At 38.9% G+C, this 72,089-nt stretch overlaps 1 pseudogene across 1 annotated transcript; it reads right to left on the bottom strand.

The window, feature by feature from the left end:
• Positions 1 to 16,126: 16,126 nt before the first annotated feature.
• On the bottom strand, positions 16,127 to 21,223 carry LOC308535718 (small ribosomal subunit protein eS7-like; annotated as a pseudogene). Its single transcript has 3 exons — positions 21,084 to 21,223; positions 16,523 to 16,991; positions 16,127 to 16,238 (listed from the first exon to the last, which is right to left on the bottom strand). The product of its transcript is annotated as a small ribosomal subunit protein eS7-like (transcript).
• Positions 21,224 to 72,089: the final 50,866 nt, after the last annotated feature.

Genomic DNA, 72,089 nt, shown 5'->3' on the forward strand with positions numbered 1-72,089 from the left:
GGAGAGAAAGCTGCACTCGCTCTGACCGAAGCCAGACAGTCCTGCTTCTCCTGTTTGAGTCTGGGTCCCTAAAGACTCACCTGAATCTGGAGCTCAGAGTCTGCGACTCCCTCCCGATTGAAAACGCCAACCGCGCCCTCCGCCGCCAGCCCGTTCCGCGCGCGCACTCCGCACCTCAGAATTTGACTTCAGCACTGCGCCTCCTCTGAGTGTCCATATGCGTTTCTCTTTCCTCCTAGTTGTAGGACTTCCACTCAGCCAGCGTTCCTGTGGTTCTGGGTGATGTCCGTTCCGTTTTTTAGTTTCACTTTTGAAGTAGTTGTTCAAGGCAGCAAACTCCGGCGTTAACCTATGCCGCCATCTTGGTTCTCTCTCGCTTACAGGTTTTTCCCGAGTATCATCTTGATATGGAATTGTGTCATTCCAGAAGCAGAGTTGGTAGATTGCTTCATATTTCATTGGCTCAGTTATGTAGTCTGGACACCATCACTGAGGCGTCACCTGGGGATGGTCATGTGGGCAGGAGACTCCCTGTCCAGAGGGCAGGGTTACCTTCCATCTCAGTGTTGATGAGTCACATTTATCACAATTATAATTTTGCTTTGTTTTATTTCATCCCAAGACTTGTTAGGAATTTTTAGGTTTCAGACTTTGTTGGGGGTAGAGATGTAAAAATCTATTCGTAAACTTATTTTGGACGGGGGAGAGGGGGATATTTGTGAATCCAAATAGTGTTGTTAAGGAATCTATACCATGGGATGTACTATGATTAAAATTACAAAGAAAACATGATCTCTAGCACTATGACCCATCATTAAAATTAAGCTTAATGAAAGTTTCCTTCTCCTACCATGATGCTCCTGAATGAGAACCATGTTACTTTCATGGTTCACACGGGGAAGAGTACCCAGTGTGTGGGGCCTCAATGTGACCATGTTTCACTCCATCCCTGAGTAAGTCCTTTTGCCCCACTAGTCTTCCATCATGTCTGCTCTAAAGTTTATTCTCTTCTTTTAAGGTCAGCTTTCTCTTCCTGCAGCTGTGTAGTTAAACCCGTAGAATGTATGACAAGCATTTCTGAGGTCCTTAAAAATATCTCCTTATGTGGCACGTGCTGTCAGTGTCTTAGCACCAAGGGACTAGTTGGTAAGGGTACACACATAAACGGAATCGGTAGGCTTCCCTGCTGTCTGGGGATGCCTGTTTCATTATCAGCAACAGAAAGGGAAAGAAGGCCAACACAGACGGGGTTAACAATTACATCAAAAATAAACCTAGCTGCAACACAGGTAGTTTTAAACCAGATAATTTAGAAATAGTTTGGATAATTACTAATTAGGTCGGCTGACAGCAGAATTGAATTATTCATGAAAAGCAGAGGATAATTCAATACCTCTAAAACTAATTGGAACATTGTTTATTATATTTTTCACTAGGTGATGTGCTGATATTTATTTTATGCTTTATTTTTGGCAATTTTATTTTAGAAATATCTCAAGTGACAAATAGAAAAGATTGCTAAGAATGGCATTAAATTAGCTCAAAATTCTAAATAAAAACCTACTTTTAGTTGATTATTATGATAAAATCTGTGGCCTTCCTTAATTCCTTTCTCAAAATATTAGGGTGATTCCTTTGGCAAGTGTTTTCAGCACTTTTTCTCTCACTTATTTCATAATATTGATTTTTACTGTTTAAAATATTGCTAATAGTTTATTTTATATTTACTACCTGTAGTGCTTCTTTGATTCATTTTTATTTTCTGCAGGTAGAGGAATATTTAATATTAGTTTTCAGAATTATGTCTTATATCCACAGAGTATATGTTTTTATTTCATTATTAATCATAGTTTTCTTAAATTAATTTTCAGGAATAGAAAGAACCAATTTTAGTGATTCTGAGTTTTCTGCTGATAGAACCATTCACACATTTATTGATTTAACTAGAGGCCCGGTGCACAAAATTCATGTATGAGGAGTGGGGGTCCCTCAGCCCAGCCTGCATCCTCTCCAATCCGGGACTGCTGGCTCCTAACCACTTGCTGGCCTGCCTGCCCGATCACCCCTAACCACCTCTGCCTGCCGGCCCGATCGCCCCTAACTGCCCTCCCCTGCCAGCCTAACCACCCCTAACTTCTCTCCCCTGCTGGCCTGGTCACCCCTAACCTCTTCTGCCTCAGCCCCCGCCACCGTGGCTTTGTCCGGAAGGACGTCAGAAATATGCCCAGTCTAATTAGCATATTACCCTTTTATTAGTATAGATTTTTACACCATTTTTTAAAACCAACTAGCATTGTCATTGTCCCTCTGTGAAGAAATGGAAATGCATAATATTTCCTTTTACAACTTAAAATCTGGTGGGAGTGTGTGGTAGAGACGTACCAGGAGCTGTTTATCCACAATTTATGTCCTCCCTCCATAGTGTGGAGGGATTCCTGGGAGGCAGCTGCCCAATGAGGGTGACCTTTCTCAGCACCCTTAGTGTCCAGGACTAGAGTTTGCGTATGGAATATGAGCAGAAGTGATGTTCATTATTTCCTGTTTGGGATTTGTAAGAAGTGTAGTTCTGTTTTCCTCATCTGCTCACTGACCCTTGAGGGCGGCAGGGCCATAAAAGGAAGGAGCTGAGATTCTCAGGTCACCACAATAGGAGGAAAACTGCGCTTGGACTGAGAACTTTCCTGCCACGATAACCTCATCCTTAAGGACCATGGTGACAGTACAGCCACAAAAAAACACTCCATCGACCTCCACCTGTTATAAGAAATTGGCCGACAACAAAAAGCCTCATGAACCTAATACTCAACAGCCCTTCCTCATTTGAAGTGCCCACAAACCACCACCTGGCCGCTCCAGCAACCAAAGGCTGACGAACATATCTCAACACTAATCAGAGTCTCTCCCACTTCCCAAAATACCATTTTACCAAAACACTTGCTGATCAGAAATTCTCTCAGTGTTCCTCTTTATATCCTTACAACTTACTTTCCTTTCTGACACCTTTAAGATGGGTTCTCTTGCCCAAGTTTATGAGTTAACAGCCTGGTTCTTGTTGTTCCAGACTTAGTTTTGTCTTTGACAGGGCTTTTATGAGTGAAAAATAAACCTTTATTATGTTAAAATATTAAAATTGTGGGCTGGTTGCTCTTAGCAACTAGCATTACCTTATCAATACTGGATGGCAGGCAAGTAAATCATAATTGTAATATAATGTTAATTTGAGTACAAAGAATCCATGACAAGAAGGGAAGGAAGCTGTGGGAACACCTTGGAGTGTTGCCTAATGTGTTTGGGGTGTTGGGGGGAGGAAAGCAGTCACAAGAAGAAACTTTCAAGAAGCAAGATTTCAGTTAGAGTGTGAAAGACAAGAGTTAGAGGAGATGAGGGGGAAAACGTCAGAGAGTGGAAGCAGTAGGGATAAAGGTACAGAGATGAAAAACAGCATGTGGCATGTGCTTAGCAGCAATGGGGGGAATATACCACAACAGGTCTTTTATATTTTGCTGTCTTGAATTTTTAAACTGCCACTCTAGTAACCAATATGGCAAATGGATTAGGACTTTGGGCATGACTACAGGCAAAGAGACCAATTAGAAGTCTGTGGCAAGAATTCAGATAAGAAGTAATGTAAGCCTGAGGTATAGCCAGTTCAGCAGGGAGAGGGAAGGAAAACTGTCTGCAGTTGGGAGCTACCAGGGAGGTAGAATTGAAAAGGTATAATGCCTGGCATTGCTAAAAGAGTGGGTGGTGACATAAATTAGAAATCAGTAAATAAAATTAAAGGCACAAGATGCATCTGGGTGAGAAGAGAAGGTGCATTATTTAGTTATCTATGTCTCCATGGGAGGCATCAGTAACCTCCTGAGATATTTGTTTGGAACCCAAGAGAGAGACATCATTTTGAAGGTGTCATGAAACACGTAGTAACTGAAGTCATGGAAGCAAATAATACCACATGGGGAGAGGGTCAAGAGAGTAAATAATGAAGACAACCAAGGCCCAAACGATACAGGGAGCTGTTAGAAAGAGGCCTCTGCATTAGGATGGAAAGGAGGGGCAAAGAAGAAGGAGAAAAAGCACCGAAGAATAATGTCACTGATGTTATGAGAGAAACATGTTTGAAAGACAGGGAGGTTGGTAACTTGAGTAGGTTAAAACTGAAGTTTTAACTGGATACTGAAAACGATTCAACAGATATATGGAGAGCATCTGCTGGCATTAGACATGGCTCTGTACCGTGGGATACAGACAGGAGCAAGCCTAGTCCTGCTGTCCCAGAGGCAACATTCTGGTAGGGAGCCTCACTCAGCCAAGTACCCGAATCATATCATTACAGGGAAGGATGGATACTGTGAAGAACAATAAAGCCGGATAAAGGAGCAGAGCAAGTGGCACAAGCAAGGCCTCTGAGGGAGTTTAGTGCAGAAGCATGCATAAGGTGAAATGAACAGAACTAATGGGAGGAGCTGAGATCACTGTATCTTCCCCCAAAACGGTTTCTTTGGAAGGTTGGAGGCACAGTTACATGGCAGCAAATTGAAGACTAAAGGGAAAGCGAGTTTTTGGTTTGTTTTTTAAGATCCTCCTTGACTGAGGAGGGAAGGAGAACGGACAGTAGGCAGAGAGAGACTTAGAGAAGACTTAATTTAGTTTTGTTTTATAAATAAAATCAGCGGAATACCTTAACATGCTTGGGGGAAACATGTAGTACGGAGGATTGATGGAACATGATTGTTGGAAAATGCCAGTAATTTTGTTGGTGGCAAATAGGAAGCTGAAGCTCCAGCTACATTATTCTCCCTGGGAAAGAAAAGTAAATAAAGATTAAATGTTAGATAACTTGACAAGTCGCCCTAGGAAACAAAAGGAGGATTCACATATTCTGTGCTTAATATTAATATTTCCCTTTAATAACGTTGATTCCCTTAAGTCCATCAGACCTTTCTGCAGCAGTATTTCTAATTCTGCCTTAGTAGCAAGGGTTCCTTCTTCACACAGCAGTTTGGAACATTCACATTTTTCAGAGAATAGTGTTTTGATAAATCTTAAAAGGATGAACAAAGTCAGTAGCCATGAATATTTTCTAACTTTAGTATGAGGAGTTATAGAGGTACAAGAGGCCTGATGCACGAAATTCATGCAAGAGTAGGCCTCCCTTCCCCCGGCTGCCAGCACTGGCTTCCCTCTGGCACGGGGACCCAGGCTTCCCTCACAGCTCTGGCTTCATCTGGAAGGACGTCTGGAAGGTCGCCCGGTCTAATTACATATTATGCTTTTATTATTATAGATGCTTTTTCTTTATAATATAGTCTTATAAAATAATCTCTTACACATTTGTATGCATCTTCTGAAACTTCAATACCTTGATGCCTTATTTCTGTTTCTCATTCACCCATCTTAAGATTTTGAAGATATTTGCCATAATAATGTCCTCATCCCAATCAAAATAGGCTTGTCTCCTCACATTTTCTATGATAGCTTTGCTCTTATTGTGGTAATTAGAAGGTCCTCCTTACATTTTTATTCTACTCTATTTTCCTATAATCTTCAAAATTCATTTTAAGTATTTTTACTGTACATGCTTCAGTGACTTTTTCTTTTTTTACTTTAAAGGGGTGAATTTTATTACATTTGAATCAGATCTGAGTAAAGCTATTTTAACATAGAAATTGAAGACATGTGTTCATGTTCTCTCTCCCCATCCCAGACCCACTCAAACCTAAAATTCTAATGAATTAACTTTGAATTAATACTTATTACCTATAATTAATTATCACTTGCCTGTAGCTACTTTCCTTGCTATACCACTTAGTTTGTACTATAAAGAATGCACAATTTTGTTTTCTGTCACTTTGGGGGTATATTTAATGTCCTAACATGAATATAATAATATATACATTTGATGTATGCATATACACATAAAGTAGATGAGTCCTACTTTTTACATTGTAAGTTAGAACTAAGAAATTAGACTTTTGAATTCAGACAGCAAATGCATAATTTTCTTCTTGAATCTAATATTGTATCATGAAACACAACACCCTCTACTAAATCTAAAAAGCAACAAAAGCAATATTCTGCTCATCTCTCTCATATTTTTCAGGTGGCAGCATTCTAGTTCCTGATCCATCTCACCCAGAGGCAGATCAGGGATAAGAAAGCAAAGAACCAGCCCTGGCCAGTGTGGCTCAGTTGGTTGGAGTGTCGCCCCATACACCAAAAGGTTGCGGGTTCCATTCCCTGTCAGAACACATACCTAGGTTGCAGGTTCAGTTCCCCAGAATGGATGTGTACTCCCTTCCTCTCTGAGTCTCTATACTACTTTCTGTTCTTGGGTATCAGGGTTCTCTCTTGAGAGTTTTCTGTTGATTATTCAGGAGGTTTTTCTGTATCTTAGTTGTAATTCCAGTTTGTTCCTGGGAGCATGTCCATGCGGCATCCATTTACTCTGCCACCATTCTTAATCCTGTATAGCAAGCATGTCAAACTCATGGCCTGTGGGCCTCATGTGGCCCACAATGAATATTTTTGCAGCCCAGCCAATATAACGGTATGTAAGAAATGTTTTAATAAAAATTTCACAACTTAATCTTTACAATATCCTGTTATACATAATTATTAATAACTAACTCCAATGGTCACTAAAGACTGATTGCTGTAATCGTGTTGTATTCATTTCCCTTATGCGCCTTACGTGCAGGCTGGCCATTTCTCTCCACTAATACTAGCAGTGAATATTTTAGCAGCCTATTGCCACGTCAATAGTCTTGGACTAACTTGTTTGGTGTGCACAACAGGAAATATTTCACTTACAGAGAATAAGAAAAATAGGTTTATTTGAGTTACGTTTATTAATTTATGCAGTTATTCAGTGTCTGGTAAGTTAATGTTCAAGAAAAAATATTAATTTTTATTAAAATACTCTATTATTTTATGGTAACAATTACTCATTTATTTCAGCCCTTTGTATTCAGCATGTCTCTATCAAAATAAACCTGTTTCTATGAAAATTGAAGCTTTTTGCCCTGACTGGTTTAGCTCAGTGGATAGAGTGTCGGCCTGTGGGCTCACGGGTTCCAGGTTCGATTCCAGTCAAGGGCATGTACCTTGGTTTCGGGCATATCCCCAGTAGGGGGTGTGCAGGAGGCAGCTGATCAATGTTTTTCTCTCATCGATGTTTCTAACTCTCTATCCTTCTCCCTTCCTCTCTGTAAAAAAATCAACAAAATATATTAAAAAAAGGAAAATTGAAGCTTTTTGGGTTTTTTTGTGGCCCACATAAACTTAAACCTTGCTTATTTGGGCCGAGTTAGCCTTTGAGTTTGACATGCTTGCTCTATCACTGACTCTTGAATGTAATTACTGCCTTATCAATTTCTAACATCTTTCTCTATTTTCTTTCTTTCTTTTTTTTTTTATTGCTTAAAGTATTACAAAGGGTATTACATATGTGTCCATTTTATCCCCCCGCCCTAGACAGTCCCCTAGCCTCCCCTATCCCCCAGTGTCTTATGTCCATTGGTTATGCTTATATGCATGCATACAAGTCCTTTAGTTGATCTCTTACCCCCCTACCTCCTGCCCCCCAACCCTCCCCAGCCTTCCCGCTGCAGTTTGACAATCTGTTTGAGGCAGCTCTGCCTCTGTATCTATTATTGTTCAAAAGTCTATAATGGTCTCTATTAATTACTGCCTTATCAATTTCTAACATCTTTCTCTATTTTCGTCACCTTGCCTTTTCTCCACCTTTCCTGAATTTATATACATCATCTCAGTCCTTAGTTACTTGTCTTTCAGTGACATTTTGGACCAACAGTATTCTTTCCTTCTTGAGACTGTAAATTATGTGTAACATGTATTTTGGACTTGTATTCTGTCTTCTGTGTAAGATGTCAAGAACTTTGAAGACGTCCCTTCCTCTTCTTCTAGTAGCATAAACCACAGCTTCCTTTGCAAACTATCTCTTTTCCATGTCCTGGCTTCTCAATCACTTGTCCCTGTTTCCCCCCAAGCATGAATTTTTACAGCCAGCAATAGCAGATCTTGTCTTAATGTCACAACTCTCTGCCCACTTTTTTATTATTACACTAGAGACCTGGTGCATGAATTCATACACTGGTGGGGTCCCTCAGCATGGCCTGAGGGGATTGGGTTGAAACCAGCAGTCTAACACCACCTGCTGCTCCTGCTCATCCCAGCCCCACTGTGCCTGCTGCAGGCTTGCGCCCAGTCAGTCCTGATTGGGAGAGGCTTGTGCCACTGCAGCAGTGCTTGCTAGCTATGAGCCCTGCGTCTGGTGCCCATCCCGAGGGGGGTGGGGAGGCCGAGATGCGATCGGCCCTCTGGGAAGGCAGTGGGATGCCCTTGCTGGCTAGGGATCTGGATCTGTCCTGCTGATGTCTGTGCCAGTTGTCAGGAGCCACCTAGCAGCCACTTTTATATCGTTTCTTCCTTGCGGAGCGTCTAGGGAGGGGAAGCAGCCATGGTGCCGGAGGCCGACTTCCAGGAGGCCAGTGGCACTGTCAGGATCATGCCGGTGGTGCCAGTACATCAGTGCCTGGCCTGTTCTCCAGAGATTGAACCTGCAGGACTACTGAGGGAGTGAGTGGCTGCCGCCGGGCTGCTGGGCCACTGGACGGGCTGGTCAGCTGAGCGGCACTCCCACTGTGGGAGTGCACTGACCACCAGGGGACAGCTCCTGCATTGAGTGTCTGCCCCCTGGTGGTCAATGTGCGTCATAGTGACTGATTGTTTGGTCTTTCAGTCGCTTAGGCTTTTATATATATATATATAAATATATATATATATATATTTCTCTGACTATAATTGAGAAAAATTCTCTGATTTTAAGAATGTATGTGAATAGATTGGGCCCATTTGGATAATCTCATCTCATTACCTCAAGCATATCTGTAAAGTTTCTTTTGTTATGTCAGGTAATATATTCACTTGTCCTGAAGATGAGGGTGTGGGTCTTTGGGGGTAATTATTCTGTCTGACATACCATCTGAAAGACAGAGATTGGTTAGTCATTTATTCAAGTGTTTGTTGAACATCTATTAAGGGACAAGCACTGGTATAGGAACTTGGGATGCATCATTGAACAAAACAGACAAATATTCCAAATTTTGTTGAGTATTTATTCTATTGCTGTGTGCTGAAGACAGGATCAAATCTTATTTCAAGTCAGCAGCATACTTGGGCTTTCAGTTTTGTGTTGATAAATTCTCAATTTTGTTTAAGTGGGTTTAGGTTGGTTTTATTACTTGGAACTCAACTCTTCCTCATACAGATAATAATAGACTTAAAAATATTTATGATGGGTAACACAGTACTACTCCTTCTTTTATTAATTTTACCTAGCTAAGATATAAGAATCAATCAATATCTAAATTTAGAAGGGTACCCAATTACTTATCCTTTTTTCAATCAAAATATATTACTGAGTAAACCACGGGGTTCCCTGGTGAAATTGATGTACAGTGACTGATTTCTTGTCTCCACAGATCCTACAGAGTGTCAGATGACAGATATTAAACTAATGAATATACAAATATATCTATAGGTACATATAGATACTAGTGGCCCGGTGCACAAAATTTGTGCACGGGGTGAGAGAGGGGGTTCCCTCAGCCCAGCCTGCACCCTCTCCAATCAGGGACCACTGGCTCCTAACCACTCACCTGCCTGCCTGCCTGATTGCCCCTAACTGCCTCTGCCTGCCTGCCTAATCGCCCCTAACTGCCCTCCCCTGCTGGCCTGATCTCACCCCCAGCTGCCCTCCCCTGCTGACTTGATTGCCCCTAACTGCCTCTGCCTCGGCCCCCACCACCATGGCTTTATCCGGAAGGAAGTTGGACGTCTGGAAGATGGCTGGTCAACCCGGTCTAATTAGCATATTACCCTTTTATTAGTATAGATACTAGAGGCCTGATGCATGAAATTAGTGCAAGGGCCTTGGCCCCTGCCGCCACGGCAGCCACCTCTGCCTCAGCCCCCACCTGCCACTGTGGCTGGGGACCTCTGCCACCTCTGCGTTGGCCTCCGCCCGCTGTGGCTTTATCCGGAAGTAAGGATGTCTGGAAGGACATCCAGTCTAATTAGCATATTATGCTTTTATTATTATAGATGTAGAGATAAAAAAATTTCAAATCAAAATATTGCCATGAGAAAACTGTCAGAAAATGAAAATAATAGCATGCCACAGAATGCCATAAGAGAGATTAAAATAGACTGGCTTTTAATTGAGGAAGAGATGGTTTGAGGAACACTTGCACCTGGTTTAGCAGACTTGAGAGGTAATTTTCATTTGTAAATGAAATGTGAACTTAGGGGTGTTTCATGGGCAAAGTACAATTGGGCAAGGCGCAATAGAGGTTCTCCAAATCAGAGTCAATAATAAAGTCAGATTTAGTCCCTATCATTCTATGGAGTTCATCTTTCAAAACCTAAAAATGACATCAGCTCTCATATTAAAGGTAGATATGTATATTGTTGATGTAAGAAATGTCCATTCCTGTAGAGAATTTTTATAACAGTTTATTAGAGCTCAACTGACAACACATGGTGGGGGGCAAGATCTCAAATACTCTGGTCAAGAAAATAACAGTTGTGCAGTTTCTTTTATGCATTTGAAATTGAGGGGCTATAAGTAAAATTACATGTACATGGGAGAAAGCAAGGCAGGGATTGGATTACAGGATAGTTAATAAGGTTATACGCTCTCTTGAGTGTGGCTGATTTATTTCAAGGGTGTGTTAACTTAGATGCACAGAAGCAATGGATATAACTTTCCCATTAAGAATTTATTCAGATTACCCTGTGAGGTTACTTTCCATAGAACCCCTTTCTTTCATCCACAGTGCTTTGTAAAATGTGTCAAAAGCTCCCAGCTGGTGCAGCTCAGTGGTTAAGCTTTGGCCCATGCACTGAGGTTGCTGGTTCTGTTATGGAATTGGCGTGGAAGAAGACAGTTGGATACTCTGAGGTTTCAGGAAAAGCCTTTATTCAAAGCAGCGCTGCTGGTTCAGGGGACTCAAAGATCCAGATCCTGAACAACTTAGACAATAAGATTTTTTCTCTATATATGCCTGAGTTTCTTTGTTTCCTACCCACCAAGCTTCTGTAGAGGACTCTCACAGCCGCACCGCTGCCCCCCCCCCCCCCCCCCCCGCCCCCTCTGGAATCAGTTAGATGGTTAACTTAGATTGTATCTAATGTCCATCCTGGATGGCGCCAGTGACCTCCCTCTAGTTAAGCTGTTACATCCTTGGTTTATGGCCCTTGTAAATTGGACCTATTTAGGTAAATAGCTCTTCCAGGACCAGATAATTAAGGAAGGGGCAGTGACTTCAGGAATGTGCATTAAAGACATTGATTAACTTAGAGTCTGGCTGCTAGTCTCCTACATTCTTTCACAAATGGAGTTAATTATCGGCTAGCAAGAGGGTGAAGTAGAAAGCAGCTTACTGGAACAAATTCAGATTGCTAGCCCCCAAAATGTCTTATGCTCCCAACAGTTTGGTTCCTGGCTGGGGCACGTGCAGGTGGGGGCTTGGCAGAGGCAGCCAATTGATGTTTCTCTCTCATCAATGTTTCTATCTCTCTCCCTTTCCCTTCCTCTCTCTCTCAAATCAATAAAAACGTATTAAAAATGTGTCAAAAGTAGTTATTTCTTGTTTTATGTCAAGTTGCTTTATCTTTTTAGTTACTTTCAGAATTCTAATCTCAAGTGTTTCTATTCCAGACATAGACACCTAACTTGTAAAACAATGTTAAAAAAATCAAAGATCAAAACAAAAGTATCTATAGACAGTATTTTCAATGACTGAATGCACTTGAATGACTTTATAATTAATCAGATAGTGTAATAGAACTAACATTGGATTAAAAAAATAGGAAAACCAAGTTCTAATCTCCTCTGCCTGTAACTCATTTCACTTACTTGGGTTTCAGCAGTTCATCTATAGAGTTAACTTTTTTCTTTCTAAATTTTCTTGCAGCTTAAATTTCCTCTATACCTGTGGTCGGCAAACTGCGGCTCGTGAGCCACATGCGGCTCTTTGGCCCCTTGAGTGTGGCTCTTCCTAAGCCTTAGGAGTACCCTAATTAAGTTAATAACAATGTTCCTACCTATATAGTTTAAGTTTAAAAAATTTGGCTCTCAAAAGAAATTTCAATCATTGTACTGTTGATATTTGGCTCTGTTGACTAATGAATTTGCTGACCACTGCTCTATACTGTTTAATTCACAAAAAACCTCAAACATACTAAGAGCAACGTTATTTTAATATGTTTGTGTATTTGGTGTTTTGGCAAAGGACAATGATACATGGCAATATAACTGAGTCAAAGTTATTTAATAGTAAACAGTTTACATTATCATGTGATTGAGCCAGAGAGAATCCTGGTAGCCCAGAAATACCAAGAAATTTACATTCTAGGACCTTTAAAACAAAGAGCTTTCCTTATCTCAAGTGCCTTAAATTTGGTTACAGTTGAGGGTTTAAATGTCACTGAGAAGTTCTGAAGCCAAATTGAAACTGAAATTCTCTTAGGTATTTAGTTTCTATCATTCAAATAGCACTTCCCTTGGACTGTTGAGCATCTTAGCTTTGGTTATTTGTTTTACCTTTGATACTTGGCAGTAAGTTTTTTTAAGTTCAAGAATATCCATTTCCTACCAATGTACTAGGTGTACTGGTTAATAATGCGGATTTTGTAATCAAAGAAAACATGATAATTTCAAGAGAAACATCAAAAGTGCTTTATTCAAAGTAATGTCCATCGCTAGCTACACATTTCCCCCATCTTTCAGGTAATTTGTGGATACCGTCCCAATAGAACTTTTCTTATTTTGAGTTAAATCATTCAGAGACACAATTTTCCACTTCTTCCTATGTTTTGAAGTGCTGCTCGGAAAGTACATGTGCCATTGATCAGAACAAGTGGTAATCTGAAGGAGCAAGGTCTGGTGAATGCGGCGGGTTAATACTTTCCAGGCAAGATCTTTTAACGTGTCTTTAACTGGTTTTGAAGTGTGTGATGGTGCGTTATCATGAAGCAAAATTACTTTGTCATGTCTCTGGACCATTCTGGTCGTTTCACAATCAAAGCATGGTTCTAATTGATTATTTATTGGTAGCGATCAGTATTAACAGTTTCACCTGGTTTCAGAAGCTCATAATACACCACACCTTCCTGATCCCACCAAACACAGAGCATTGTCTTCTTTCCGAAGCAATTTGGCTTTGCAGTCAATGTAGAAGGCTGACCTGGATCAACCCATGATTTTGTGAGTTTGGGAATCTCAAAATAAATCCACTTTAAATCGCCATTCACAATTCGATGCAAAAAAGACTTACTGTTGTGCCCTTGAAGCAACATTTTACTGATGGCTTTTCGGTTTTCCATTTGTCTTTCGTTCAGTTGATGTGGCACCCATTTTCCTTCCTTTAAAATCTTTCCCATTGCTTGTAAACAATCGGAAATTGTTTGCTGAGCAATGTTTCATTTTTCTGCAAGTTGTTTTTGAGTTTGACACGCATCTTCATCCAATAATGCTTGTAATTGTTGGTCTTCATACTCTTTTGGTTGACCTGGACGTTCTTTGTCTTTCACATCGAAATCATCACTTTTAAAGCGTTTAAACCAGCGTTCACAAGCATCTTGAGATGGAGCATGTTCACCATAAGCTTCCCGAAGTATACGATAACTTTCAGCAGCTTTTTTCTTCAAGATAAAGTAATGAATTAAAACTTCCTGCAAATGCTCTTTTTTTTTTTGGCATGAAATTCAATATTTTTAAGCGTAAATATATCGATCATGTTAACACCTTCAGGAAATTGGACATATAAAGTTTTGAAGCTTACTGTCAATACAATAAAATAGCATACATATCATATCACATATATATTAACCTATGTGTAACTCTATTGAAAAAAATCTGCATTATTAACGGGTACACCTGGTATATTGATGTCTTCTGATGCAGAAAAATGCCTTGTATTTTGTGAGCATTTGATATATATTTGTTGAATATATGAATCTTAGAATAACTTTGTTTGAAAAAATTCAAGGGGTATAATTCAAGAGCACTACACATCAGAAGAGATTTTTATTTAAAACTATTTAAAACATCTTCAAAATCTCAATATTATGGAACAGTGGCAGAACAAAATTCTTTAACACATCCAGGCCACATCCTTTCAATTGAGGTCTTAAAGATTCCAACCTTACCGTAAGATTAATTTAAATTTCTGAAGTGCATACATAATCTTAAAGTGACAAAATAGAGACATACAACAATGTGGCAGGCAAGAATCCAGTATCCTCTCTTAGATATTATTGTTATAAATATTTTGAATAACATTTTCCAGCTGCAAAGGAGAGACCAATTCCTCCTCCCCTGGCTCCTCTGTAGAAGTAGTTGTTAGGAGAGCTGTGGACTCTTTTTTGAGACATGTGACCCAAACATTTTTATCTCATCAGGGCTGCTCACAAACACCAGGATAACGTGATACTTCTGTATGTATTGTAGTGTGACTTTTAGTGGTGGGCACAACAAAAAGACCCTCTGGCCTCATTGTGATTGCATTTTCTTGTAAAGTGCTTATAAAGTGCCGGGGTCCAGCCCCAGCGGGTCCAGGGGTCCCCAAAGGTGTGGACGGAGTTGGCGAAGAAGCAATGACACGGAGACAGCATTCAGTTGATCAGCAGCCTAGCCAGGATCTCTAGCCAGGACCTCCAGCCAAGTTCTGGTCTGGATCTCCAGCGAAGTTCTGGTTCGGATCTCCAGCCAGGTTCTGTGTCCATGTTCTCTTGCTAGGTTCTCCAGGTTCTCCAGCCAGGTTCTGTAGCCGTGTTCCCTAGCTAGGTTCTCCAGCCAGGTTCTGTCCAGGTTCTCCAGCCAGGTTCAGTCACCAGGTTCTAGTCAGGTTCTCTTGCCAATTTCTGTAGTCAGGTTCAGTCCAGGATTTTTTGCCATGTTCTCTCCAGCGAAGTTCTTCTGTCTCTAGGTTCTGTGTAGGTTCTGTCTTCTAAGTTCTGTCTTCTTAGTTCTGTGTGTAGGTTCTGTCTTCTAAGTTCTGTCTTCTTAGTTCTATGTGTAGGTTCTGTCTCTCTTAGTTCTGTCTTCTAAGTTCTGTGTCTTGCTGTCTTGTTACATCTGTATTTATACCAGTTGATTCAATCCTATCAATCTCTATTACAAAGGTTAGGGCGTTTCTTATCTCCATTCCAGGGAGTAAAGATTATGTAGCTTAAGCATGATTGTTCGTAGTTAAAGTGATTAATTACCCGCCTGGCACTTAGTTGAAGGGTTTTATTCCCTCCCTAACTTCAGGGGAAAATCCCTACCTGGGGAAACAACCTTTCTCAGAGAGGAGACCTTGGCTAAAACACACAGTGCCAAGAAGGTGAGCAAACATATCAAGAACAGTATGCCATATATGCCAGGTCCCTTGAAACAGCAAGGACAGACCGGCTCCCGGCAATAAAGTCCTGTGCACGCCTGGCGAACTTATCCAGAGCTCTCTATGCTATGCTTTTGAGTGCAGGTTGCTTTCCTTTGGCAAGGTGATCATAATACCTGCTCTCACACACCAGGTCTGCTCCTTAGCCTTCGGCTACGGCGTTGGTGACTGAGGTGGAAGTGATAAAGAGGGCATGACAGTTCACGCATGCTCTTTCACCTGACAGGGAGCTCACACAGCCTGTCTGCTGGGGGAGTCTCATACCATCTGCTCAGGATTGTTTGTGGGGCAGTACCAACCAGTGTTGGTGGTTCTGTGACCTCTCCTTAGTTTCCATGCCTCTTTAGAGGACTGGCTGGGAGGAAAGGTCCTGAGCTTGATCTCTCTGTGAGCATAAACGACTCAGGCAGACACCCAGGATTCTAAACACAGACCACTGCTGTTATATAAATATTTCTTTACAACTAGAGGGTTGGGCATTGTCGGATCGCACAGTTACCTTTGGTGAGGTGAATGTTCGGGATGTATCTCTAAACTGTAGTTTTGTCAATAACCTAAATTTAAAGTTATCTCTGTGAGATTTTAAGTGCACTGCGGAGAAAAACTTTTTTTTTTTTTTAACAGAGAATAATGTTTTGTTTAGTCATTTTTCTTTACAAATGAAACTCTGGGAATTAAAAATTAACATTCTTGCCTGTGAGCTTCTTATAGACACCAGAAAAAGTTTCAGCCTTGTGCTCCACATTGTTCTTCACGGCTTTGTCCCAATGGGATGCAGAGACATGGAAGCAGAGACATGGAAGCATGGAACGGAGTGTGGAACCTCAGAGGGAAGGTGGGGATGGGTGGGAGGGAGGTAATCTACCAGAGGCCTTGTATGCATATATGCATGCCCAAGGACATAGACAATGGGGCAGTGAGGCCCTGGGGCGGGGGTGGGCACAGCTGGGGGGGCAGGTATCAAAGGGGGAAAAAGGGGACATATGTAATACTTTCAACAATGAAGAATTATTAAAACAAACAAACAAACAAAACAAAACAAAAAACACAAGTGGACCTTTATAAGCCAACTGCCATCTAGCTTAACATGGACCCTCTTGCCCACGATTTATTGGGGAAACACAAGTCCTCCAGGATGACATGGTGCACGTGGTCAGGGTGCGGCTCCTGGGCCGCTTTTGCTTGTTCTTTGTTGGGCTTTTTCGCGTTGGCTCACACAGAATTCTCCTCGGAGGGATAAAAACCCCGGGTTGCCCACTGAACGTTTTCTCCAGCTCAAGCACCAGCCGGACTTGGATTTTCTGGGAAGACCAGAGTTAAGAAACCTGAACAAAGATAGAAATAAGAGCTTTCCGACTACCACCAACTTCGATTTCCTTGGCCGCTGTGATATTCAGCTAACGTAGCTGGGCTTTGAGGTCTGAGTTCATCTCCAGCCCCAGCAGAGCCTGGGAGACCCAGGACTCGAACTCATTTGGCTTCTTGCCCTTGGGCTTCATGATCTTGCCTCGGTTCTCCCTGGGGCCGGGTCAAGGTGCAGTGACTTGCTCTCAAAGTTGATGGCCAGGGGGTAGGGGCTGAAAAGATGGCTTTTGTTGTCCATGAAAAGGGGTGAATTTCAATTCTGTTCTTCACTAACTAACTGTGATTTTAAGCAAGTTGTTTAATGTCTGGGTGCCTGAGTTTCTTTATCTTTAAGAATGCCTCTATAGAGATGTCATGAGAATTACAATAAGCTAAGCAGTGTAAAATGCTTCACATAGTGCCTGGGACCCAGTCCTAGTAAGTGCTTAACAAACAAAAGTTATTATTATGATTGCTACTGTTCTTAAGGAGGGCATTTCCAGTGTCTGTGAACAAAAATTATTCAAACCAGTACAAAGCTTTTCTCATTCTCCCATTTGTCAGTCCAGAGAATTTTACCCCAATTTAGAACAACTTACATGCACACTTAAAATTGATCTCATTTAGTTTCTATGTTTTAGAATCACCTGTGCTTTTCTAGGTTTTTTTACGTTGTTTCCCATTTCTCTGTGGGATGTGAGTTAAATAGACAGAATTAAGGAATTTCGCAAAAGAATAGGTGAAAATAGAGGCTAAAATTATTCATTATAGGTTATTTAATGTGCAATTTTGATACTGATAGAACATTTGCGAACCCCAAATCTTAAAATTAATTGGTAACCTGTTTTGAATAATGTCTCTTCATTTTATCCCCTTGCTTCCATCTTCCCTGAACACATTTAATACCAGATGGCTTTCAGATGTTTTGAGGATATCGAACAGACTGGCGTGCATTCTGTTCCCAGAGGGCTCTTACCCACATGTAGGTGGTTCATGAAACAGAAGCATAAAGTAATACGTTGAAGTAAAACAATTTTGCATTCAAGGCAAAAATACTCAAAAAAATAAAACACACACAAGCACACACAAAACCAACAACAACAAAAAAAATGTCTTAATTTATTTGCATTCATTAAATTAACATTCTTCCAAGAAAACACATTTCAGTTGAAGGACTGGGCTGTGAGTCTTGTTATTTCTTTTTATGCACAGCCAGGCTTCTTTAGAAATGCTTCCATTTTGATGAAAGAGGAGAAGAAAGAATTAGCAGTCCTTGCACTAATGCAAACATTTCATGTAGATAGGGGCATATCTTTATAGACAGAAAGCTTAAACATCCTATATCCATCAAACTGACTGTTCTCATTGTGCTAAGGGAAAAAAACAACAGTTACTTTACAAGTCACAGTTCTGTGTAAAATATCGCTTCAAGAAGTTCTTTGGTTTGAAGAGGTGTCTAAACCTTTGCATCTTTATGAGGTCATATTGTTTTCATACTGAATTTTAAAGTACATTTAATAAATGTATGTACACATGTCAAGGCAGAGGGATGCTTTGGATATGAATTTAATTAAACAATAGGCCACTTTGGGACTTGTTTTATGGAGCCATTTGTTTCATGCGAGTTCAACTGCCCAAGCTACCGTGCAATAATGGTCTCATAAAATTATCCTCTGGAGGGTCTTATTTCTGCTATAATGTGCTTTTACTTAAAATTTAGTTTAATAGCAACATTTTCCCTTGTATATCAACTGCATAGAAGTAATAGCTATCAAAAAATTTAATAGTTAAAGTGCTTTTGATGTTATATATTTACTATTGGGAATTGTTCATCCAACGAAGAAAAAACGAGGAAAGAAGAAGAAAAAAAATGCATATGTTACCTTAGTAATAACCTTTGGATTTGCTATATGTATCTAATTATCTTTTGAAATACTCTCATTTAAATTACTTGGGGGTGTTTTTGCCCTCAGCATGTAATTGCATACATGTGCTTGATCCCAGCTTAACCTTCTTAGAAATAAGCACCATTTACAGCACTATTTCTTGGTATGTACCAGAAGAAAGACTTTTATTTAGGGCCACAGTCAGCAATCGAGACACCTACTTCCAGTTTTTAGTAAGTGTCCAATTTAGTGAGAAAACAGGCTTGTCCATAAGTTTTGTAAAATATGTACAATGTATAGCAGTGTGTACTGTATATATTGTCAAGCCATGAACTTTGCCATGCAAGAAATGTATATATCTTCAAGTTTTCTACACTAAACTTAGTTTCTATCTAAAACAAGAGTCCTTTGGACCCAGCCCAGATGACCCTTCCCTGGAGCCCTGCACTTTAAAATACTGTAAATAATCTTAATTACATGTATTCATCAGTCGTAAAGCACACATAGGTTTTTCCATCACTTGGAATTTAGCATTTAATGCTTGGACCCTATAATCCCCAATATCTGCTCTCTTGGCTATTATCACTCCCACCCTAGGGTGATATTTGTCTTCATCTCTTAGAAAGGCCATTGTGTCCAACTGCTGTGAAAGTTGTGAGTTATGCTACCGATGACATTGGAAATAGGCATTGCTTTAGCAGTGGTTCTCAACCCTCCTAATGCTGTGACCCTTTAATACAGTTAGTTCCTCATGTTGTGGTGACCCCAATTTAATTGTTACAAATTGAACATAATTAAAGCATAGTGATTAATCACAAAACAATATGTAATTATATATGTGTTTTCCGATGGTCTTAGGCGACCCCTGTGAAAGGGTCGTTTGACACCCAAAGGGGCCGCGACCCACAGGTTGAGAACCGCTGCTTTAGAGTGAGGGGAGGATCAGAGCAGAGAAAGAACTTAGGTAAGAGAAAAGAGAGCTTAATCAATCTGTCTATTGCTTCTTTGCCACTAGCATAAACACAATAGATTACTGTAGAATGCAATATCATTTCTTGCTAGTGCTAAGCATCTAGTTCTTGTTATTTTTCATGTTCCAATGTGTGTTTCCGAAGATGTTCACAATAAGCAGATGTTTGCAGTAGGTTTCAAAACTTAAAATATTTTACAATATGAAGTAATCCATGTTTCTCTTAAATTTTTATCTACCTGGTTTATATGTAACTTTCATGAAACATGATGCTACTGAAGCTTTACTTTGGCAACTAGACAGACATGAAATATAAAATTCTGGTGACTTGTATTTTTATAAATTATTTAATGAGTTAATTAAATTTAAAAATTTTTGATTTACTTAAATAGTTTTAAATTAAAAATGCTATTCCTAATTTCTTTTTTTACTAGTTAAAATTAGATAATAGTAGAGCAAGATTTTAGAGGGAGAAGGGAAGGATGAGATATAAAACATGCATGAAAGAAATACCTTGGAAAAGAGAAGCAATGCTTCTTCCTCTGACACAGGGATGAAGGTGATAGTGATAGTGAGGAAGGAAGTGAAGTACTTGACTCCTCTCTGTAATGTGAGGCTAAAGTTGAGTCAGGCAGAGCCCAGCTCATCTCTTAATAAGAGGAGATAGGAGAAAGGGAGCTGCCCTGAGTCATCTAAAAGGATTGATGTGTGATGTCCAAGGCTGGTAGAATCATCAGTCCATATAACTGCCATATTTACATGGCTGAGTCTTCAGAAGTCTGGCTTAAGGAGAAGAGAATTAAGATATTATGAGGTAATGAGGACTAAATGATTTAATATCTGTACTGTACCAAGGGAAATTCCAAGCACATGATGAGACTATTTAAATAGATTCAGACAAAGAGAATTATCATAATGATAATAATAGTAATAGTCACAGGAATATCAGCAAATATTAGTAGCTCCTAAAATCTCATAATATTCACACAATACTTAACTAACCCCAAAGAATATATGACTCAAAGTTACCTTAGTTATTAGAGGACATTTTCCAAGTCCAGAACCCTGAAGCCCATAATGCTGTCCTCTGCCGGAGGATTTATTTTATTGTCCCCTCTGGCTATAGCTCCACAGTGTGCTCGCTATTTGTTTGGCCAGTACTGTCTTACAGGGTCTGTTCAGTTTGCTGGGTACTGCTATGCATTCTCTCCTGACCTCTTGTTATGTGCACTTGCTTAAAGTCACTTCCTTGACTTCCACATCCCTCCAGCTACTACTGCATTACTCTGCTCCTCCATTATATCCATTATTTTAGGGGGCAGGCATTTTCTATGTAAAATTTCTTCATTCTCTCATTGTCCAATCACTCGTTAAACTAGTGTAAATTTGTTTCCAACCGCATCATGTCACTGAATCTTTTCATGATCACCGATGTTACCATACTCAATGTCTATTCTTTTATCTAATCTCACAGCAAAATTGTTATAACAGTCTATTTCCTCTGTATCAAAAACACTAGCTTCTTTTAGATCCCATCTGATTTTCATCATTGTTCTCCAACTTCTTATTCTCCCTTACAGGAATCCTTCTCTACCCAAAACCTATATATCCATGGAGTTCAGGACTCTTTCCTTGTGCCTCTCCTTTATACACATCTCTCTTAGGTAAGTTATTTATTACCATGGTGTTAAATGCTTCCTTTGTGCTCATAATTTAGTTCTCAAGCCCAAAGTAGTTTTTTGAACCCTGGACAGTTTGTAGCTAACAGTTTGTGACTATAGGGTTAGAGAGAAAATACTGGAGGTTGAGAACTCTTCATTTTATGATGAATAAACAGATCCTTTTCTGCCTAATTGTGGCTGTCCTTGTACTTTCATAATTTCCCTACAACATGAGAAGGGGGATGAAATTTCTTGGTAGCCCTTTAGGGTTATCTGACATTGAGGGGAGGCAATTAAATGTGAATTTTGTAACAACCTTTTGTTTTAGACCAGATTTCCTGCTGGGACATTGCCCCCCTGTCAAAGGAGGAATAGGGGCTAAGTCATACAAAATTGCTTCACATTTGAGTGCAGTTACAAAATTTATGTAAGACTGTATTGACTTCCTATCATACTGAAAGTCATTCTAGGATGTCATTCTATTCCCAGAATCTCCCAGTGAGGATAGCATGGGATATTCTAAGACTTAGAACTTGTGCTTTATTCTTTGGAAAGTGCTTGGTAAAGAGCCTGGTGCCTGTGGAGTTTTCAGAAGCTGCTCTTTACAGGGGAGTGAGGTGAAACAAGGTTTCATGAAGGGAGTCTGTAAACCATCAGAAACATCTCAAATGTCATACATCCAAGCTAAATGTTTGATTTCTGCCCACAAAACCATCGTTTCCCATTTTGATTATTAGTATTACATTCTTAATTATGCAAGCCAAAATTTCCCTCCCTCACTTGCTATGTGCCAATATTTAGCAATTCCTACTGTTTCTACTTACAAAATCTACCTTTACTCTTCATCTCCACTGCCACCACTCTTGTCCAAAAGGGCATATATCTCATTCAAATCATGGTAATGGCCTTATGATCGTCTCATAAATATGATTCCCACAAAATGTAAAACCAGTACAAATGAAAATTATTCAAAGTAGTGCATTATAAGCAGTAAAATCAAACTTAGGATAAGTAAGAAGAAGAAAACCAATAATTTTAACCATAACTCCTTTTGCATATTTTGATTTTATCCATGGGTGCAGAGTAGTTGAATATAGAAGAACTTTAGTTTTAAAAACAAACCCAAAAGTTAAAAGCCTTATAAGCTTTTATTAAGGGACTGCTTTTTATATGAGATATTGCTAAGTCTCTCAATGAGAAATTTTTCTACAGAACTTAGGTATAATATGTACAAACGACTTGATTTTTCTGGCGTTTACCTCATAGATATGTAGTCCTTTCTCTGGAATATTGTTGGAAGGTTTTGATATGCTCCTGTGAATGTATAAAAGATATGCAAATAGAATACCTTCCTATTGTTCCTCATTCCCCGGAATTGCGGAGCTCATCATCTATAGCTCCCTTATGTGTTAGTCTGGATTTATTATTGAAAACACTGGAAGATTGCCTTTCACAAGCTTCCTGTGCTCTTCCTGGAGGATGCTAAATGGAGTAGTGGTGCAATCTGTATTTTAAAGATTGCAGTTAGACTGTAAATACCAGACTATTAGATTTTGCACACAGTTATGCAGAGTTCTTTTGGGTTCAGAATGGCTACTGTCTTAGAATACATTTGAAGGAAGAAAAAGAGATTACCTCTTCAGCAAATGTGGCTTGTGGTGGTGTCTATCAGACTTGCCCGTTTTATTCTGGCCAAGGTGTCATTGTGAAAAAGGGAAGGCTTCGGGAGGGAATGATTTGCAGGGTTACTGTTCTATGCTGACCCTTCTCTCCATTTTTCATGTTACCATCAGATTGGAGCAATTTTACCCTGAGCGATGGTTGAGAAAGTAAAAACCTCATCCCCCTCTTCTCCCCCTGCCCCCTCCCCCCATGCCTCCGGCAGAAGACTGTGAACACTCTTCTTTGCTGCTTTTGTGCTTTGGATTTCTGTCTCTCAGAGATTTGTGAGAGCATATTTGAAAGACTTTGTTTTGTATACTTCCAGCTCTGGTACTTGGTGTGCCTATATTTCCTTACAAATGTCACCTGTTACCAAAATATTCTTGTGCAGTATATGATAATGATACAATTTGAGTATCACTTGCCTAAACAGGGAATAAATTCAGTTTATACTTTATTAAGATGGTTAGTCTGTTAGGCTCTTCCCTGATGATAGGTATGTCTGTTTTTATTAATGAACTAGAGGCCCGGTGCATGAATTCATGCATAGGTGGGGTCCCTTGGCCTGGCTGGGGATCAAGGTCCATGGGGGGAGGGACTGCAGGAGGTTGGCCAGCCAGCCCTGACCAGGGCCGATGGGGGCTGGCCGGCTAGGGGGTGGGGCGGGGGCACGGAAGGTTAGCCAGCCATGGGAGGTTGGCTGCAGGAGCGCACTGACCACCAGGGGACAGCTCCTGCATTGAGTGTCTGCCCCCTGGTGGTCAGTGCATGTCATAGCAACTGGTTGACCTGTCATAACAGTTGCTTAGAGATTATATAATTATATATATATATATATATATATATATATATATATATATATATCCCAAAACTAAGGTCTCTAAGAGAGAAATTCACAGAGCCTTAAATACAAGTAAATGCAAACAGTCTGCTTCTGTGTTCTTATCTGTTTTCACTTACCCTCATTGCAATTCCTCTGTGGATTTGCCTGGAATCCTTAGCTTGAAGGGTTCAAATACATTAAATGTTTAATGATTATTCTTTTCAGCATGTAAGAAAGGACCCAAGGCTGATGCCTCACAGGAATTTGACAATTTCAATATTTAATCTTTGTGATCTCATGAGTGTCCTCTGATGTCAATTCTACTCATGTATTCTAATCACCTGGAGTGGAGGTTAATAATGCCTATTTGTTATCAAGGTTCTGTGTGGGATTTTTCTTTTGTCTTAGTCACTTTGAGCTATGTTATATCCATTCAAGCTGCTTCTTTAAAGCATTATGCCTATTTTTGAAAAGTTGATATTATACCAATAGCTGTAGAAAATCAAGAATGCTTTAAAAGCCTTGTAAAAACATCAACTTAATAATAACTATTAAGCTTTTCCAGTGCTATTTAAGGAGATTTGCAACATTCATTATACTTCCTTTGAATACATCAAACTAAAACAGTAACATAATGGTTTTGCAAAGAGTTATTTCTAAAATTAAATGGTGAGGGCTCTTCGTCCCTTGAACATGTTTGGAAATTATTCCTTTTTAATCTGTAAAATCTGTCCATACTGAAATATACAAATAAAACAAAAAATTTTTTCTTACTAAAGCAGGAGTGGTAATAAAATTACGTCCTTTATATATACCATCAAATAGAATAGAGTACTATTTGGTATACATTTATATTTTATGTGACATTTTTGTCCCAAATCACTAAATTAATTGTAAAAATATTTAATAGTTGACCATTTTAATCATTGGTTTTGATAAAGTCATGACATTAAGGATTTACTTAATATAGTAATTTAGAGAAACAAAGTAAATATGTAACCCTCAAACAAAACAACAATGTACATGTTTTAGGCATAGGAAATTTGGAATGTTTTAGATTTCCCTGGTAAATAGCAGACACTTAGAAAGGATTATCATGCAAATCCTATGTAGTATGCGACGAGCTTATCCTGATTTTATTAGGCCAGGCTTCTAAGTAAGGGCTGTGGGCTCTTTTGCATTCACTCCTTCCTCTTTGACCTTGGAGCTTTGCTGTAAAGACATTCAGCCACTGCTCCTGCGTGACAGCAGAAATACCTGATTTGGCAAGTGTGTACTTTATGAAATGTGATATGGCATCAGTCATCATTAACCCAAATATTCCCATCACATGCAGGGCCTGACCCCATCACATCTGGTTTCCTGTTTGAAAATCCTTCACTTTGTGGAGGTTTTGCTGATAACAAGGCTCAGAATGATCTCTAGGCAATGGAAACTGACAGAAGATGAATTATCTGTCACTCAGGAGGATGCCCTGGCCGTGGAAACAATCAAGTACAACTGTCCATTATTATTATTTCTCCCCCTTGGCTTTCTTTATTTCTTGGATTATTTTCCAGCTCAGCATCTGCTTTAAAAGCCTATTGAAAAATCTCAAGAGAAAATATGAAACAGAGGACTCCAGGAGGAATTATTCTTATTGATAGCAAATGCAATCTTATTCTCTTTGTTGCCCAAATAATATGTCCAATCATAACACATTCATTTTTCCAAAGGAGCACTGAAAAGTGCACATATACATTGTGTGGGTATCTTAAGAACAAGATTTTTTGTTAGCTATTAAATGTCTGGGTAAATTGTAAGTTTGTGGTTAGGAAATCACTGGTTTTATTCTCCTACTGAAAAGTTTTGGGTAATTAATGATGTGGTATCAGCCAGTGAAGATGGCTCCATATTAGATGCAAAATATTTTATCATTTAGAATTGATCAAAGGGTTATATTAATATATCTAATTCTTTTGCTCACTAAACACTGATTGTAGGTTGTTTTACAAAGAAACTCATATCTGAATACCACCTTCTCTTTGTCAAGTAGCAACACACCAGGCAGGTAACAGAGAATCATACTTCTCTGGCAATTCAAGGTATTTTAGGTATCTTTTTGAAATGGGGGTCGGGGGAGAGTGAGTTTGGTGATGTTAAGAGGTCAAATTAGTAAGTAATTACTGCAATTTTATCTGTGCATGAGCAAGGAGGACCATTTGAAAATTTAAATCTCTAGGCAGGGAGTTAAATGGTTATGAAAAGGCCAATGGATTTTGAGATGTTAAGAGAATTGTAAGGAGAAAGACTTCTTAAAGATTTATGTCTAGATTAGGATGCGAAACTCAGTTGCCAATAAGGGCTAGGCAGTCATATAGGATAGTGAGATATGAACAAGCTTTCTTTGCACATAAAAATACAATAAAATGTAACCATATGAATCTCACAAACAAGATATGGTAAGCAAAAGATGGCAGACTTCCAAGAAAGAATACATTCTGAATGATTCCATTTTCATAAAGTTCAAATAGACAAAGCAAACCTATGGTATTAGAAGTTAGGGGAGCAGTTCCCTTATAGGAACAGTGGATGGAGGAGGCCCAAAGGGGCTTCTGGGACAGTGGCAATGTTGTTTCTTGATCTGGGCATAGATGGATTCAATTTATGAATATTCACTGAGCTGTATACATATGGTTCGAGTCCTTTCCTGTCTATATGTTTCATTTCAAGAAGAAGTTTAAAAAAATATGTCCATTCACATATTCAAATCCACAAAAATATCAGTCACTCATCTTTTTTTGAAACTTGTAGCCTAAAGGTTTAACTTTCTTATTCTAGCTTTTGATAGGGGCGTGAGTACAGAGAGCTATTTCTTTGCCCTAAAAAAAAAATAGTATGTTATATTATGACAGTAAATGGTAACTGGTACTGGGCCTTGGTATCAAGAGAAATAAATAATAAGGAGAGATGAAGAGCATAACTGGAGGGGCCATACCTTTCTACAGAGGCCACCTGCTTTTATATTTCAGCCGATGGTGCCATGTGGGTATGTGTACTGAGGGCTACTAGGTTTCTAATGTTTTTATTAAACTAGGACTCTTGATTTTTGAAATCTCCAAATTTTCAGTTTTGGAGGAATCTTTTTAAGCACAGTGGCACTAGAGGAATCTTATCTGTAGGTCAGATGTGACCTCCAGTTTGATCCCTTTGGTGACGGAGGGTGGGTTGATTTCTGGGGACATGTGAACTATCCCTGGACAGGTGTTGAAAAAAACTTAAGAAATAAACATAAAAAATAACTAGAGGCAAGAAGGAGCATACGTATACTTTCTGTTTAATTGCATTTTGTATGCTGTTTATGCCAGTATTAATGATTGTTTCTTCATTTAAACCTCTGGGAGTTTATTATATGTTCTGGCATCTCAAATTTAAAGAATGGTGGAGTCTGTGGCCTTCATTTTCCATGTTGCTTTGAACATGTTTTCTCTTTGATTCTCCCAAATGCACCTTATTGGTTGCTTACAATGTTCTAGGCACTGTGCTATGCATTCAGGATTTATGCTCTCCCTGATGGCTCAGATACTATGATTGTCAACAATTTGTGGTAGAGGAAAGGGAAGGTTGCCTGAATTATTATAAGTTAGTAATAATTAGGATTCGAACCAGGCCTATTGAGCTTAAGCTCTTACACACTGATCTGCCACTAATCACAGATGTTATCACTGTATCTAGAGGTATGTAAATAAAAAATGTCACGCCTTTACTATAAACGAGAAAACGGAGGCGCAGATCCATGAAATGACGCGACAGAACTGACATTGCTGTTGAGTGGGAGAGGTTCTTGTTCGTATATTCTTTCCCCCATGACACTGAATGAAGGTCACTCAGGGAGTTAATTTCATCTAAGCAGATTTCTCTAACTGTGGATTCTTTCCTGTCACATACCAGTGTAATTATCCTTTATTTGTGGGTATCATCTAAATAAAATCAACTTAATCTTAGGTGATAAGATGGACCGCAAACAAGAAGTACACTATGTTCTGATAGGTATACGGAATTAGTATTCTTGATGCTTGGGATAACAGCTAATGGTGGCATCTCCTCTCAGCTAGTGAGTTAGAAAGCCAGGCATTCATCCAAATATGCAGATGTGTAGCCTCGTGTAGACAAAGCCTTCAAATAACAGGCGCAGTTTTCAATTTGAATTATATTCCTTGGTGCCAGACAGTGGCAGAGAATCTGGCAAACAAATGCATATTTTAAGAAGAATTCATTCAATCTTCACCAATTATAGTCCAGGGAAAAAGTTATATTTTATGGTTTGACTTATTGATCGTATATTATGCTTTTTAAAACTTTAATTGATCCTTTTGCATTTTCTAGTTTTCTTCCACTAACAAGTGAATAAGGCTCACAATTTTATTTGCTAGATGGAATTTAATTTCAACAATCAAAACAAAACTTTTGTCTATTTTTTTCTATTCAGTCAGTGAGGAAATCATAAAATATTTAATGCAGCATTTGAATCCGAGAGTTGTAGAATTATCTCTTGAAATAGCCTGGAATGTATCAAACAACACATTTTATTTGTATTCTTGCTTCCTAAATGTTTATAGTAAAAATAGAAAGATAGCTTTATTGTATTTTTGCTAAATTCATTAGCCCTTCTACTCAGTCTGTTAATTGTCCCATCTCCTTGTGTGGTCCTAATGAAAAGAATCCATTTTTAACCAGCACCCTCCATTGTGGCCCGATGTTACCATGGAAATGAAGTAGCTTGTTCTGATATTGTCTGCTGTACATATTTACAACACATTAGGTAACACCTGGGCATTAAAATTTCACAATTCAATAGGTTTTTATTTTTAAAAAACACCGACAACACCATTTTCCCTTCACATTAGTTTCTTGCCCTTATGGTGGATGAACGTGCAAGTAGTACCATATTTTTCCATGTATAAGACACTATTTTTTTGTAAAATCATTAGACTGAAAATCGAGGGGCATCTTATACATAGAAGTCAGCCGAGGAGGGAGCCACAGGGGTGCTTAGCTGCTCATACCACAGGCTTTCTCCAATCACGAGCCTTATTGTTACTGAGGCTAATGCTGTAAATGGAGGTGAAGGTGGAGAGTGTGCAGATGCAAATAGGGACCAGAGTGTTCTGAGCCCATAAAGATGTCAAAAAATAAAAAGACAAATACCGGTAAGCAATTGTCTTACTCTGCAAAATTCAAACGGAATGTAACCAGCTATGCAAAAGAGCGTGGAAATAGAGCTGCAGAGAGACAATCCAGACCTCCTCCCACTGAGTGTATGATCAGACAGTGGAGAAAACAGGAAGAACAACTCCTTAAGATGCAAAAAAAGAAGAGCTTAAGAGGAAAATCATCAAAATGGGCAAACTTGGAGCAGAAGCTTAAGACTTGGAATTTGGAGCAGCACCAGAGTGGCTTATGTGTGTCAACCAAGCTTATTCAATGTCAGGCAAGAATGTTTGCAAGCAAAATGAACATTGTTGCTTTTATAGGGAAGGCAAAATGGTGCTTCAATTTCATGAGGAGAGAAGGGTTGGCCATGAGAACATGAACAAATTTAGCTCAGAAAATGTCACCAGTTTATGGGGAGGATCTCACATATATAGACAGTGACTCAGAAGACAGCAGTGATACAATAGAAGTTGAAGAAATTGATATGCCTGGAACTAATAGTGATGAAGAAGAGAGCAGTGATGCAATAGAGGCTGAATAAAGTGATATGCTATGTAATATCATAGTACTTGTATGTAAACATTATCAAATTACTAAATAAAAATGTGTTCTGTTTTATGTTTAAAATATTGATTTATTAACTTTGGGTTGGAAAAGTGGGGGGCATCTTATACATAGGGGCATCTTATACATGCAAAAATATGGTAATTACCAGGGCTGGTGAAAGGTTGGATGTTAGGTGAGATTGTTCACTAATCTACACTAATAAAAGACAAAGATGCTAATTGACCATACCTTTGCCACACCCAAGCCATGCCCACCAGCCAATCAGAGAGACTATATGCAAATTAACCCAACCAAGATGGAGGCTGGCAGCCACGGAGCTGGAGCAAGCAGGAGGCTTGGTTGCCCCGGTGATGGAGGAAGCCAAGCTTCCCGCCTGCTCTGGCCGGCTGTGGCTTCCACAAAAGGCAACAAAGTCTCAATTATAGAAGCTAAATAAATCCCAGATACCTGCTTCCAGCCAGCCTCCACTGGGAGCTTGTGTGGCTGGAGGCCGTGGCCAGCCTGCAAACAGCCATCAGCCCCTCACCCAGGCTGGCCAGGCACCCCAGCAGGGATCTACACCCTGAAGGGGGTGTGGCCAGCCTGAAAACAGCCATCAGCCACTCACCCAGGCTGGCCAGGCACTCCAGCGGGACTCCCACCCTGGTCTGGGACACACTTCAGGGCAAACCAGCCAGCCCCAACCCATGCACCAGGCCTCTATCCTATATAATAAAAGGGTAATATGCAAATTGATCCTAACAGCAGAATGACTGGGAATGACTGGTCACTATGACACATACTGACCACCAGAGGGTAGACGCTCAATGCAGGAGCTGCCCACTGGTGGTCAGTGTGCTCCCACAGGGGGAGCTCTGCTCAGCCACAAGCCAGGCTGATGGCTGCCAGTATAGCAGTGGTGGTTGGAGCCTCTCCCGCCTCCTCAGCAGTGCTAAGGATGTCCAACTGCAGCTAGGCCTGCTCCCTGCTGGCAAGTGGACATCCCCCGAGGGCTGCCGGGCTGCCAGAGGAATGTCTGACTGCCAGCTTAGGCCAAATCCCCTGGGGAGCAGGCGTAGGCCAGCAGGTGGTCATTCCTCGAGGGGTCCCAGACTGTGAGAGGGCACAGGCCGGGCTGAGGGACCCTCCCGAGTGCACAAATTTTTGTGCACCAGGACTCTAGTATACTATATTATACTAGGGGCCCAGTGCATGAATTCGTGCACCTTGAAAGGAACTGTGGGCCGTGAGGCTGTGGTAAGCACAGGGGCGGGTCTCAGCACTTTCTCTGCACCCCTGCTGTGGCCCCTGTCCCCTGTCTGCCAGCAGCCCTGCTCCTGCCGCCGCTGCTCCCATGCGCTGATGACACGGAGCAATTGGGGATGCCGCCAGCAGCGGGTGCGAGTGGGCCCGGCACCATCAGCAAATGTGAATGGTGGCTGCTGCCCCGATCACCTTTCAGGAGCAGAGGGAAGTAGAGAAGCCCTCACAGGCGATTGGGGACAGCAGCCGCTGCTCGCACCTGCTGATGGCGTTGAGTGATCAGGACTGGTGCTGGGCGCCGGCAGTTGGTGTGAGTGGCAGCTCTAGGGCTGTCACCAGCAGCAGATGTGAGAGGAAGCTGCTGGCCCTAATCACCCCTCAGGAGCCGGGGGAGATGGAGAAGCCTTAAGGGGTGATCGGGGCCAGTAGCTGCCGCTTGCACCTGCTGACAGTGCCAAATGATCAGGGCCAGCACTGGGTGCCAGCAGTGGGTGCGAGTGGCAGTGCCAGCAGCAGGTGCAAGCAGGGCTGGCGCCAGAAGCAGGTGCAAGCACCAGGAGGTACTGCGGTGCACAGGAGCAAAGAACTTTCAGTAACTACCAGAGGCTCACCCTCATGACAGCGACTGGTGCCCTGCCTTGGTCTGGCACCCTCACTCACCTGCTCCACCATCCTGCTGCAGCCAACATGCGCCATGTTCTGCTCACCCCCCTGGTGATCAGCGCACGTCATAGTGACTGGTTGGTTGGTTGTTCTGCCGTTCGGTCTATTTGCATATTAGGGTTTTATATAGATAGATAGATTCTATAAATTACACATATATAACAAGTAGAAATTTACTATAATATTCACAACATGAAAATAGAAAAATTTATTTTAGTCTATTTTTATTAAATCATAAATGTAAATTATTCTCTTAGATGGTATTTCAAATATATTTGTATTTCTATTCAATATTGGTGTATGCCTATTGGTTGTCCAATGCTACAATAATAGCTGGTGCTACAAAAATGAATAAGATATATTTCCTAACTGCAGGGAGATCATATTCTAGAATATCAAGTGACTTAACTTGAGTAAACATATATTAAATATTTTCCAATATGGGTGATCCCTGGAACTCGAAGACAATATCAGGTTTATAGTCACATGAAATCTATAAAGATACAATGTCAATGATCACCCTTTTTAAATATGGTTTCTTAGGTAACTTCATACCAGAGCTCAGGATCATCCTGGAGGATCAGGGAAAACATCACCCCTGATATCTACATATTTATGCTTAACTCTTGTGGCTACTTGGCAACACACATATACCTTTCTTTTATCTTCCTATACCCCACAACAATTTCAAAACAATTATTTAATGTCTCAAATTTATGTTTAATTCCCACATTTTATGAGCTTGTCTGACTCTTGGTTAGAATTTTCAGTTCTTACTATCAACATTTCTACACATTTTTAACTAGTTTTTACTTATTTCCTCCTGCTTTATAAATAGAAATAACTTTTCTATTCAAGGCTAATATTCTCCACTTATGGGCTTGACTCTGTCATCTCCAAACTCTAAATTTAGGCCCCCAAGCTCAATTTGACTCTAGAAAATTGACCCTCATATTGGTATAGTAGCACTCGTAACAGGATTTAAGGCAGTCCCAAAGAAGTCTTTGTGCTTCTGGTAAGACTATGAGGCCACAGCTGTGACACCCCTCAGAGCAGGATTTTAGGAAGCCCCAGAGCTCCACATGCTTTTGATATTATCCCTATCACATACCACACCACTTCTCTAAAGCTTGTTGAAGAGGCCAATCCCAAAACAGGAATCAAGTTGATTTCTTACATTCCCTAAGAAACCATCAGGATTAATTCCATCATGCCCTACCTTCGGCACAAACTAAACCCAAGCCTCCTGGGATACCCATTGTGATTTTAGCACCACATGGCTCAGTGTGTTCCCTAATCGGAATGTTTCCCTTCCTTCCCCATTTGCCCACACTTTCACTGTGCTCTCTACAAAATTCCCTATGTTGTTTGCTCTTAATATTTCCTCTCCTTTTGATCTATTCTAAAGGAGGCCCAGGTATCTTCTCAGAAAATAACTCTCTGAATAGTAACATCTTTTCTTCCATGTTCCACAGGGCCCAGGGGTGGATTGGATGTCCCTTGCTTCTTGTCTTCTCTAGACCTGATTGTCCCTTTTTGTCAAAATCCCCAGTTTGTTTGAAGCACATGCCGATAGCATCTTCTACACTTCTTGAACACTCATTTTCAAAACTCTCAGTTATATCTTCTCATTCCCTGGTGACATTAGTAGTTGAATCACTGTCTGTTATTTTTCTTTCTACCTGAAACATCCAGATAAGCACTCTAACACCCCGGACCCAGTTCCTTGACTGCTTTATCGCCAATGATTGTGTCCTTCACTTATTCTCAACTACCCACCGCTTGGCCATTCTCTGAACTTGTCATTGCAAGGAACTTTAATTTTCACCAAATCTTGATTTCAGGAATTCCACTCACTGATAGCCAAATATTTCTGGCTCACTTAATTTTTCATGCCTCCTCCAAGTCTTATATCACATAAACCCCTGACATGCTACTTTTTTTAATCCACCAGTGTCACCTCCAAAATCTTCTCTTTTTATCCAGATTATATTACACTATTTACCACCATGATAGTTTCTTGAATTTACTTTCACTCCCTTGTCTCTCTCTTCTTCCACATTGCCTAGTAAGATGCCAATGAGAAGTAAGTCCTCCTTTCTGGCATATGTGCACCAGCAGCCAGCCACAGCTGGAGGGAAAACATGAATGCACTCACTGCTTTCACTTTAAAATCACAATCGCCAGCCTCGTGTGTTTCCTCAGGACTGCCTTTCCCGCTCCATTTCTTTATTCAGTTTAGCTTCTCATTCTTTCAAAAGATCATTTCACATCTTTCCCTCTTTCCTTAGGGTTTCAACATCCCTTTTGCTTTCTCACTCTGAGATGATGACTCTATTTCTATAGCACTGAGAAAATGGAAATAATCAGAGGACAAGTACCTCATTTCCTCCCCATGAAATCTGCCCACTCCAGGCATCTGGGTATATAATTATTGCCTAGCTACCCTTCCCCATGGATGAACTCTACATTTGTGCATGGGATTCCAGTCTTTCTGACTTATTCAAATAAAATTATTCCTGCAATTTTCTCATTTCCTTTTCTGTTTTGTTTTTTTTTTAAATATATATATTTTTATTAATTTCAGAGAGGAAGGGAAAAGGAGAGAGAGAAACATCAAAGATGAGAGAGAATCATTGATCGACTGCCTCCTGCCCCCCCCTCCCCCACTGGAGATCAAGCCTGCAACCTGTGCATGTGTCCTTGACTCAGAACCGTTCAGTCCACAGGCTGACACTCTGTCCACTGAGTAAAACCAGGTAGGGCTCCTTTTCTGTTTTGAATACTATTGTGGCATGATAAATCCCTCCAGAACTTAGTGTGTTAAAACAAGTGTTTTATTATCTCTTATAGGTTCTATGGATCAGGAAGTGGTTAGCTGGGTGTTTCAGACTAAGGGTTTCTCATGTGATTGCAGTCAGATAATGGTTGGAACTTGCACAAATGAATGGAGCACGGGCTCAGGAGAAGCTGGGGATTGACTGGGAATTTCACTTTACATAGACTCAGAACTTTTCTCTATGGTATCTCTGCCTGAGCTTTGGGCTGCCTTACAGTAGCTATAGGGAACTCAAAATACATAGCAGTTTAGAGCTATAGTGGGAGTGTTCCAGTGATCAAGGAGTACATTTTATTGTCTTTTTTGTCCTAGCCTCAGATGTTTCACACAGCATCTATCCTGCTGATTTTTTTGATTATAAAATGTACAGATTTGAAGGGAAGGAATAAAAACCCCACTTTTTGATAAGGGGAGTGTTAAGGTCACATTGTAGAAGATCATGTGGGATGGAAATGATTGCCATTTTCAGCAAATAAATCTGTCCCATAGGTTAGTGAATATTTTCTTTGCTACTAAAGTATTACCATCCTCATACAAATGTACTGCAAAAGCATCCATTAAAAAGAAAAAAAATCTCCATGTTGCTATGCCCCCTAACTGTATGCCTTTACTCTCTTTTATTGAAAATTTTTTTCAAAAGAGTTTTCTATTGCTCATCTTCTCATTTGTCCCTTTGCTGGATCAGATTTCATCTCTACCTCTCCACTGAAATACTCTTGACAAAGTCATCCATTTTTAAGGACCCATGGTTAATTCTCATTTGACTTCATGACTTCACAGTATCCTATATAATAAAAGCCTAATGTGCAAGTTGTTCGACAGGGAGTTCGAGTGCTCACTATGAAATGCGCTGACCACCAGCATGGAACATGGTGGGCATCGGCAATGTGGTGCTGGCAGTGGGTGGCAGTGGAGGCGCAGCCGGCCCCAATAGGCCCCGACGAGGGCGGGACCACGGTGAGCCAGGCTGCAGCTGCCAGGACCGCAGAGGCCAATAGGGCTCCCTGTGGGTTTGTGCAGGAGCCAGTCTGCGAGGTTCACTGGGAGATAGTGAGTTGCCTGCCCTACTTCCCTGTGTTGCTGCTGGGCAGCCCAGAGGCCCATGCTGCGCCCCAGCCCATGGCGTCTGGTTGTGCTCACCACATCTCCGCATGGGGACTCAGGCACTGTGTCTCAGTATGGGGGGGGCGTGCAGGGTTCTGGGGTCCTCAGTGCTGCCCTGGGGCCCAGGTGCTTCCCAGGGTCCAGAGGTCAGCTGGGACCTGCCCTTCCATGCCAGACTCTCGTGCTTCAATCTCCGGCCAGGCCTAGGGACCGCACCTGTGCAGAATTTTGTGCACCATGCCTCTAGTTTGGTATAATTGATTACTCACTCCTACTCTTGGGATACCTTTCCTATATGATTTCCCAAGTTCTGCTGTCTCTTGATTTTTTTTCTTTCTGGTGGTTCTTACTTCCCTGATCTATTCACGTTGGAGTGAACAAGTTTCATTCCTCAACCCTCTTCTTGTTCTCATCTACACATATGCCATACATTATCTTCTCCAGTCCTTTGGTTTTAAATTACATGTCTTAGTGATGGCATCCTAGTTTTCAGTTCTAGTCTTAAATTCTGTTTGTGCTCTGGATTCATATGTTTGATTGCCTTCTTGACATCTCCACTTGGTTGTCAAGTAAGCATATCAAATTAAATATGTCCAAATAGAATTATATTGTTGCTTTTCTCACCATTCCCACCCCACCACCCCAAACATGCTCTTTCTCAGATTTCCATATTTTTAAAAATGGCACCATCATTTACCCAGGGACTGTGAAAATGTCTAGAAATTTTCCTTGAGTTCTCTCTTTTCCTCATCTTCCATAGCCTATTCATTCATAACCCTTGCAGTTATAATTTTAAAGCATATCCAGGATTGGTCAAATTTTCACTATCTCCGCTGCTACCATTCTAACAAATGTATGTTAAAATAGCAGTAATTTATTGGGATGGACAATAAATTTTGTTCATCCCACATCTTTCCCCCAATAACAAAAATTATCTTTAAAAACATAATTAAAACATCTTTTGCTCATAATCCTTAAATGGATTCTCAATGTATTCAGAATAAATGAAGTGTCCTTATTACAACCCACATGTTTCTATACATGCTGATCCCCATCTACCTTTCCTGCCTCATTTTCTATTGCTCCCCACCCCTTGCTTACACCTCTCTAGCCCATGTGGCCTTCTTACTGTTCTTTGATCCTGCAAGTTCCTTTCTCTTCTCTCTTTCTGTCCAGATTAGAAAAAGAAACCTATTAATAATAGATTCTGAGTGCCAAGTGATATACTAGGGATATAAAGATAATAGAGGTAGCCCCTACTTGAGAGAATTTCACAGCTTAGTAGGAGAGATAAACAAAAAATGAGCATACATTTGACATGTTATTATATACTAGAGGCCTGGTGCACGAAATTCATGCATGGGGAGGGGTCCCTCAGCCCAACCTGCACCCTTTCCAATCCAGGAGCCGTCAGAGGATGTCCTACTGATGGCTTAGGCCCACTCCCATGGTTCTCTGCTCTCTGAGGGGCCTGGTTGCTTTGCTACCGCCGTGTGAACAAAGCTGCCATGCCCTGTTGTCTGTTCTCTGTCTCTGTCTGCCAGGCCTGGGGGCTTCGCCGCTGCTGCCACGTGAATGAAGCCGCCACACCCTGCTGTCCACTCTCTGTCCAGCAGCCCCTTGCCTCCTGCCCCCCCCCCCCAGCAGGGCAGACAGGATCAGTGACTGGGTGCCACCATCTTGTGGCTATGGGCACCACCCTCTTTGTGACAGAGTGACAGTTAATTTACCTATTACCCTTTTATTAGATAGGATATGTAAACAGGTCACTATTGAGAATAAAGGAGCTATATATAATGATGTTTGGGAAAGGGTGGTGGGTTGTAATGATTTCAAGGATTTTTTTGCAATACGTTACAAAGTTAAGAAAATTTCTTTTGATAAAGTATGCATAAGGGGGCTAGACTGTTTTTGGTGTGATATAGCTTCATGAATCTGGAGAAAGTACTAAAGAGCACAAGGTTAAAATCAAATCTATTTGACAGGAGAAATTAAATACATAGAGCTTTTTAATATATTTTCTGAAGCATTCCAAATTTTTTTCTATGTCTGTGTGTTATAAAATTCACATCATATGTTATTGTGGTATGCATTGTTCTGTAACCTGCCTGTTCAATAAAGCTATCTATCATAACCATAATTTCATGACAAAGCATAGACATCTACTTATTATCATTCATAATAACTGTAGAATATTCCATAATATGAGAAATGAAAATTTTATTTCAGGGATCTTCATTTATCATATATTTAGGTTATTCACAATTATTTAAATGAAACATCCTTGTACCTAAAAAATATTTTTATTTCACTAGGGCTTGAGAAAAAAAAAAGACTTTGCAGCCATCCTGTAACCAATTCACTCTCCCCTAGAGATGTGTAGGAAAAAAGAATGACTACATTAATTCTCCTGGCAAACATGCTAATGACCTCCTGGAAAACATGTTAATGACTTTGATAAGTCCACTAATGGTAACTTTTTATCTATGAACGGATCTTTAGCAGAAAAAGACTATTCAGTTGAAGTTATTTATTGTAAATACACCTGTAATTAACACTTTTATGGGGGGTGGTTTGCTGAGGAAGTTCATATAAGCTGTGTAATTAATATAAGATAGCCCAAATGGCATCCTCTGTGTGAGTGATGTATGTGTACCTTGCTCAAATGCTTCATCTCTTAACCTAGAGCCAAACCATGTCTTATTGTGAAAGAAGAAAGTCATTTTATATATATATGTATATATGATGGTCTTAGATTCCTCCTGTGGAAGAATTCTTCACCAGTATCATTAAAATTATTAGTGGAGTTTGATATTGGGTAACATCTATGACTTAAGTAGTTTGATTTGACAAGACATTCCTTTGTGTCACCACAGATAAATTCCAGAAGTGGAATTCTTCTGTTTTAGACACTATGGATCATATAACTGGTTTAGAGAACAGTCTAAACTTGGTAGGGTTAAACTACCTTTTTCTATGCTCTCTCTGATTTCCTTTCTCCATTACCTAGGGACATCTTAGACAGTTCCCTCAGCTTTCTTAATCTGATATATATATATATATATATATATATATATATATATATATATACACACACACACACATACTAGAGGCCTGGTGCAGAAAAATTTGTGCACTCGTGGGGGGGGGGAAGGGGGAGCCCCTCAGCCAGGCCTGTGCCCTCTCTCAGTCTGGGACACCTTAGGGGATGACCACCTGTTGGCTTAGACACGCTCCCCCGGGGGATTGGGCCTAAGATGGCAATCAGACATCCCTCTGGCAGCCCGGCAGCCCTTGGGGGATGTCCACTTGCCAGCGGGGAGCAGGCCTAAACTGAAGTTGGACATCCTTAGTGCTGCTGAGGAGGCAGGAGAGGCTCCTACCACCACCACTGTACTGGCAGCCATCAGCCTGGCTTGTGGCTGAGCAGAGCTCCTCCCATGTGAGAGCGCCCTGACCACTAGAGGGCAGCTCCTGCATTGAGCGTCTGCCCCCTGGTGGTCAGTGTGTGTCCTAGTGACCAGTCATTCTCAGTCCTTCTGCTGTTAGGGTCAGTTTTCATATTACCCTTTTACTATATAGGATAGAGGCCTGGTGCATGGGTGGGGGCTGGCTGGTTTGCCCTGAAGGGTGTCCCAGATCAGGGTGGGGGTCCCGCTTGGTTGCCTGGCCAGCCTGGATGAGGGGATGATGGCTGTTTGCAGCTGGTCACACACCCTTCAGGGTGGGGGTCCCCACTGGGGTGCCTGGCAAGTCTGGGTGAGGGGTTGAGGGCCGTTTTCAGGCTGGCGGGTGACTGAAACTCCCAACCTCTCCTTTTTTTCCTTTTTTTTTTTATTCTGGGATTTATTTACCTTCTATGGCTGTCACTGGAGCTGAGAGCCAGCTTTAGCTCTGAGGCTTGGCTCCAGCTCTGAGACCTCGGTTTGTTTGGCTTCTATAATTGAAACACTGTTGCAACTCCAGCTCTGAGATCCCGGCTGGCTGAAAGCAGGTTTCTGGGGTTGGTTTAGCTTCTATAATTGCAACATTGTTTCTTAGACTGCAGCTCAGAGGCTGGTAGCGGCAGGCGGGGAATCTTGGCTTCCTCCATCACTGGAGCAAGCAAGCCTCCTGTTTGCTTCAGCTGCATGGCTGCCGGCCGCCATCTTGGTTGGCAGTTAATTTGCATATCACCCTGATTAGCCAATGGGAAGTGTGTCGGAGGTATGGTTAATTACCATGTTTGTCTATTATTATTTTATATATATATATATATATATATATATATATATATATATATATATGTAAATTAGTCCGGGACGCTATAATGCGTCATGACCAGACAGGTGGAGGTTGTGCATACAGGTGAGGCCTGGAGCGGAGATGGAGACAGAGACGGCGGGGGGGGGGGGGGGGGGGCGGTGAGCCGCTGTGTCCTGGCTCGGGTGGGCCCCTCGGAGCCAGAGTGGACAAGGACAGGGATGGGAGGCTGGCCCGCAGCCTCCGTGGCTGAGCACAGGCCAGGAGATGAAATGGTGGACCTGCCTCCCGCAGAAGCAGCATGGGTCCCTCCCAGCTCCCGTGGGTGCCGGCGGCTCACTTCAGCCTCCCGCAGAAGCCACACAGCTCCCGTGGAAGCAGTGCAGCTCTCTGCGGTGTGCTGTAGTTCTCGCTGGCTCCCACAGAAGCTCGGGTGGCCTACTGCACACGATATCACGTGATGGGCTACTAGTTTATGAATAAAGTTCATTTGATTCAAGACAAATTAAAAAGTCCAATTGCCTATCCAATTCATTGCACATCTCCTTTCCTTCTTGTGCCACCTAAGCTTGGGGAACTTGGAATAGAGATAAAACAAAGTTTGCTCCTAAGATATTCCATCTCTGTTTTCCCTCTTAAGCGTCTCTTCTTTTTCAGCTAGTACAGTAGTAGGGAAGGTATGATAAATTTGAGAGAGAGGGAGGTTTCTGATTAGGTCATCACGTGGCGTCTACTGTTTCTTGTTATCAGTAGGAAAGCTCCTCAGTGCCCAGTTCTTTGACATGGGGACCTGCTCCACCGATAACTCTGTCCAATGCACCTCAGTTCATCCTTCTGGATGTCAACACAGCATTTTATTTCTAGGTTTCCTTTGCCTGCTAGTCTGCCTTTATGCTGTTGAGTCAAACACAGTGTTTTAAGCTTTTTTACTTATTGTAATGCTCACTTTCTCCAAGCCAAAAATGGTTGGCGTATAGACTATTCCACTCTGCCCCTTCTTCTGGTCTACTTTCTCTTTCAATTTCTCATTTCCTCTACTGCTCAGATACTTCTCCGTGAAGATCAATCTGCTGAGGAAGAGGATCCCCCCTAATGAATGAGATGCCAGTCTCTTCAATTCATTCTCTCAGAGCTTTGTTATTTGGCTTTAGGGAAGGGTCAAGGCACAGTTCTCTACAGGCTAACCACTCAAGATAACCTTTGATACCTTCTATTTTTCCTGCTCTGCTGTACTTAGCAACCAGGGAGAGAATGAGCCTTGTATAAAGACCAATTATTTGTTTCCATTCTTTTTTAAAAATTTGTCTTATATTTGTATTGCATTTATTAGGTTGACACTGGGATATATATATGGTTCAGGTGTACGATTCTATAATACATCATCTGTATATTGTATTGTGTGTTCACCACCCTGTCAAGTCTCCTTCCATCACCACTGATCCGATCTTTACCCTTTTCTACCACCCCCCACTCCGCATCCCTCTGGTATTCACCCCGCTGTTGTTTATGTCTATAAGACCTCCCTTTGGAAATGACTCTTGTGAAGTTTATTAGATCTTTTCTGGTTTCAGAAGCTGACCACTGTGTCTGTTGGTCCTGGGCTTCTTGGGAGGGACTCTGGTTCAGGCTGATGTCAGATGCTGCCTGTGACTGGCCCTAGGAAACCTGTATTTATTTTCTTCTTTTTAAAAAAAGGAAAGGAGCGTTGGTCCCACCAAATTTTTTATACTTGACAATTTTTGCTCTTAATTTTGTGTCTCAGGCCTCAGTTTTTCAGATAGCAAGAACAATATTTTTTTTTAAATATATTTTATTGATTTTTTACAGAGAGGAAGGGAGAGAGATAGAGAGTTAGAAACATCGATGAGAGAGAAACATCGATCAGCTGCCTCCTGCACATCTCCCACTGGGGATATGCCCGCAACCAAGGCACATGCCCTTGACCGGAATCGAACCCGGGACCCCTCAGTCCGCAGACCGACGCTCTATCCACTGAGCCAAACCGGTTTTGGCAAGAACAATATTTTTTAACATTCTGTTATATACATATGAATAAATTATCTTTAAAAAGGTGCTACCTAGCTATAGATCTAACAGTCCTTATAAAAATTGCTGATCAACACTGAATATTATAATTTATAGAAGTTTTACTCATCAGTTAGGTCTAGAACTTCCTTTATTGCTATTTTAATCTAAATTTCTTCACACATAGGATGAATTTTTAAAATGTATTGAATAATCATTTGTATTTTTATATAAATAGCATGTTTATACAGTTAAGTTTATTTTTTAATGTTATTCATATTTTGATCACTAATGTATAGCCATTATGTTTATATTGAAGACATTGACATTGATTCCCATGGAGGCCATGTGTAAGTGTTCTTTCAAAGTTTGTTTTTTGCCTGTCAGTTTGTTAATAATATTTTTGTCTTTACACATATTTTTAATTTTTGTGTAGTCAAAATTATCAAACTTCATATGACCTATTCTTTGAAATAAGTAATTATAATTTCTCATTCTTACACATTTACTGTTTCTTTTTATTATTGAAGAAATTAATTAATTTGAATTTATTTTGGAAAAAAAGTGTTATGTGAATTACCATTATATTTTTTGATGTTCTCAATAACATTTAAAAATATGTATTTTTATTTTTATTTTCATTTTTTTAGAAAGAGAAAGGGAGAGGAAGAGAGAGAGACATTGATGTGAGAACAGAATACTGATTCTGCTGCCTCCCGCATGTCCTCTTCTGGGGATTAAACCTGCAACCCAAGCATGTGCCCTAACCAGGAATCAAACCAGCAACCTTTTGGTACACAGGCTGATACTTAACCAGCTGATCCAGGGCACATTTGCTTTTTTATATTCACCTTTCCTCACTGACATAAGAAATTATTTTATACATCAGTTTTATTTATTTATTCATCCATTTACTTAAGTTTTAATATATATGATAAGTCTGCTTATCTTATTTTTACTTGCAAAGATCTTATATCAGCTATTCTCAAGCATTTACATTTCATGATGAGTGGTATATACCTTTTTCAATCTTCTCCTTCCAAAAAATCTCTTATTCTTCTCATCCCCTTTCTCTCTTTCTCTTTCACTCTCTCCCGTTGTTCCTACATTCCCTCCTCCTCTCTTTCTTTCTCACTTATGAAGACCATCTCTCTGTTTTATTGATGTTTAAGTAATTAGCTCTGCACACATTTCTTAATTTGTTAATTTCTAATCTTTAAGAATTTTCTTTTATTTTACATGTTTGTTGCATTGTTATTTTTCTATTGAATTGAGTACTTAGTTCTATTGTTTTTATTTATTTTTTGTTTAATTATAAAGCATTCAGAACTAGCTTTAGTTATAACCTTAGTGTTTGACATATAATCATTCTATTATTAATTTATAAATAGCCTATAATTTTAGTTTTATTTTAATTTTTTTTTACTGAAGAATATGACTATTTCTCTAACTGACTAGCTTTTAAAAAAAATTATTCATCTGATATGGCTATCACTTTGTGGCCAGAATATGGCCTGTAATAAGAGTTTTTGTCAGGGATTTTATTGTATTTAGCACCAGTTCTGCTTGTTATTTTTCTATTATAAGTGGTTTATATTCTTTTATTACATTTTTAATCTCCTTATAATCCTTTTCATTTTGTCCATTTCCATTTTCTTCTCCTTATTGCTTTTTCAATGGAGCAAGTTCTCATCTCATGACCTTTGTAGGTAGATAAACCTATTTCAAAGGTTTATTTTTCATCAAGGTCTTCTAAATGCTCCTCTTAGATATGGGGAATAAATATCCAGTTTTATGGTCAGTTCAGGGTTTGGATTTTTGGTCATTGGATAGATGCTGGCACAAGTAAGAAATATTTTTCTATTCTCCCTCAGGTCATCTGTTTCACTTAGGAAACTGTGGTGTTACATGAATTGTAGAGATATTTTTTACATTTGTACCTCTACTTTAAAATAAATAATATTCCCTCCTAAATTTTAATATTAGTTGTCTGACAGTCTTAATTAAAGTTGTTGAAAAAAGTTCCCTTTTCTTGTTATTGCAGTAGAGGTATAAAATAGTATTCATAACAAAAAAATTGACTACTTCAATAATATATTCTTATTTTTGTTATTATTATTTTTGGTTTATCACAGAAGACCACTCATATTTGTATTTTAGCACCTGGCAAAGTACATAATTCTTCTGAGTTCTTGAGAATGCAGACTCCTGACCTTAGTTTGAGAAAAGTGGCTGCAAGTCATATTTACTTTCCTTTATTCTTATTTTCCCTTCTCTAGCAGAGTAGAGGACAGAAAGGTAAGAAAAAGAGAAATGGGTTGGCCAAGCATCATAGCATAATGACATGTTAATAAACATTTAATGAATAAATAATCCATAATTGCAGAGAAATGAAGAAAAAGACAAATAAGTTTTTATTGAATATATATATATATATATATATATATATATATTTAGAGTGAGAGAGAGAACGATTGATCTGCTGTTCCACTTATTTATGCATTCATTGGTTGAGTTTTGTATGTGCCCTGATCACAGATTATAAACCTGCAACCAAAAAAATCAATCAATCAATCAATCAATCAATAAATAAATAAATAAACCTGCAACCTTGGTTCATATCGGTACAATGTTCTAACCAACCGAGCTACCCAGCCAGGAAAAGAAAGTTATTTTTAAAATTGTTTTGGTGAACTAAGATGTTAATATTTCAAAATTATACTTCAGGTGAACTAAGAAATTAAGCAGATGGTCAAGAAGTAATACTTAGAAATTTGGTTTTTAGATATTAGGATTATGCAAGGAAATGAAATTTCAGTATTATTAATAATTGTACCTGTTTCTAATTTTTGTGGTGCTGCCTACAAGGTTTTTAGAGCTTGGGTGCAACATCTAGCACTTCTTTCTTGTCTTTTTATGTGTCATGGACATGTTTTTGGTATAGTAATAAATAGAGACAAAGTTGAAAGAACATTTAAATGAAGCAAAATTTTGCAGATTGTTTCATTTATTCTTAGTGTTTCAAAAGAATGTTTTGTCCCTTCCTGTTTAGGGGTTAAATGAGGATTGCTCTTTGTAGAGCTTATGGTTCAAAATAAGGACTGTTGAAATCAGGGACCGATTTCCAACCTGAAGTAGCAGTTAGGAAAAGACCAAAGATGTAAAAGAAGAATGGAGTCAACTGATAATTCAGACACAGCTAACTACGCATGAAAGTAGATGGTGTTGAAAATCTTAGGTACTTATCTGTTTCTTAGCTTGATCTGAGCTTAAAGCTGAGCAGCTCCTTAGTCAGGTAGTGCTTTTGCTATTGTCCTAAGAAAACATTATACATCTTACATGGTCCTGGGTGCTGGGAAGTTGTGAAATACAACCGTTATCCTTCACTATGAGGCTCATTGAATGAGTTGTTGAAGATTTGTTATGAAATCCTAATAAAGTAAGTACTGGCAGTGTGATGAGGAGATTGAAACCATCTTTACAGGATACACTACCCATAAGTGGTGTTCCACAGCTTCTGCTGAGTTCTTGTGAATGCAGAGTCCAGACGTGGGTTTGAGGAAAGGGGCTATAAGACATATTTACTTTCCTTTATTCTTATTTTCCCTTTTCTAAAAGAGTAGAGGGCAGAAAGAAAAGAAAAAGAGAAATGGGATGGCCAAGCATTATAGAATAATGACAAAGTGGACATTTAAGAACAACACTATTTAATATTAAATTTTAATTATTATCTTGCATTTCTTCCATGTAAATGCCTTTTATCTTTTATAAAGGTGCCTAGCACCTTTGTAAATGTGCTAGGGACATGAAAGTTTCTTTGAGTTGTTCTTATGGAAATACAATAAACAAATAGTGTTCCAAGTTTTGATCAATACTGGGATAGAGATAAAGGAGAATAAAAGAGCAGAGAACAAAAATCCAGCACAAAAATAAAGTCAGAGGGAAGGAACGGGAGCCAGAAGGGACAGGAGTTCAAGAAATCCACAGATGTAAATCTTATGGAAAGCATTGTGTTTTCTGTAGTTCATGGAAGGTAAAATATTACCTAGATCTTAAGTTGGGAAGAAAACCACTAGATTATACAATAGAAAATAGAACAAATAGTGTGGCACACATAACAAGTCAATTGGAAAAGTAGAATGGGTAAATAATTGGGAGTTTAGGTAAAGAAAATAATGGAACCTCAGCTGGGGCTTAAATGGTGAATTGGATGATAATAGGTGACATACAATTGTACTGCATATTAAATAATATAAAAGCTCCTTTAATTTCTATAGAAAATATGAAAATTCAGATAAATAATTGACATATTAGATTTGATTATGTACTGAAATGAATTCATTTATAGACATTTGCAGTCAATTTCTAGTTAGGAAATATGATTCAAAGAGTGTCAGAATAATACTTGTCTTTCTGTCATGGACAACTCAAATTCTAGTTAGAGATTTAAAATTATTATCAGGTCTCATAAATGACATCTCTATCCTCTGTCTTTAGAGCCAATTGACAAATAGATGCATGAGGTAGAGATATGGACAGCAGATTAGGTCTTACCAATGTAACTGTGGCCCAATAAGAGCTGGATGGATCTGGTACTACTTCCTGTTCCAGGCCTTTGAGAGAAACTTTAGCTATACACAACAGATGTATTAGTCCATGCCCATTGCCCTTCTATTCATCCAGGCAGAAGAGGGAAGAAGGTGCATGAAATTCCTTGCCTTTAGGGCTTGTGATAAATCAGTTCAACGCATTTGAGAAAAGTGGAATAATATGGACAGCCTATCCACATTTTAATCCTGTGGTAGGGAGTAGGAGAAGGTAAAAAGTCAGGAGTGTTTAGATAAAATAATTTCTCTTCAAAACCCAAAGAGGTGTCAAATAAGTCCCCCAACTTCAACCCTAACCACTTTGTCCCCTTTGAACTCTACATAACCCTTGCAGAGGTTATATATTGATACATGTTGATATCAATTACTTTCTCCATTTCTTTCTGATGTTGTTCCCGATGATGCCCCCAGCAAGCACACCATTCCCTCTGTAGTACCTCTGCACCAGGCACCAGGCACCAGGCACCAGGCACCATTTCCTCCTGGTTCTAAAACAATGTTCATACTCTTGCTCCATGGACCTCCTTCTGTCCTGCAACGTTGAGTTCTGACTCCTCTCCTCTCCTCTCATGGTGCCACAGTGTGTATGTGTCTGGGTGGGGGGAGAGTCCTCCCATCCAGTTTTTTTAACAGCTGAGGAGAGCTTTGGTAATCAGAGGTCAGAGAGAACAAGTGGTCACTCTAGGTAAAAAGAATTTCTGCCATGAAAAAGGAGCTGACAAGAAAAATGAGAGAAACTGAAAGATGAGAGAGATTCTGCTAAGAGCTTCTACTTAATTATTTTGCCTCAGGGCTGATTTTTATTAAATTATTTTTATTTGAAATCCAGATAGATGGGAACACCATGGAAAAAGTTAAGAAGTAGGGTCATATGGGCAATGTGAATATGCTTTTCTTTAGCTATCAATTATTGTGAATAATAGAAAGTTAGCAATTGTGAAAAAATTATCTACACTAATCAAAGAGAAACATGCAAATTGGTGTCACTCCACTATGCCCACCAACCAATCAGAATGACTATGCAAATTAACCCAACAAAGATGGTGGTTAATTTGCATATGCAGGCGCAGAGTGAAGACTGAAGGTTCTGGCTGGAGTGAAGACTGAAGACTGAAGACTGAAGCCTCGCTGTGCCAGACCAGAAGCCTGGGTCCTGGGTGCCGGAGGAAAACCGGTGCCTGCAGCCAGGGGAAGGAAGGCCTATTGCATGAATCTCTTCGTGCAATGGGCCTCTAGTTTAATATAAAATGTATATAGCCAATTGAGGCAGATAACTTATACTTTAGATTCTTTGTTTTAAATGTAATTAGGTTAAAAGAACCATAAGACTATTTATTTAACACATAATTCTAGAATAATATACTTTTAACTTTTCTCTTCTAATGTCATTAAAACTTTTATGCTATAATGTATTTGTGTGCTATGGTATTATTGATAAATTAAGTGATAAGACATTTACATAAATAAGTGAATGCAGTGAGAGAGTGAGAGAGGGGGTTGGGGAGAGAAATAGAGAGAAGGGAGAGATATTGAGGAAAAATGCTTGTTTTTGAAGACATTCGAGCTGGAAATGTTTCTTCTATATGTTGCAGCCCATTCTCCACCATACACACATGCAGACCATCCTTCCATTTGCAACTCCATTTCCTATTTTTGGAGGAGGACTGGTATCTGTGAAAGCAGCCATTTCATTTTATCTGGGCATCAGTTTGAGCCATCTGCTGTGAGGGTTTCCCAGTGGTCTACAACTATGACAGTGTTTGAAGTTTTGCTTCCGGATACCTTTGAAAACATTTTGCTTCTAATCTCCCTGTTTATAAGTACTCTGCTTTGCTCCTCATCCATAAGCTGCTTGAATATCCTATGCACTTCCATCCTCCCACCAATCCAACTCAGTAGATCAACAAAGCAGTCCATATTTATTGAGCTCCCATTACATGCAAGAAACAGAGACATGGCTATATTTCATCAAGTGTCAATGCATGTTGACTGGTTGCATTCCAGGGTCTCCTTGTTGGTAATTCCAACTTGCCATTTAATAATGAGTAGAAGTTTTAGATTTCTTACATAAACATATCCAAGCAGCTTGTTAGGATAAGCTTGTGGCTTGAAATCAGGTGCCATACATTTGACTTTGGAATTTTTGTACTGTGAAATGTAAATAAAACACTTTAGTCTACTTACATTTCAGAATTCTCCACTTTAAATATGCAAAAACACTATAATTATGATTTTATATATACATAATAAACATATTGATTATGTTTAAATGGTCTACTGTTAGCATATAAAGTATTATGAGTTAATTTGGGGGGCATTACAGACAGATCAATGATTAAAGATGTTTTGATACATGTATTCATTTCAAATTTCATCTATATGACAGAGCTGAGATTGTAGGTGTCAGAGCCTGACATCAAAAATAACCTCTAATACTCAATAACCTTGGTGAAGTCACCCCAAGTCTTAAAACCTAATCTGTAAAATGAAGATAATACCATTTCCCCATTTAATTGTTTTGGAGATGTTATCAGATGATATATTAAGTGCTTAATATAGTTCCTGACACATAAATGTAAAGTATTTTTCCTATTGTTATTATTCTTACCTTTATTGAAAATAACCATTAAAAACAACAAAAGATACATAAGCATATCATACCAAGTAGTCATAGTGACCAGATTAAAAAAACTAACTATAAAATGATTGATAATTTTAAAATGAGAGTTAGGTACCACGTGAAGTCTGTCACTAATAAGAATGGTAGAGAAGAGGACTCTGTGACTTTGGAAAGGTTATTAAGCTTGAATTGCATAAATTTTATATGTTATTATAATTGTGGTCTCTACCTTAGACTTACATGAAAATATGGTGAGTTAATATACGTAAATCAGTTATAAGTAGCATAGTGTTTGGTGCATGGTAAGTGTCAAAGCATGCTAGTTGTTTTCATTATTATCATTGCCATTACTAACATTATCACTGGGCTAAATCTTGTGAAATTGGCATTTTTTAGATTGATTTAAACTACTTGATAGGACACTCTGATGGAGGGCTTGAAGTGCCATTCATACTTCTCATATATGCAGAACCAATGGAAAGATAACTATAGAAAATGGCCAACACAACAGCTTCATAATAATAAAGCTGAGTTTGAGGACCCTGCTTCAACCTGCAACCAAAACCAGGATTTCTGCTCTTTCCCCAACTGAATCAGTCTTCCCACCTTAAACTTTGGGTTTCTTTCCTTTGTAGGCAGTTATAATTTTCATTTGGGACATAAGAGAGTGTTTGTATTCACAGGTAGGCTAGATAGGAAAATGCACCCCAACTGGTTTGAGCTACATCAACTTAGAGTAGCAGTTCCCAACCTGTGGGTCGCGACCCCTTTGGGGGTCGAACAACCCTTTCACAGGGGTCGCCTAAGACCATTGGAAAACACATATATAATTACATATTGTTTTTGTGATTAATCACTATGCTTTAATTATGTTCAATTTGTGACAATGAAATCGGGGGTCACCACAACATGAGGAACTGTATTAAAGGGTTGCAGCATTAGGAAGGTTGAGAACCACTGACTTAGAGCCTTTCTTTCTAACTCATTCCTAAAATGAGTCATTCCTCTTCTCTAGGGAAAGAGTAAAAGACAAGATGGGGGTGAAAATAGTAACCAGATACATTTCCTCCAACATTCTTCCCTCTGGGGGAGGGCAGTGTAAGTCCCCTCCTCTCATGAGAATGTGAAATGTAAGGATCTCTCTCAATCTGGGATGACACACTTTAGACCTAGGAAGATGTACCATCTCCCCACTCCATTTTATTTTTTCTGGATCATTAAGTAAGACTTAAATTTCTTCCACTTGAGAATTTATTTTCTGGAAAGTGGGGTTGATGGTCAGCATTTCTCTCTCTTGCAGCAGTCGTTCTGAGATCAAAGAAGATAACTGCCTTGGAGCTGCTCCAAGGCCCTCACATAAAAGAGGCCGTTGTTTTCAGGGATCATGGACTCAGGGGTCCTCAAACTTTTTAAATAGGGGGTCAGTTCACTGTCCCTCAGACCGTTGGAGGGCCAGACTATAGTTTAAAAAAAAACTATGAACAAATTCCTATGCACACTGCCCATATCTTATTTTGAAGTAAAACAACAAAACGGGAACAAATACAATATTTGTATTTGCATGTGGCCCGCGGGCCATAGTTTGAGGACCCCTGGCAGATGATGGGTCTTGTAGAATGCTTACAGTTTTCATGGCCAGTTTTTGTTTGTTTGTTTGTTTGTTTATTTTTAGCCATGATTTCTTCTGATATTTTCTATTTTTAATCAGGCTAAGGTTACCTCTAAATGCCCTTGTTTGTTTCAAGTTTATTTTCTTCAAAAAAAAAAAGTTGAGGCATCTTTCAGGATTAGAAATAACAGTCTTTTAAGATTTCCTTGACATTTATACCAAAATAGCAATGTAGCTGAAGTCAAGTGGGAACATTTAGAAAGCTAGAATGATAATTCCGCACCCCCCCAACCCCAAGGGAGGGTGGAGGAGGAGGAAGTGAAATGAGTTTCGTTGCTTTTGTTAAAAAGTTTATACTTGTTATACATGCAACATCTTATTTTTTAAAATGCATTGAGAGTTGGTGCCATTTTGATCTCACTGATAATGTGACTGCCAATTCCTTCCCCAGCACTCTGCCACTTGGCTCATTTCCAGTGATGCCATGTGTAGTTTTCTCTTCCCTCACCCTTTTCTAAGTAGGAAGAAAAACAAGTCCATTCTGGCATTAGCTTGCAAGCTCTATGATTGGAATTAAAATTCAAGACATGGATATCTTTAAGTAAGGCATTCGTAATCTCTCAAGTTTCCATTTCAAAGAATGTCACTTTATCTTTAAACACAATAGTCTCAAAGTTTATAAAAAGATGTCTGGGTTCAAGCCAAAATCAGAGCGATTCTTTTTTTTAAATTACTTTTTGGTTTATTATTTTATTTTCTCATTGATGTCTTAACAGTGTTGGTTTTATTGCACTCTTCACCAGCTTCTACTTTGTCAAGACCCATTTCCTTTTTAAAATATACCAGCCACTTGCCAGGTGATCTTTATCTAGTGTATTTTATAACAGTTATTTTCCAGTATGTGAAATTTAGAGAAGGGTCTCAAAATTTCTTTACCTTGATAACATCCATATAAATTTTTCCTCCAGTGATCGAAGCATCGATTACGTGTATTAGGAGACAACAGAGTTTTATATTTTTTCTTTTAACCTTGTTATCTTTTTCTTCTATGTTAGTGGGCAATACATCTACTCTATCTATGTGTCAATAGCTATATCCACATATTGTAGGTAGGATCATCAGCCACCTGCTATCTCCTAGGGAAAATTAATGTACTCTTACTTCCAGGCCCTTCCTTCTAAGGAACCTGAGTTGATCTATATATATGTCAGAGATCCTCGCTGAATCTCGAGGGGAGAGTTGGCAGAGGACTTTATGTTACAGATGGTTCCTCATGTGGCTCACTCTTTGCTCACCACCTGGAAAGCTTGCCGTGGACACAGTGGATCTGTCACCAAGACAGGTGGCAGGGTCTCTAAACTTTTGGGGGCGGGGGATGCCATGTGCACAGCGGGGACACATTTTCCCTAGGTTTTGTAATCCCTTTGTGACATCTGCTTTTATTTAATGAACTACAGCCATGAAAACACTTGTTAATGCTCTTTGTAGGAATACTTTCTGATAATCTGGGCCTTCCAGAAGGGGAGAAAAAAGGTAGATGAAACAGCTTCTAGCCTTTTTCTCTCTCATTTCTCACTTACCTCTCCCCAAAGGTGAAAAGGAAAGTGGGTGAGCAAAGTAAATAGACATCTGGTATTGCGTACTGTAGAATGTAGAATGGAGACGGACGTGGTGAAAAGTTTAGACCTATGAGAAGCTAAGGCCCTTTTCTTTTTAATGCTTTCTCATATTGAGTCCCGTATAAATTCATATATTACTTGCATTGCTCTTAAGTGAAGTGAGTCAGAGTACACAGATCATCTCCATGAGCATAAAGATATTAGAAACTAAAAAAGAACTTATATACATATATGCACAGCCCATGGGCATAGACAATAGTGTGGTGAAGGCCTGGGGTGGGGCAGGAACCAGGGGGAATGGGCAAAGGGGGAAAATGGGAGATATCTGTAATATTCTCAACATTAAAAAACAATTAAAAACAATATCAGAAATTTAGTCAATATTCCTTGATATAATAGGCAGATGATCAACAAGCTTATTATTTGAATAGACTCATTCTAGACAGTTCATATTAGCCACCGGATGCTGTTGCTGCCACTCGCTGAATAAGTTCATGGATGTTTGGGCTCCCGGGTTGTGAAAACGAACCTCTCTGGATGCTAGGATAGCTGGTCTGCCCCTGCATGTTACAGGTAGGAGACCGGCTGTCTGTAGATGTAAGTGAATTTGAGAAGCAGCGAACTGGAAGGAACTCAAGGACTAGACCAGCTTGCTGCTTGGAAACTCTCCAACACAATGTCAAAACAGTAGGGACTCTGTGCACCTGCCCAAGCTGCACTTAAAATAATGATTATTTGTGAGAACAGACAAGTAGGAAAATCTACTTCGTTCACAAGTTTGTGGTGCAGATTAGCTTCATTGGTATCTAATGGCTGACTGCCACTGCGCTGATCTTTTTTTGTGCTTTCTGGCTCCTTCCTCAGGATGCCAGAAGCTCGTTGTTTAGCTAGTGCTTTATCTAATTCTGGCACAATCAGTTCCACCTCATTCTCTCTCAGCACAATTGGCAGGACTCTATTGTTTATAAGGAAGGTATTTTCCCTCTAATTTAATACCTGGAATCTTTTTATTTTCCTTCCATTAACAACAACAAAACCCCCACTTCCTTGGTCCCTTGCCTATTTTCTTTTACTCCCCCCCCGCCCCACCCCCGGCCCGTGTCTTCCTGCAAGCTATATAAAATCTACCATGTAACTGAATTCCCAGCTTCTATTATTCTTTACTTTTTGGATCTATTTTTACTTATTTTCTCAAGGTAAAATTTTTTAAAATCCCTCATCCCAATGTATTTCTCTTGCTTTAAAATGCAGCAGCGAAACACTGATTTATGCTTAAGCAGATTTATGCACACGGTTTGTGCATTGTTTGGCAATAAATGTCCACATTATATAATGAGGCTGGTGTATAGAATGTTTCAGCGGTATAAATTAAAGGTCCCACAGCAAGTACAAAGTTATCTGTTATAATGTCCCATAAACATATTTTTATTACAAGTCCAGTGGGAATCCTGCTTATTATTGTCATCTTCATCTTTTAGTTTCAGTGGATATCTGCATGCTAAAGAAGACCAGATAGGCATCTATGTTGGTGTACTTTAGGACAATAGTCTCCAAAAGCCTGGGCTGTAGTCTCCCATCAGTTCAAGGTTTTGTTTGTTGGTTTGTTTGTTTGTTTTGAGGGTAATCCTTACCCGAGAATATTTTTCCATTGGTTATTTTTTTAGAGAGAGTGGAAGGGATGGGGAGAGACAGAGAGAAACATTGATATGAAAGAGGCACAACAATTAGCTGCTTCTGGTACACGCCCCACCTGGGGGCTGGGCATCAAGCTGGCAACCAAGGTTGACCAAATCAAACCTGGGACTCTTCAGGCCATGGGCCACAGCTCTATCCACTGAGCCAAACCGGGCAAGGGCAGTTAACGGTTTTGAACGTGTTTCTCTGATATATACAGGATGGGGCAAAAGTAGGTTTACAGTTGTGAGTACATGAAACAGTTTATTCTTGTATTATTTCTTGTCACTAGTCCTCTATCTCTCCAGCCTCCTTCAGTTACTCTTCAGAAGACAGAAACTGGTGAACAGAGGCTTACAGAGATCATTTACCTACTAGAAGCCCAATGCACAAAATTCGTGCAACAGTAGGACTTCCTTTCCCCAGCTGCCAGCACCAGCTTCCCTCTGGCACCCAGGACCCGGGCTTCCCTTGCGGCCCCAGCTTTGTCCAGAAAGTCATCTGGAAGGACGTCCAGTCTAATTAACATATTACATTTTTATTATTATAGATTTCTCTTCCATAGATTTATCTCATGGTCTTGAGGATTTGTTCCAAGTTGAGAACATGAAAACAAATACATAACAGAAAAACATACGTTTAATCTGTAATGAAGTGCTGGTTTTCTTAGTGAGATTTTATCTATTTGATAATACTTGATTCAAGTTATTTCTGCAAACCAACATAAATCAGAAAACTGTGGAGAATGCTTCCAAATATTTCTGGAACAATTGATTATGGCTTTTCCATTAAAGTGTTTCTATTCTTTAGATGTACATCTTCTGCAATAGTTTGATTTTTATTTCTGCATTCTACAAGTCACTATCTGTATTTAATTGTAAGGTCTTTCTGTGATTTGCTTAGTAGCAAGTGGTGAGCAACGAAACCCCTAATGATCATTTCTATTATTATTATTTTTTGAAAATAACTCAGAAAAGAAGACTGCATACTGATGCTAGACATAATCAAATGAATTATTTTTTCCAAACAGCTTCCCAGCCTTATAGTTACAGTAGCACATCTGGAAATCTGGTCCATCCAAGGGTGAATCAGCTGTGAAATATCAAGAACTATTTCATTGGCAGGCAATTTCTAAACAGGATTATTTTTTGAAAGGGATTATGTCCTCATTTTTATTCAGGGTCAACTCAAAAGTGACATTGATAGATTGAAGCAAAAATTATTTTTGAATGTTTGTGGCAGTTTTAGATGCAGTGGACATTCTGTATCCTAATTTTCTCTGTTTCTGTTCCAAGTGAGTGTTCTTTCATAAGTATAGTCTTACATTTTTTCTTTATATACTTTTCTAAGAAAAATTTAACCAGCATTTACTAGGCTTGTCTGAAAAAAAAAAAGATATGCTTAAAAAGTCATTGAGTGTTTTCTTTTAACTAATAGATTAGTTTTATATTCATATTTTCTTTTGATTATTTTTCTTTCACATCAAGCAAATATTATTATTTCTTTTGGCTTCTAATTTTTGTAGATTGCATCAGCTTGCTTCTTAATTTTAATAAGATCCTTTAAAATGATATATCATTGAATTAAGTTGACACTTGATCAAAAAATTAACAGCTTAGAAAAATCCTTCTGAGAACTTATTAGCATCAGCAAATGCTTCTGCTTTCCTATCTTTTACAGATTTGAAGCTCATCTTTCAATTTTCCCCCTGAAATTGAAAGAACTTTAGAATAAGAAAAACATCATTTTTGGAATAGTCAAACAATGAAATTATTTTTATTTTAACCTCTATGACAGAAATTAATCTTTAATTTCTTCATTGTTGCATTGGGATAACAATAGCTTACCTGCAAAGTGATTGTAAAATTAAAAAAATGTGTGTGAACTATCTCACACAATATCTAGTATACCTAGGTTTTCAATAATACTGGGTGACCTCCTCTTTCTCCTTCACCTCCTTCATTTGTCTATGCTTGATGTAGATCAATGTTTCTCAAACTTTCAAATAAAATCATTTAAAAGACTTGTTAAAACACAGATTGTTGGGCCCTATTGTTATAAATCAGTAGGTCTGAGGTGGGCTTGAGACTGTTTCTAAGAAATTTCCAGGTGATGTTGAATTAAGAGACAACATTTTGAGAACCACCCACCTAGAAAGATAATGAAAATGTAGTGAAGTAGAGCTTTGTGTCTATCAGTACTTTTTCCTATGGTCATCTCTGACTACTAAATATCACTTTCTATTTTAAATACTATTACCCATATAGTTTCTCTTAAATATTCACTTATCTATTTGTAAATAGCTCTCCCAATGTCTCCATTTACTTGGACAATAGTGTGAATATGGCTCTTTTGAAATGATGTAACATTTTGGTGAATAATAGAATTTATGTGCAGTGAATTAAAATGTTTAAAATGGCCTTTCCTCAATTGGGCATGTAAGTGATGGAGTTCATTTGCTTGTTTCATCTTTTAAGCTGACCGAACCAAGACTGACTGAAACTCTGTCTTTCATTATGATGTGAAGAGATTTGCTCACCAGGGTAGGTGCAGGTATTCCTCACTTTTTGAAAGTTTATGTAATGCCACTTTGCTTTTATGAATGACCTATATCAGTTCCTGTTTTCACTAACTGAAAGAAATCCAACTACGATTTTGCTTTTGTGGAAAAAGGCAAAAGGTGAAAATAAATCAGCATCTGTTTTACACCGGGCCACGATTGTAGAGGTAGCACGCATCTCGAGGAGCGAGAATGGCCCTACAAAGCTCCTTCCCCAGGAATCACACTTGGCATCTTGGCACCAAGCCACCATAGCTTTGAACTGTGTCTGTGAGCAGCTGTGCTTTATTTTATTCTATTTTGTGCATCATTAGCAAGCTGTGTCCCAAGGTATCGGAAAAGCCTACAAGAGCTTATAGGTGTTACGCTTTGTGTAAAACTGGACATACTTAAGTGTATTTGGTAGGCTAATTTTGGGGGGTCTGGGAACACTAAAAAATTGTCCATCCAAGTTAATAAGAATTGTCCTTCACTACACGCCATTTCAGCTTACAGAAGGTTTCACAGGAAAGCTCTACTTCAGAGAATGGGGGCAACCTGTATTGTTATTGTACTTGTATGTAATTTAGAGAGTACTTATTTGAACTGATTGATACTTCTATTTTCATTTTATCTGCCAGATTTATTTGTCTTGTTCAGTGACCTATCATGTCACTGGTAATAAGAATCTGGATGACACAAGTGCCATCATGACTAGCAGAGAGGAAAGTTCTCTTCAAATGATCAGAAAGATCTTGAGTCAGAAGTTAACAAAAAACCTTCACTCTTATAGTCAGACAGCAACACTGCCAAGTGTCGAAAATCTAAATGTAGTGCATGACACATACACACTGCAGCTGCAAATGAGAATAATTGTGGAAGAAAGAATAGATATCTAAAATGTTACATGTTGACTTGTTTCTTTGGTGTCTCTGAGTCAACTGTGATGTATTGTTAATGCAATCTCAAGTTAAGTATTAAAATGCTATTAATGGCCACAAAATAACATACAAAAAATTCTCACAGTGTGTTTGGACTTTTGTAAACATCAGGGATGGATCCTCAGAACTCTTTCCTCTCTGTATACTCACAGCCTAGGGAACCTCACTCAATTTTATTGCTTTAAATGTGTAGCTTAGAGGGTCTAAGTCCTGAACTCTAGATTCTTATAATTAACTGTGTACTTCACATCTCCAATTAAGAATCTCATTTGTAACATGTCACAACCTTCTCTTTCTGCATACTTCCCCAAACACTGAACAGTATCTACTTTATTTTAACAACTCTTGTCACAAAGTAACCTCACCTTTGCCTCTTGTATTTTTCTTACGCCCTATACCCTCTCCACAAACAAATATTGTCAGCTCTACTTTGAGCATGTCATCAAAATCTATGTTTCACTCATCCTTGTTACCACCCTAGTTCAAGCTCACCATTTCTCACCTAGATTATTATATTCTCCTCTCTATTTATCCATAAATAGGAGTGTGAAAAAGTAGGTGGGCCCTCCCCCGCGGCCCACAGGCTCTGATTGCAGCAAGGCTGGCGGCTGGCGGGCGGGGCATGAGCTGATGATTTTGTGCACTGGGCCTCTAGTATGTATATAAGTTCTTTTTTTAAAAAATATATTTTTATTGATTTCAGAGAGAGGAAGGAAGAGGGAGAGAGAGATAGAAACATCCATGATGAGAGAGAATCATTGACCGGCTGCCTCCTGCAAGTCCCCTACTGGGGATCGAGCCCACAAGCCAGGCATGTGCACTTGACTGGAATTGAACCCAGGACCCTTCAGTCCACAGGCCAATGCTCTATCCACTGAGCCAAACCAGCTAGGGCTATAAGTTCTTTAGTTAATCTTTTCTAGACCCCTACCCCCCTTCCCCTCTGTGCTCTGTCAGGTTGTTCCATGAATCCATGCCTCAGGACCTGTTTTGTTTGTGAGTTTATTTTCTTCATTCCACATAAGTGAGATGATCATATAGGTTTCAGGTATGGGTTTCTATGTTACAAGATCTGTATATTGGATCATGTGCCCAGTACCCGAAGTCAAATCTTCTCCTGTCACCATTTATTAGGACCCTTTTCTCCCTCCACCCGCTTCCCTCTGGCAGCCACTACACTGCCGTTTGTGTTTACTAGTTTCAGTTTTATAGCCGACATATGAGTGAGATTATATGGCTTTTAGCTTTTTATGACTGACTTATTTCACTTAGCATGATATTCTCAAGATCCATCCATGTTGTTTCAAATGGCAGTATTTCATCCTTTCTTATGGCTGAGTAGTCTTCCATTGTGTATATGTACCACATCTTCTTTATCCAGTCCTCTATTGCAGGGCACTGGTTGTTTCCATGTCTTGGCCACCATGAATAATGCTGCAATGAACATAGGGCTGCATATATCTTTGTGAATACATGATTTTGAATTTTTCAGATGTATATACCCAGGAGTGGGTTTGCTGGGTCGTATGGTAGCTCTATTCTTAATTTTTTGAGGAATTTCCAGATTGCTTTCCATAGAGGTTGTACCAGTCTACATTCCCACCAGCAATGAATGAGGGTTCCCTTTTCTCACAACCTCTCCAACACTTGTTTTTGCTTGTCTTGTTGATAATGGCCATTCTAACAGGTTTGAGGTGGTATCTCATTGTAGTTTTGATTTGCATTTCCCTAATTGTTAGTGGTGTTGAACATTTTTTTCATATATATATATTGATTGTTTATATGTATTCTTGAGGGAAATGTATTTTCAGGTCCTCTGCCCACATTTTTTTAAAAATATATTTTATTGATTTTTTACAGAGAGGAAGGGAGAGGGATAGAGAGTTAGAAACATCGATGAGATAGAAACATTGGTCAGCTGGCTCCTGCACACCTCCTACTGGGGATGTGCCCGCAACCAAGGTACATGCCATTGCCCGGAATCGAACCTGGGACCTTTCAGTCCTCAGGCCGACGCTCTATCCACTGAGCAAACTGGTTAGCACATCTCTGCCCACTTTTTGATTGGTTGTTTGGTGTTGAGTTTTATGAATTCTTTATATATTTTGGAAAGTAAACCTTTGTCAGAGCTATTGTTTGCAAGTATCATCTCCTGTCTGGTTGGCTGCCTTTTTGTTTTATTGTCAGTTTGTTTTTTTTTGTTGTTGTTTTTTTTTTTTGCTGTGCAGCTTTTTAGTTTGATGTAGTCCCATTCATTTACTTTTGCCTTTACTTCCCTTGTCTTTGGGGTCAAGTTCATAAAATGTTCTCTACAACCAAGGTCCATAGGTTTTGTACCTATATTTTCTTCTATGTAAACTTAATGTTTCAGGTCTTATATTTACATCTTTGATGCATTTTGAATTAATTTTTGTACATGGGGACAAACTGTAATCCAGTGCCACTTGTTTGCATGTGACTTTCCAGTTTTCCCAGCACCAATTATTGAAGAGACCATTTTTACTCCATTGCGTGTTTCTGGCTCCTTTGTCAAAAATTATCTGTCCATATGCATGTGATTTTATACCTGGGCTCTCTATTCTGTTCCATTGATCTGTGTGTCTGTTTCTCTGCCAATACCATGCTGTTTTGATTATCGTAGCTCTGTAGTATAATTTGAAGTCAGGTGGCGTGATATGTCCAGCTTCATTCTTTTTTCTCAGGATTGCTTTGGCGATTCAGGGTCTTTTGTGGTCTTTGCCCATTTTTAATGAGATTATTTGTCTTTCTTTTGTTGCATTGTATGAGTGCTTTATATATGTAATTAACCCCTTATCAGATGTAACATTGGCAAATATGTTCTCCTATACAGTGAGTTCCCTTTTCATTCTGATGGCGGTTTTATTTGCTATGCAGAAGCTTTTTAGTTTGATGTACTCTTGTTTATTTTTTCCTTTTTTTCCCTTGCCTAGGTGATGTATTGTTGAAAATTCTTCTACATGAGATGTCTGAAATACTGCTTCTAGGTTTTATGGTTTCACAACTTACTAAGTCTTTAATCCATTTTGAGTTTTTGTGTATGTGTAAGTTGATGGTCCAGTTTCATTTATTTTGCATGTACCTGTCCAATTTTCCCAACACCATTTATTAAAGAGACTGTCTTTACTCCATTGTATATTGTTGCTTCCTTTGTCAAATATTAATCAATCATAATGGGGTGGGTCAGTTTCTGATGTCTCTGTTCTATTCCATTGATCTATATGATGGTTCTTGTGCCAGTACTAGGATGTTTTTATTACAATGGCTTTGTAGTATAGTTTGATTTCTGGTATTATGATCCCTCCAATTTTGTTCTTCTTTTTCAAGATTGCTGTGGCTAGTCAGGGTCTTTATTCGTTACATATATATTTTTGGAATATTTTTTCTAGATCTGTAAAATATGCCATTGGTATTTTAGTAGGGATTGCATTGAATCTATAGCTGCTTTTGGTTGTATGGACATTTTAATAATGTTAATTCTTCTAATATATGAACACAGTATATGCTTCTACTTGTTTGTATCTTCCTCTAGTTTTTTTTTCAATGTCCTATTGTTTATCAAGTACTGGTCATTTATCTCCTTGGTTGTTTATTCCAAGGTTTCTTATATTTTTGTTGAAATGATAAGTGGGACTTTTTAAATTTCTCTTTCTGAGAGTTCATTATTAATGTATAAAAATGCTATTGATTTCTGGATTTTGATTGTGTATCTTGCTCCTTTGCCAAATGTATTTATTAAATCTAGTAGTTTTTTAAAAAATATATATTTTTATTGATTTCAGAGAGGAAGGAAGAGGGAGAGAGAGATAGAAACATCCATGGTGAGAGAGAATCATTGATCAGCTACCTCCTGCAAGTCCCCTACTGGGGATCGAGCCCACAAACCAGGCGTGTGCACTTGACCAGAATTGAACCTGGGACCTTTCAGTTCACAGGCTGATGCTCTATCCACTGAGCCAAACCAGCTAGGGCAAATCTAGTAGTTTTTGTGTGGAGTCTTTAGAGTTTTCTGTGTACAGTATCATGTCATCTACAGATCATGACAATTTTACTTCCCCCTTTTCAATTTGGATGCCTTTTATTTTTTCTTCTCGTTTGATCCCTGTGGTTAGGACTTTCAGTACTATGTTGAACAAGAGAGGTGAACATAGACATCCTTGTCTTGTTTCTGTTTTTAAGGGAATCACTTAGTTTTTGCTCATTGAGTATGACGTTGGCTGTAAGTTTGTCATATATGGAATTTATTATGTTGAGGTATAATCCCTCTATTTCCATTTTGCTGAGAATTTTTATAAAAAAATGGTGCTGGATTTTGTCAAATGCTTTTTCTGCATCTGTTGATATGGTCAGGTGATTTTATCCTTTATTTGTTTATGTGATGCATCATATTTATTAATTTGCAAATATTGTACAAGACTTACATCCCTGGAATAAATCTCACTTGGTCATGGTGTATGATCTTTTTAATGTATTGCTGGATCTGATTTGCTAATATTTTGTTGAGAATTTTAGCATCTATGTTCATCAGGGATATTGGCCTGTAATTCTCTTTTTTTGTATTGTCTTTATCTGGTTTTGGAATTAGGATAATGCTGGCCTTATGAAAAGAAGTTTGGAAGTCTTCCCTTCTCATGAATTTTCTGGAATAGTTTGAGGAGGACAGTTGTTAGTTCTTTGAATGTTTGGTAAAAATTGCCTGTGAAGCCATCCAGTCTAAGACTTTTGTTTGCTGGAAATTTTTTGATTACTGCTTTAATTTCATCAGTTGTTATCAGCCTATTTAGGTTTTCTGACTCTTCCTGATTGAGTTTTTGGAAGATTGTATGTTTTCACCCAAGTTGTCCATTTGGTTGGCATATAGTTAGTTGTTCATAGTATTTTCTTACAATCCTTTGTATTTCTATGATGTCAGTTGTTATTTTGCTTCTTTCATTTCTGATTTTATTTATTTGGGTCCCCTGTCTTTGTTTTCTGATGAGGCCGGCATAAGGTTCATCAATCTTGTTTATCTTTTCAAAAAACCAGCTCTTTGTTTCATTGATCTTTTGTATTGCTTTTTTAGTCTCTATGTCATTTATTTCTGCTCTGGTTTTTATTATTTCTTTCCTTCTACTTACTGTGGTCTTTTCTTGGTGTTCTCTCTCTAATTTTTAAAAGCATAAGTTATTGATACATGCAACCATATGGATTAATCTAAAAATAAGTATTCATAATAAAAAATCAGATAATAGAGTACATGCTATGTGTTATTTCATTTATGTAAAACTAGAGGCCTGATGCACAAAATTCGTGCATGGGTAGGGTCCCTAGGCCTGGCTGGCTATCAGGGCCAATCTGTGGGATGACTGGTGAGGTGATTAGGGGCCCCCACTGGCACCTGCCTTGGCTGGCCTGGGGCCTGTTGGCTGGGGCAGCTCCTGCATTGCCCCCTGGTGGTCAGTGTGCATCATAGTGACCAGTCGTTCCCCAGTTTGATCTATTTGCATATTAGGCTTTTATTATATAGGATTTTATAAAATCGAAATTAATCAGTAATGGCATACAGTAGGTTAGGGGTTGGCTGGAAATGGGAATGGTATCAGGAATAGCAAGAGGGGGATAAAAAGGGGTGCAGGAAACTTTTTTGGGGTGGTGGATATATTAATGTCCTTGATTATAGTCATGAATTCACTGGTATATACACATGTCAAACTTATCAAACTGTAGACTTTAAATATGTACATTATGTTGCTGTATACATTAATATTACTGCATGTTAATTATTATATGGTGTTAAAATAATGTTTAAATTTAAAAGATTTTATTTTGCTCTGATAGTCAAATGGATAAAAAACTATTTAGAATTATATATGTTGTGACCAATGACACTCTCCACTTTAATGTTTTATAACATTTTGGTTTTAAATAAGCATATTTTTCTCATAAGAGCAAGAATATCATAAGCAAACAGATCTTGTAAATTTTTTCTTTAATTGTATTTTTTGCCCCCTATGAATTGAATTTTAACAAAAACAACATGTTTGCAGCAGTAAATGAAACTTGTGGATAAAATGGTCACAAAGCGTAGGCATGTCCAGAAACCACCAATTTAAGAGGCCGGATGCCAGCTTCTAGTTCAACATCACTGGTGAGTTACTCCACAACCAAGGAAGGCCATTTAACTTTCTATATCTCAAATGTCCTTCAAGGTTTAACAGGGATGGCCATGCCACGTATGACTGTGGGGACAAATGTGATAACAGATGAGCCTGTGGCCAGCTCTTTTAAGTATGGTGAATTTATGAAAGAGCTTCCTGGATGCTGGCTATTTCCCACTGTGATTCTTTAAGTCCTAGTGGCTGCAAGTCTGACTAATTGAAATACACCATGCCCCTAATAAGAGTAATCCAGTGTGGGTGACTGCTGTCTTGGAGATTAAATGCATGCCCTCATATTTGAATATAGTTAGTTTGTTACGGCATAATAGGATATAATATTATAAAACGAGAAAGCAAATTCACTCAAAATGAAAGCAAACTCAATATTGGCTTCAAATAATTTTGATTCCTTTGTGATTTAGAAGATAGCAATATGATCAAATAATTTAAGAACAATTCTTTATCATGGACACTATGCCTCTAAACAGCCATAGTAGTTTACTAAGTGTTGGGTGTAATATTTTATTTGTAACAATCATGAAGGCAATGTGTTTTAACATCTCTCTCTCTCTCTCTTTTTTTTTTTTAGCCTCTTTCTTCAATTTCCACCCCTTGAGCCTCCTTAACTTCCTCTGTTTCTCCTTCTTTGGTCACCCTGTCACACCCCTATCTGTGCCTCTGGATATTTCCTTTTCCTGAATAATTTTTGCCCCTTCTTTATCTCTTGTCCCTAAAGAAATATATCTTAGTGGTTTCCAAGACGAGGCCTTCTAACTGTTCTGTGAATTGCTTTCCTTTCCAGTATACCATGTTTCATTGATAATGCTTTTTAAAATTTTTTTGCTTCTTTTGAATAATAACTCAGAGGATGCAGATTATTGCTAACAGGCATAGCTCCCTTTGCTTTATAGAATCCAAGAAATATAGTGTATTTTGAAAAAATATTTTCTACTACATGGACTTTGTTTTTAAGTTCCATCTGGCATGTATTCTATGAGTTTAGAAAAAGAGATTTTTCTTGTCACCTTAAATGTAGTAACAGATACAATGTATGCTGATGGAAGTCTTACAAAAATCACTGTTCTTAACTGAGTGGCAATAGTAATAAAATCTAATCCTATATAATAAAAGCCCAGTGACCTAATGGTGGAATGACCAGGACAACTGGTCGACCAGTTGCTATGATGCGCACTGACCCCGCCAAGGGTGGGCAAACTTTCTGACTCGAGGGCCACAATGGGTTCTTAAACTGGACCGGAGGGCCGGAACAAAAGCATGGATGGAGTGTTTGTGTGAACTAATATAAATTCAAAGTAAACATCATTACATAAAAGGGTACGGTCTTTTTTTTTTTTTTTTTTTTTTTTAGTTTTATTCATTTCAAACGGGCTGGATCCGGCCCGTGGGCTGTAGTTTGCCCAAGGCTGGATAGACGCTCAACGCAGGAGCTACACCTGGTGGTCAGTGCGCTACCACAGTGGGAGCACCGCTCAGCTGACCAGGATGAGCAGCAGCTCCTGCTGCGAACCCAGAGCCGATGGGCAGGAACCGGGGATACAATTGTCACCTCCTTGCCCCAGGCTCCTCCTCCTCCTCCTCCTCCTCCTCCTCCTCCTCCTCCTCCTCCTCGCTCCCTATCACCTCCTCCGAATGCCTACAAGCCCCGCAGTGCTGCCGCCGCTGGGCTCGCAGAACTGACCATGGAGGCTGGGAGGCGGGTTTGTGGCTGCGTGGGACTGAGGCCTACTCTCCCACCTCTCTGTGCTATTGTCCCTGGGCCCAGCCCTGACTGGGTCCCCTGGAGAGGTGAGTGCTCCGGCTCCACGGAAGATGCCGGACCAGGGAGCAGCGGCTCAGAGGGAGGGTCCACAGCGGGATGAGCAGCATTCCCACAGCGGGCCAATCCCCACAGGCCATGCCCCCCACCAGTACATGAATCCCGTGCACTGGGCCTCTAGTATGGAATAACCAGGTACACCAATAAATAAGATAATTTGACAGAGTTATAAATACTACAGAAAATGTATGGCAGTAGTGGGGTAAAGAGAGATTAGTATAAAGTGCTGAGAGGAGCTCTTTATAGAGAATGGCCAAAGATGTCTTTTCTTTTAAAAAAAATATATATTTTTATTGATTTCAGAGAGGACAGGAGAGGGAGAGAGAGATAGAAACATCAATGATGAGAGAGAATTATTGATTGGCTGTTTCCTGCATGACCCCCACTGGGGATTGAGCCTGCAATCTGTCATGTACCCTGACTGGGAATGGAATTGTGACCTCCTGGTTCATAGGTTGATGCTCAACCACTGAGCCATGCCAGCTGGGCCAAAGATGTCTTTTCTAAGGGAATGAAGCCTGGATAAAATTCAGTCAGTCCCTTGAAGGGGAAATGGAAGAGTGGTATAGTCATAAATGAGAGAAAGTGCCAGGCAGGCCCATGGTCCCTAAGGCAGGGCCATGTTTGATAAGGTGAACATGTCTGAACATAGACAATGGGGGAGGTTGTGAGGCCATAATAGTGAAGGGATAACTATGGACTTTTGGGTTTAAAAGATGACAAAGGGTCACTAAGAAGCATGTAACCCATTCTGATTGGAGTGTAAATTAAACAGAGAATATCAGATGTGTCAGATGATTGAAGGGTTTTTTTTTTTTTAATTGAGAACAAAGCTGAGTCAGTTGTATGAGAAGCCAATACAAATTTCCAGTGCAGAAAGTTAAGTAGTATAAATAAAAATGATATATCCAATGTCTTTCAACCATTTTATGAACACTTCTGCCAGGACTGGCTATAAATAAGCACAGGAATTTGAAAGTGGCATCGTAAGTTTTTTAAAAGCTTCTTAGTACACATATTTTTAGTCTGAATTTCCTTTATTCAGAATTTATTTATCTTTTTAGTTTTTCTCTGTTACTCATTCAGTTTAGAATTTGGTCCTAATTAGTCCATTTCTAAAATATTTAGACAAAAGCATACTCAGTTGACACTTTTGACACCAAAAGTATTAGATCAATTCTGCTTACTGTAGCTGCTAATTTTGAATTTTTTTTGGATGATCATAATTATCATGTGAGGTAAAATATGCAGTGGAATAAATCTTTTTTCATGAATATTTCTACATATCTGATTATTTCCTCATAATATTTTTAAGTGGAAATGAATCAAAGAAATGAAGACTATCAAGGAGCTCACTATATGCTGCCAAATTGTATTTTAAATATTTTGCAGTATACAGGATAGTAGTAAAAATTGGTTAATTGGACTGCACCAAAATTGAAAATGTCTGCTATTTGAAATACTTGTTACATGGTTACATGTCTGTGTTTGATGATAATGGAGGGACCCTAATTTTGTACAGTGAGGTTGTTCAAACTAGTCAGCTCAGATTCTCCCATGTTGACCTACATTTGAATCCCTATTTTCAATTCTGCTTTAGTGAGGACAGAACTAAAACCCAATCAGCTTAGTATAAGGTGCTTTATGTTTGTAGTTTTCAATGGTAAAGGAGTGTGATTTGCTTTACAGAATGTGTGATTGTGTGTGTGTTTGTAACGATGTGCTGCACTGTTGTTGCAATGTATATAGAATTTGTGGGTTTGAAGAAGATTGTGGAATACAAAAGCAAAAGTATTTTTTTTCCCTTTAAAACAAGACTTAATTCATACTTAATGGGTTTTCAAATTTTAAAAATTCCGAGGTTGGAGCTGGGCTCATCCTTATGAGTGTCAAAGATGTGGAAATTGGAAGCAAGTGCCATCAGCGCCGTCATTTGGAGAATAATTTTGCATGCTGGTTGCTATGCCATGCCCTGCATGAGTGGCTCAGTGTGCACCAAAGGACCATTTTAATGTGTGGCATCTGGATGGACACCTGGAAGCTGTGAAGCTTTGAGCTAAGAAGTCATTAATGCTAAAAAAAAAAAAATTAACATTAATGTTGATTATCCTCTTTAACTTGTTTCACCCACAACTGCTCAATCATTCTGCAACCAGATTACTGCCTGTTCCATATGTTTCTGTGTCACTTAGGCTTGACTAATTAAAATGTTCTGTTATAGGTGCCACATAAATTTTAAAATTCTGAGATGTCTTTTTAGCCAATTGAAGAGACTTTTAATGTTTTATGAAAATTGATGTATAAATTTCTTCTAACCTGCCAAATACCAAACACATGACCTAGAATTTTATGTTCTATTTGATTTTGATTCAGAAAAACCAATCTATGCATATCAGCTGTATTATAAGCTTTGCCAAACTGAAGCTCTCTTTATGATCCTGATAGGTTTTCCCATAAATTTACTCTTGCTAATGAAAATAAGAATATTTTTAGCTAACAAAACTTTGAGAAAAGGATTAATCCTCATTAGTAAGAAAATAAAAGAAAACTAAAGCATCAATCAAATACCATTCTCTTTTTTTCCAAATTGCCACTGATATAGAAAGATAATAATCAGTGTTGGCATTCTCAAACACTGCTAATGGGAGTGCAGATTGGCAAAATATTTAAAAGGCAATTTGGCAGCATATACTAGTAGTGAGTGCCTTGGTATTTCATTTCTTTGATTCAATTCCATCCAAAAAACATTATGAGAAAAATAATCATATATGTACAAATATTCATGAAAAAAGATTCATCATAATGTTATTTAAAACACCAAAACTTAGAAATATAAATGAATAGCTATGAAACTGTGTGGTTAATAAATTCTTCCATGTGATAGAGAAATGCAGTTTTTACAAACAATGATTTTGAAGACTAATTAAAGCCAAAGTAAATTTTCTTGACATGATACTATAATGTTAAAGGAGAAACATTTTTCAAACTAACCCACCACATATGTATTTATAGAAATACCAAACTGAAGGGCAGTGCATCATCATACCTTATTTCTGGTGCTATTTGTTTATTGATTTATTTAAATCTATTTACACATTTAAATAATAACCACTTTCTTTAGTCAGGAGAGATTCATCAAAAACAAGTTATTATAGAAATTTTCATCAAGTGTTCTATTTGAATAGTTTTAAAATTAATCTCTTATTGAGTGAATATACCACATTTATATGGTCTTATTTAAATTTTTGATATTTTCAAATTTATTCTCCAGCAAAATGCTAAACTTCTTGAGGTTGAGCCTATGTAATTTACTTCATTTTTATCCTGCCCAGTGTCTTTTGTAATGCTTCGAATCAACTCTGGGGAGCTTTGTTAAAAAATATATATGCCCAGACTTTGTTTCTAAAGATTCTCATTCAGCATATCTGCTGTGCCACTAGTGATTCTGATGTAAATAAAATCTCATAATCAGGAGTTCAGTTATTTCATTATCTGATAGTGGCAATGAAAGACATTTTGCTATTCCTTATTACCTTATTAGTGACAAATATTTATTTGAACTTGGTTCAAGTTTATTCAAATTGGTTCATTTGAACATTGGTTTAAATTGTACTAATGTCTTAGTATAGAGATTAATTTTAAAACATTTGTCTCAGTTCCTTTTGTAAACAGATGCACAATAAAAATAATTTTCCTTCATCATGAGTTTAAATTTTAAATCAGGAATATTTATGTGAGCACTGAGTTTAGAAAAAAAGAGAACCAACAAATTAAATCAAATTAGGTCACATGTAATATGTTTGCTTAAGAACATAGGCATCACTTTCACTTTTTGTTATAGAACAAAGTCACTTGTATATGGTTTTGTTTGTTTGTTTTTTGTATATGGGTTTTTCTTTTTACTTTCATCCACTTCTTCCAGCATCGCCAAAGAAAACAATTTTCAGCCAATTCTCTGATACTTCCTCAGAGCAGCAACAAGGATCAACACAGTAACACAAACACTGGTTAATTCAATTAAGTAATCAACTAGAGGTCAGGTGCATGAGTTCATGAACCAGTGGGGTCCCTCGACCTGGCCTGTGGGATCGGGCTGAAACTGGCTCTCTGATATCCCCTGAGAAGTCCCGGTTTGTGAGAGGGCGCAGGCCAGGTGAGGGACCCCACTGGTGCACTATCAGTGCCAGGAAGTGACGTGGTAGGTTGGCCAGCCTGGGAGGGCCGCGGGAGGGCTCCAGGGTGTGTCTGGCCCATCTCAGTCCTGATCAGCTGGACCCCAGCACCCAGCTAACCTACTGGTTGGAGCGTCTTCCCCCTGGTGGTCAGTGCATGTCATAGCGACTGGTCAACCAGTCGACTGCCCCCTGGTGGTCAGTGCACATCATGTCATAGTGGTTGAGTGGCCTTAGCATGTCATTAGCATATTACACTTTGATTAGTTGAATGGATGACCAGATGACTGGACACTTAGCATATTAGGCTTTTACTATATAGGATTGTTTGAAATCATACTCCCACACACACATTCACATACATGTATGCACATGCACAGATGCTCACAGACAGTAGTAATACATACTTTTCACTTTTGATTATTATTCTAACTGGTTTATGTTAGTAACAGTTGTTCACCTACAATTTCCAAATAATCAGGCCCTGCTTTGATCAAGCATGAAATACAGTGCTCACTGGACATATAAAGTGGCTGAAAGCAACTAAAGAGGTGATTCCCCCCCCTCCCCCCCCGTATTTGAATGGATAGGAATATATTCTTGTTATTCTGGTGATGTCCACATTGAAATATGGAAATCAGCAAACTATTTCCAGTTAATGCAAGGAAGTAAAGCCAGAATGATTGACTTATAAAAAGTAATTATAATTTTACATTGCATTGCTAGTTTTATCTTAAATTTATTGCATTTGAATTAACTACTAGTTTTAGGACTGAGAACTGTAAAAGTAATAAAACAAGAAGGCTCTTGGACTGAGGTGGATTTAATGCCTTGATAGACTATGAAAACAAACCACAGCCTCAGCCAGAATCAATGAATTGGACCTCAAGAAATTGCAACTTAAGAACAACTAGTCACAGCCAATGAGTCTGTTTCGAGGCAACCACTTAAACTATAACAAATAAGATAATTTCTTTGCTTTGTTTTCACATTTTCTCGATAAAATTCTTTCCTCTAGTTTCTGTCGGCAGAGAACCCCTAACCACAGTTTATCTTTTAATAGCGCTTAATACCAAAGAAGTTTCTAAACATGATACTCGATGCTGAGTTGGTGAATACAAACTCATTGATCAACAAATATAAATATTTTAGAAAATGTTTCTTTAAACATGCCTGAAGATATTTTCTTTTATAAGTTTCTCCAGTATTCAAAACATGAGTTTTCAAACTTTTCCATGAATCTATTTAAAAAACCTCCTGATTTGGTTTAAACTCTGCTAACCTCAACTTTTATGTTCCTATATAGTAGGAACTATACTAGTATACTCACCAATTTCACCAAAAGGACATTTGAGAATTTAAATGTCAAAGAAAGTGTGCAATATTCCTAAAGAGGGTTGTTCTCAATAAACTGATTGGAAATAAATCTGTCAGGTAAATGGTCTTTAGAAACAGTATTAATTCACACTAACACATTACAGAGCTAAATTACAACCTCTGCATAGAAAAGAAAAAAATGCAAGGCCCTGTTAAGTTTACTGTGTGGCAGGGAGCACAAGGTGCATATCAAAAGCGTGGGGGTGAAATCTGGGAAAGCTTATTTAATTAACCCTGTTTGGTGAAATTCAGAACAAAGACCAAGGGTTCCTTCTGCAGAGAACCTATTTCCATGTTAGCTAATAGCTTTCTATTAGTGATTTTCCTAGACTTCCAAAATTGCTCTAATATCTTGATGACACATCAATTAGATTATTGTATTAATTCTGAATACAAACATCTACTTCTGAGTATTATGTACTTCCAAGATATGCGGGTGGGCCTCACTTTGCACAGCAGTGCAGAACCATAAAAATTGATTTCAGCCTGGCAGGTGTTATTCAGTGGTTGAGCCTAGACCTATGAACCAGGAAGTCAAAGTTCAATTCCTGGTCAGGGTTGTGGACTTGATTCCCAGTGGGGGTTATGCAGGAGGCAGCCAATCAAGAATTCTCTCTCATCATTGATGTTTTTCTCGCTCTCCCTCTCCCTTCCAGTCAGAAATAAATAAAAAAATTGAAGAAAAAAAAATAAAAAACAACAATAACAATGATTGTACAAGCTGAAACTGTGAAAGTAACCCTAATAATCATTGGGAAACATTAAGATTATTTCATAATCTTTGTTTTTACCAAAATATCAAGTTTCTTAATTGATTATAAATATGTAGAGAAATGGACAAGATAGGCAGACTAATACTTATTTAGTGGACTATTATTTAAAAGTTAGAAAATTAAAGTGTTTTGTTTAATTGTATCAAGAAGAGTTTGAAGAGTGCTTGCCTTCTTTTTGTTGACTAACATGATATACACAGAGCATTTTTTCCATGGCTTGGTAAATTTTTATGTTCTTTTCTAAGTTAGATCAGTTTCTAATAGGACATCCCTTGCATTTTTTAATGTCATGAAATATCTTTGAGGTTCTTTAAATTTTTATTTATCTTTTGCCAGTGTTACTTCCTCTGAAACATTTTTATACTTTTCACCACATGCAGTTTCCTCATTTATGCCTTTGAATTTACCTTCACTAAGTTTCTCTAGTTGTATCCTCTGTTAGCAGCCAGGGTGAACATTTCCACAGTCAGCT

This window comes from Myotis nattereri (assembly GCF_964212035.1).
Source record: "Myotis nattereri genome assembly, chromosome: 1".
Taxonomy (NCBI): domain Eukaryota; kingdom Metazoa; phylum Chordata; class Mammalia; order Chiroptera; family Vespertilionidae; genus Myotis; species Myotis nattereri.